The sequence below is a fragment of the Falco cherrug genome, chromosome 5 (genome assembly GCF_023634085.1).
Source record: "Falco cherrug isolate bFalChe1 chromosome 5, bFalChe1.pri, whole genome shotgun sequence".
Lineage (NCBI taxonomy): Eukaryota > Metazoa > Chordata > Aves > Falconiformes > Falconidae > Falco > Falco cherrug.
This window is the reverse complement of record NC_073701.1, coordinates 77,592,723-77,661,306: the sequence shown is the minus strand read 5'-3', so window position 1 is coordinate 77,661,306 and position 68,584 is coordinate 77,592,723. Positions and strand designations below refer to the sequence as shown.

The 68,584-nt window shown below is 62.1% G+C and overlaps 1 protein-coding gene across 1 annotated transcript; it reads left to right on the top strand.

The window, feature by feature from the left end:
- The first annotated feature begins 35,209 nt into the window (after window positions 1–35,209).
- On the top strand, window positions 35,210–41,094 carry LOC129736184 (acrosin-like). The gene is made up of 3 exons (XM_055711978.1): window positions 35,210–36,218; window positions 36,563–36,828; window positions 40,994–41,094. The coding sequence occupies exons 1-3, from the start codon at window positions 36,040–36,042 to the stop codon at window positions 41,092–41,094; spliced, it is 546 nt and encodes a 181-aa protein (XP_055567953.1). The 5' UTR covers window positions 35,210–36,039.
- Window positions 41,095–68,584: the final 27,490 nt, after the last annotated feature.

The window sequence follows — 68,584 nt, the reverse complement described above, 5'->3', positions numbered from 1 at the left end:
AGGGCCTGCCCGCCTTGTCCCAGAGGCATGACACTCTGCCTGGAAGGCCCACCCGGTGCCCTTGGCAGCCCAGAGCTCCACCATCCCAAGCCTGACACAGCCGTCTGCCTACACCTGCAGCATCACCGTGCCGCAGCGAGAGCGAGCCCTGCCTTGCAAGCCCACCGCCCCCTGCCAGGCAAGCTTCTACAGAGCTTGCCTGGCCACTCCATACAGCTCTGGCAGGTGCTGTGAGAGAGAAGGAGCCCGCCACCGGGCTGACGCTGGCCACCCAGCAACCCCTTCATCCTCTCTCCTGCGCTGCAGGGGGACAGCGGTGGGCCTCTCGTGTGCCAAGACAAGCGCGCGGACTACTTCTGGCTTGTTGGTGTGACCAGCTGGGGGACGGGCTGTGCGAGAGCAAGGAAGCCCGGCGTCTACACCTCCACCCAGCACTTCTACGACTGGATCCTGGCGCAGATGGGCCTGCGCCTAGCAGTAACGACTACTGCAAGGCCACAGCCGGTCTTCACCTACACCCCCGTCCAGAGGCCAAGGCCAAGGCCAAGGCCAACAGAAGCGGGCAGGTTTACACCCTGCCCGTTTCCAGTCCAGAAGCTGCTGGACTTCTTTACTCGGCTGCAGGAGCTCCTGCAGTACCTAAGGGGGAAACAGCTTGGAGCAGCACGATGAAGAGGGTCCAGGGCAGGCTGCAGCACACCACCACCGCTTCCCGCTGGGGCAATGCCTGCTGAAGCAAAGGCAACCTCCGTGTCAAAGGCCTGCTCTGTCCTGCCCGCGCTCCTCGCAAGGGCAGAATGAAGCTGGCTGACTTCTCGCAATAAAGTGTTTCTGTCTGCACGGCTAACCACGCGCCAGTCCACTTCAGTCTCCTGTGCAAGGCAAGGACTTCCGCGCCCGGCACCTGCCGAAGGAGGCGGGCTGCCACGTCGGGCACAAAGGGTCACTGCAAAGGGCTGAAGCTCTGCCCGCTCTGAGAGAAGCATGAGGACAGAGTGGAAGAAGGGAAGGCAGGTCATCGCAGGGCTCGGGGCCTTGGGGGTGGCACCTGGAAGCAGAGAATGCCTTAGGCTGGCTCCTGGTGGGAACCCCGGGTGCTTCTGGACGAGGCGCAAGCAAACTTGAAAGTGGACTCTCACGGCCAGCTGGGGGTCAGGGCAGATCCACGAGCTTGGGCCTTTGCTTATGCCGCGGAGTTCCTGGGCTTCCCCAGGCTGCTCTGCTTTCACAGCTGCGCCATGTTGCCAAGCCCAAGCCTACAGCTGCCGTGGCTGGAGGGAGCGCCAGTAGCTTTGAGCGGGGAGCAAAGCAGCTGCTGCTGCTTGGCTGTCCCCCGCTCCCTGGTCACCTACTGGCTGTAGTATCGGGGCTCCCGTATGACTGCCTGCAGGCTCTGCCTGGTCCTGTGCCAGGCTCTTCTTCAGGTTTGTGGCTGCACTGGTGACCTTGGCCCTGCTGCTTCCCACAGCATGCCCTCTGGCCGCTCCATCCCCTTGGGTTTCTCCACACAGGACCCCTGTTGCGGAGCCAGCAGACCCCCTTCTGCCCACAACTGACCACGCTCAGCCTGAGAGCTCCGCGGCGCCTTCGGCTTGGTGACACCTCTGACTATCGCAGTGCTGGGGGAGCAAGCTGTGTGTAGGGGATGTTACCAAGCCTGCTAGGAGTGCAGGGGAGTGGACCTTGCGCTCTGTGCTACGAGGTACGCCTGAGGCCTCTTGACAGAAAGCCGGACTTGTGCCGGGAGGGAGCATGCTCCAGCATCATCCGCAGAGCCATAAGTGTTCCTTTCACTGCATGATCGAGAGGAAGCAAAGGGCATGCCCTTGTTTCCAGAGATCCCAGTTCAGCCGGAGGCGTGCCCTGCAGCCATGGGTGGGAACAGAGCTGGGAGCTGCAGCACCATGGCTTGCCGGGGACCAAGCGCAGAGCAAGAGGAGGACGGTCCTACACAGCTTCAGAGGCAGGCCCTTCTGCAGCTCCCGCAGGGGGGGCGTGCCTAGGTGAGGGCATGTGTAGGGGTCTGCACACGAGCAAGTTGACTTTGAAGGCTTAGTCGTGTACCTTTAAGACAGCCACAAAAACGTCAAGCATGTGAACAGCATGTGAAAACCCGGAACATAAAACCGCAGCATACCGGCACATGCAGCAACAGCAAATAGCAAGGAAGAAAAAGAAGACAGAAAGCCTACCAGCATGTGACACATGTACTATCTAAGATATATAAGCAATACTTAAAAACAAGGAAGAGCCATTTTGCCTGAACCCAGCCACGCAGATAGGGAGTTTTGGAGTCCCTACCGACTTGCGTCACCACAGGCATGCATGCTCAAGCACCTGCAAGTCCTTCCTGCCTCCAGGAGGTGGAGAGGTGGCCAGTGGCTGGCAGGCCTGGTCCTCTTGCAAGGTGGAGATGCTGGGGATGAGCAAGCACGTTGGCTGCAGCCACAGGCCATCCACATGCCTGAAAGGCTCTCTCTCCCCTCTTGCTTGTCACCTCGTCCAGCTTCAGGTTCGCTAGTGAGTTGCGCACACACACAGGGCTCCCAGCAGCAGCTGGCCCGAGACACTGTGGCTTTCCAAGCGCTGGCTGCCTGTGGCATGTCTTGCCGTCGGCCTTTGCTAGCAGCCAGGCCTGGGGACCCACCGCGCAGCAGGTGCAGAGTGGTCCCACACAGGAAGGGCTTTGGGGTGGCTCTCCAAAAGAGGCCAGCGGGTTCTGTGGTGATCAGGCACAGGGCTCAGGCAAGCGAAGCAGCCAGCACTTTGCTTCTGTGTGACAGTCTCCTCGATCCCCCCTGCTCTCCAATTGCCATCCTTATACGTGCCCCTCACCTTCCCTGGCTCCTCCCTTTCTCAGCCCTGCTCTCCTCCCAGAAACGGGGCCAACCCCGCTTCTTTTGCCCCGCCATGCTCCCAGGTTTGCCCCATCTGTCAACACACGCGGTCTTTGGGTGCTCTTAGCTAGGTCACCTCGGACTTGCGTGCCATTACTGGACGGGCTTGCCTGGCTACTGCTGTCCCTGCCAGAGTCCTCTCCTCCAAGTCACCCCAAGCTCTTCCTTCAAGCAGCTGTGAAGCGTGGCCACCTCTGACGGCATTCCCCGCTAGCCACCTGCCAAACATGGTGCTGGAAGAGCAGAGTTTCCCCAGCACACAAGTTGTCTTCTCCAAGGCCGCCTTCTGCCTGCTCTCAGCAGACCCATGGGAGCCGGCAGCAGGTCCCTTTTCAAAACACAAAGCAGCCTTGAGCCCGCTTGCTTGGAGGCCCGGTTCTGGGGCCTAGGAAGCCGGGCTGCGCCTCAAGCGCCTTGAGAGCAGCTCTTCCGCTTTCAGGCAGAGCCTGCGTGGTCCTCCTCCTCGGGACCCGGTTGCTCCCTCCGCTCTGTGCCTTACGCCTCGCCACACAAGCCAGGATGGCAGCAGGGAGCTGCCGCACCTCTCACAAGCTTTGGGGCTGCCATCCTTCAAGCCACTGCCCTCTACCCTCCAGGGACCTAGCCCTGCTGCGCAACCGTAATGCACGTGCCTGGCTCCTGCTTTTCTCCTGCACTCCAGCAGGTGAGCAAGGCTCCGCCAGACAGCGGCAGAAGGCAGACGCACGAGACAAGGCTGATGCAGGATTTACCAAAGCCATGGACAACAATGGCACGTACGGCTGAGAGCAGGAGCATCCTTCTCTCTCGAGAATTTCACCTTGCTTGTCCTTGCCACAAGTGCCCTGCTCGGTGTGCCCCCAGAACCGCAATCGAGCTCATAGGCAGCAAGGACACGAAGCCTGCCAGAGGGCGTTGCTGTGGCTGACATAGCCAGCCAGGACTGTGCTGCGCCTGCGTTTCACTGTGCTTTGTGCAGCAAGGTTGACAGTGCTGGGCTACGCGTGGCTTATTTGGCTTGCCCAGCACTGTTGCCGGCCGCAGCCGTAAGAGAGATTGGCTCTTGGACACCCAGGCACGCGCGTGCTGCCTGTAGTAGCCCCGCTCTCTGGTGTCTCTTTATTGGGAAGGAGACGGTGGCACAGGGCTGCAGAGAGCAGGGCGGCAGGGAACTTCGCAAAGAGGCTGCGAGGCCATGCTCGCTTTTGTCCTGTGAGCTGTTAACAGGCAGAGCTGGGAGCCAGGCGCCGCTGCCTGCCACGGGGCCTGCCCACCCTGATGGCGCAGCGCAAGCAGGGCATTGCACGGGGCTCTGTCGGGGTGTGCGATCCCAGCTTCTGCCTCCACTCCTGCTTGGAACCCCTCCTATTGCCTCCCCTCCCCCCCCACCCCCACCCCCCCGACACCACCACGCCCAGCACCCGGAACCAGGCACTCTGTGACATCAGCCCCACGTCCAAGGGAACCCCAGGCAACGGGAATCCTGCGGGCAGTACGACGGCGGCCGTACTGGTGGCGACAAGCCCTCGTCCTTGCAACTGCCACATGTCGCTGGCAGCGATGGATTTTCTGCATGTCCTCATTGTCCTGCTGGCCGTGTGCTGTCCTGTGCACGGCACGTGGGACAGCTGTGGGTAAGTGGCCCCAGGCTCTGGGAGGGAGCTTGGGCAACCCTTGTGGGCTTCACTGGAGGGGGCCTGCTTGTCCCCCATGGCCACCCCACAGGTTCTTGAAGGCCGTCTGGGAGGCTCAGCTCCTTGCCAGCTCCCGGGCTGCCGGCACAACTGGTCCACGGGCTGAAGCAGAAAGCGGGGCGAGGGGAGCGGGCGCACGCCCCACGGGTTTCCTCGGCCCTTCTGGCCATGCCGTGTGGGGAGGGAAGACAGCTGGCCTTCAGCCGCAACGGCGCAAGCCATCCAGCAGCACAGTAAGGAGTTTCTGGTTACAGAGGGAGCTGCGGCCTTCGGCCCATGGCTTTGCACTACGGCATGTCGCGCGTCGTGGGTGGCACAGATGCCCAGCCAGGGGCCTGGCCCTGGATCGTCAGCATCCAGGCTCTCTTGGAAGGAGGCACGGCGCACATCTGCGGGGGCTCCCTCATCAGCCCACAGTGGGTCCTCACAGCAGCCCACTGCTTCATCGAGGTCAGGTAAGGAGGACCAGGGGTCGGGGCTAGCCCCACAACACTAGCAGGTGCCCTGAGCGCAGGAGCACGTGCTACTGCCATCCCGTTGCCCTGCAGTATACGCCCAGTGCCTGGGCACTCCGGAGCCCCGCCGAGAGGCTTGCTCAGGAGAAGGCTGGGCTCGCGTGCCACTGCTTGCCAGCAGCCTCCAGCTGGACACTGCTTGAGCCCAAGGCACGCCAGGGCAGTCGCAGCCTCCCTAGCGCTGCTTGCCTCTCTCCCTTGCCAAGCAGAAGGCAGGGCAAGTGCCAGGCTGCTGCAGCATGTGGCTGCGCTCCCTCTGAGCCCTCTCTCCATCTGCCTTGCAGGTACATCACCGCCTTGCGTGTGGTGCTCGGTGTCACCCAGCTGACTCAGCTGGGCCCTGAGGCTCAGGTGCGCAACGTCAGGCAGCTGCTGGTTCACCAGCACTACCGGAATGTCACGCAGAGGAACGACATTGCCTTGCTGGAACTGGACCAGCCTGTCCAGTGCAACAGCTACGTACAGCTTGCCTGTGTGCCTGACGCCTCGCTGAGAGTCTCAGAGCTGACAGCCTGCTACGTCAGTGGCTGGGGTGCCAGGAATGCAAGAGGTGAGTTGCCAAAACCTAGTGGCGGCGCGAGTGCAAGCTTGGCCAGCTTGGGGAGGCAGGTTGCGCTTCCTGATGGCAGAGGCGAAAGCCAGAGTCAGGCTGTGGGGACGTATGCCTCTTAAGGAGATGGGCCTGAGCCATTCCCCCAGAGCAAGGCAGAAAGGAAAGAGCGGTCCAACGCCTCTCCGCATGCAAAGCCAAGCCCCGGGATAAGCCTTCAGCCCGCCAGACAGGGGGAGGAGAACTGGCAGTGAGCTGCTGGGTGTTCATTCCTTTCTGTGCTCTTCACAGCTGGAGCATCGGCATACGCGCTGCAGGAGGCCCAGGTCCACCTCATCGATGCCAGGGTCTGTAACAGCAGCGGGTGGTACAGAGGGGCCATCCACACCCACAACATCTGTGCTGGCTACCCGCAGGGCGGCATCGACACCTGCCAGGTAGGAGTGTGCTACAAGCCAAGCCCCGGCAGCACAGGCAGCCCCGCCACAACCGCCCAAACGTGTGCCGTCACTCACGGCCTTTTGCTGGCCACTCACACTCCCATGGCTGGGTCCCCACCGATGAGGGCCTTCCCCCGCCCTTCCCCACGGGAAGGCCCTTGCCCAGGGCCTGCCCGCCTTGTCCCAGAGGCATGACACTCTGCCTGGAAGGCCCACCCGGTGCCCTTGGCAGCCCAGAGCTCCACCATCCCAAGCCTGACACAGCCGTCTGCCTACACCTGCAGCATCACCGTGCCGCAGCGAGAGCGAGCCCTGCCTTGCAAGCCCACCGCCCCCTGCCAGGCAAGCTTCTACAGAGCTTGCCTGGCCACTCCATACAGCTCTGGCAGGTGCTGTGAGAGAGAAGGAGCCCGCCACCGGGCTGACGCTGGCCACCCAGCAACCCCTTCATCCTCTCTCCTGCGCTGCAGGGGGACAGCGGTGGGCCTCTCGTGTGCCAAGACAAGCGCGCGGACTACTTCTGGCTTGTTGGTGTGACCAGCTGGGGGACGGGCTGTGCGAGAGCAAGGAAGCCCGGCGTCTACACCTCCACCCAGCACTTCTACGACTGGATCCTGGCGCAGATGGGCCTGCGCCTAGCAGTAACGACTACTGCAAGGCCACAGCCGGTCTTCACCTACACCCCCGTCCAGAGGCCAAGGCCAAGGCCAAGGCCAACAGAAGCGGGCAGGTTTACACCCTGCCCGTTTCCAGTCCAGAAGCTGCTGGACTTCTTCACTCGGCTGCAGGAGCTCCTGCAGTACCTAAGGGGGAAACAGCTTGGAGCAGCACGATGAAGAGGGTCCAGGGCAGGCTGCAGCGCACCACCACCGCTTCCCGCTGGGGCAATGCCTGCTGAAGCAAAGGCAACCTCCGTGTCAAAGGCCTGCTCTGTCCTGCCCGCGCTCCTCGCAAGGGCAGAATGAAGCTGGCTGACTTCTCGCAATAAAGTGTTTCTGTCTGCACGGCTAACCACGCGCCAGTCCACTTCAGTCTCCTGTGCAAGGCAAGGACTTCCGCGCCCGGCACCTGCCGAAGGAGGCGGGCTGCCACGTCGGGCACAAAGGGTCACTGCAAAGGGCTGAAGCTCTGCCCGCTCTGAGAGAAGCATGAGGACAGAGTGGAAGAAGGGAAGGCAGGTCATCGCAGGGCTCGGGGCCTTGGGGGTGGCACCTGGAAGCAGAGAATGCCTTAGGCCGCTCCTGGTGGGAACCCCGGGTGCTTCTGGACGAGGCGCAAGCAAACTTGAAAGTGGACTCTCACGGCCAGCTGGGGGTCAGGGCAGATCCACGAGCTTGGGCCTTTGCTTATGCCGCGGAGTTCCTGGGCTTCCCCAGGCTGCTCTGCTTTCACAGCTGCGCCATGTTGCCAAGCCCAAGCCTACAGCTGCCGTGGCTGGAGGGAGCGCCAGTAGCTTTGAGCGGGGAGCAAAGCAGCTGCTGCTGCTTGGCTGTCCCCCGCTCCCTGGTCACCTACTGGCTGTAGTATCGGGGCTCCCGTATGACTGCCTGCAGGCTCTGCCTGGTCCTGTGCCAGGCTCTTCTTCAGGTTTGTGGCTGCACTGGTGACCTTGGCCCTGCTGCTTCCCACAGCATGCCCTCTGGCCGCTCCATCCCCTTGGGTTTCTCCACACAGGACCCCTGTTGCGGAGCCAGCAGACCCCCTTCTGCCCACAACTGACCACGCTCAGCCTGAGAGCTCCGCGGCGCCTTCGGCTTGGTGACACCTCTGACTATCGCAGTGCTGGGGGAGCAAGCTGTGTGTAGGGGATGTTACCAAGCCTGCTAGGAGTGCAGGGGAGTGGACCTTGCGCTCTGTGCTACGAGGTACGCCTGAGGCCTCTTGACAGAAAGCCGGACTTGTGCCGGGAGGGAGCATGCTCCAGCATCATCCGCAGAGCCATAAGTGTTCCTTTCACTGCATGATCGAGAGGAAGCAAAGGGCATGCCCTTGTTTCCAGAGATCCCAGTTCAGCCGGAGGCGTGCCCTGCAGCCATGGGTGGGAACAGAGCTGGGAGCTGCAGCACCATGGCTTGCCGGGGACCAAGCGCAGAGCAAGAGGAGGACGGTCCTACACAGCTTCAGAGGCAGGCCCTTCTGCAGCTCCCGCAGGGGGGGCGTGCCTAGGTGAGGGCATGTGTAGGGGTCTGCACACGAGCAAGTTGACTTTGAAGGCTTAGTCGTGTACCTTTAAGACAGCCACAAAAACGTCAAGCATGTGAACAGCATGTGAAAACCCGGAACATAAAACCGCAGCATACCGGCACATGCAGCAACAGCAAATAGCAAGGAAGAAAAAGAAGACAGAAAGCCTACCAGCATGTGACACATGTACTATCTAAGATATATAAGCAATACTTAAAAACAAGGAAGAGCCATTTTGCCTGAACCCAGCCACGCAGATAGGGAGTTTTGGAGTCCCTACCGACTTGCGTCACCACAGGCATGCATGCTCAAGCACCTGCAAGTCCTTCCTGCCTCCAGGAGGTGGAGAGGTGGCCAGTGGCTGGCAGGCCTGGTCCTCTTGCAAGGTGGAGATGCTGGGGATGAGCAAGCACGTTGGCTGCAGCCACAGGCCATCCACATGCCTGAAAGGCTCTCTCTCCCCTCTTGCTTGTCACCTCGTCCAGCTTCAGGTTCGCTAGTGAGTTGCGCACACACACAGGGCTCCCAGCAGCAGCTGGCCAGAGACACTGTGGCTTTCCAAGCGCTGGCTGCCTGTGGCGTGTCTTGCCGTCGGCCTTTGCTAGCAGCCAGGCCTGGGGACCCACCGCGCAGCAGGTGCAGAGTGGTCCCACACAGGAAGGGCTTTGGGGTGGCTCTCCAAAAGAGGCCAGCGGGTTCTGTGGTGATCAGGCACAGGGCTCAGGCAAGCGAAGCAGCCAGCACTTTGCTTCTGTGTGACAGTCTCCTCGATCCCCCCTGCTCTCCAATTGCCATCCTTATACGTGCCCCTCACCTTCCCTGGCTCCTCCCTTTCTCAGCCCTGCTCTCCTCCCAGAAACGGGGCCAACCCCGCTTCTTTTGCCCCGCCATGCTCCCAGGTTTGCCCCATCTGTCAACACACGCGGTCTTTGGGTGCTCTTAGCTAGGTCACCTCGGACTTGCGTGCCATTACTGGACGGGCTTGCCTGGCTACTGCTGTCCCTGCCAGAGTCCTCTCCTCCAAGTCACCCCAAGCTCTTCCTTCAAGCAGCTGTGAAGCGTGGCCACCTCTGACGGCATTCCCCGCTAGCCACCTGCCAAACATGGTGCTGGAAGAGCAGAGTTTCCCCAGCACACAAGTTGTCTTCTCCAAGGCCGCCTTCTGCCTGCTCTCAGCAGACCCATGGGAGCCGGCAGCAGGTCCCTTTTCAAAACACAAAGCAGCCTTGAGCCCGCTTGCTTGGAGGCCCGGTTCTGGGGCCTAGGAAGCCGGGCTGCGCCTCAAGCGCCTTGAGAGCAGCTCTTCCGCTTTCAGGCAGAGCCTGCGTGGTCCTCCTCCTCGGGACCCGGTTGCTCCCTCCGCTCTGTGCCTTACGCCTCGCCACACAAGCCAGGATGGCAGCAGGGAGCTGCCGCACCTCTCACAAGCTTTGGGGCTGCCATCCTTCAAGCCACTGCCCTCTACCCTCCAGGGACCTAGCCCTGCTGCGCAACCGTAATGCACGTGCCTGGCTCCTGCTTTTCTCCTGCACTCCAGCAGGTGAGCAAGGCTCCGCCAGACAGCGGCAGAAGGCAGACGCACGAGACAAGGCTGATGCAGGATTTACCAAAGCCATGGACAACAATGGCACGTACGGCTGAGAGCAGGAGCATCCTTCTCTCTCGAGAATTTCACCTTGCTTGTCCTTGCCACAAGTGCCCTGCTCGGTGTGCCCCCAGAACCGCAATCGAGCTCATAGGCAGCAAGGACACGAAGCCTGCCAGAGGGCGTTGCTGTGGCTGACATAGCCAGCCAGGACTGTGCTGCGCCTGCGTTTCACTGTGCTTTGTGCAGCAAGGTTGACAGTGCTGGGCTACGCGTGGCTTATTTGGCTTGCCCAGCACTGTTGCCGGCCGCAGCCGTAAGAGAGATTGGCTCTTGGACACCCAGGCACGCGCGTGCTGCCTGTAGTAGCCCCGCTCTCTGGTGTCTCTTTATTGGGAAGGAGACGGTGGCACAGGGCTGCAGAGAGCAGGGCGGCAGGGAACTTCGCAAAGAGGCTGCGAGGCCATGCTCGCTTTTGTCCTGTGAGCTGTTAACAGGCAGAGCTGGGAGCCAGGCGCCGCTGCCTGCCACGGGGCCTGCCCACCCTGATGGCGCAGCGCAAGCAGGGCATTGCACGGGGCTCTGTCGGGGTGTGCGATCCCAGCTTCTGCCTCCACTCCTGCTTGGAACCCCTCCTATTGCCTCCCCTCCCCCCCCACCCCCACCCCCCCGACACCACCACGCCCAGCACCCGGAACCGGGCACTCTGTGACATCAGCCCCACGTCCAAGGGAACCCCAGGCAACGGGAATCCTGCGGGCAGTACGACGGCGGCCGTACTGGTGGCGACAAGCCCTCGTCCTTGCAACTGCCACATGTCGCTGGCAGCGATGGATTTTCTGCATGTCCTCATTGTCCTGCTGGCCGTGTGCTGTCCTGTGCACGGCACGTGGGACAGCTGTGGGTAAGTGGCCCCAGGCTCTGGGAGGGAGCTTGGGCAACCCTTGTGGGCTTCACTGGAGGGGGCCTGCTTGTCCCCCATGGCCACCCCACAGGTTCTTGAAGGCCGTCTGGGAGGCTCAGCTCCTTGCCAGCTCCCGGGCTGCCGGCACAACTGGTCCACGGGCTGAAGCAGAAAGCGGGGCGAGGGGAGCGGGCGCACGCCCCACGGGTTTCCTCGGCCCTTCTGGCCATGCCGTGTGGGGAGGGAAGACAGCTGGCCTTCAGCCGCAACGGCGCAAGCCATCCAGCAGCACAGTAAGGAGTTTCTGGTTACAGAGGGAGCTGCGGCCTTCGGCCCATGGCTTTGCACTACGGCATGTCGCGCGTCGTGGGTGGCACAGATGCCCAGCCAGGGGCCTGGCCCTGGATCGTCAGCATCCAGGCTCTCTTGGAAGGAGGCACGGCGCACATCTGTGGGGGCTCCCTCATCAGCCCACAGTGGGTCCTCACAGCAGCCCACTGCTTCATCGAGGTCAGGTAAGGAGGACCAGGGGTCGGGGCTAGCCCCACAACACTAGCAGGTGCCCTGAGCGCAGGAGCACGTGCTACTGCCATCCCGTTGCCCTGCAGTATACGCCCAGTGCCTGGGCACTCCGGAGCCCCGCCGAGAGGCTTGCTCAGGAGAAGGCTGGGCTCGCGTGCCACTGCTTGCCAGCAGCCTCCAGCTGGACACTGCTTGAGCCCAAGGCACGCCAGGGCAGTCGCAGCCTCCCTAGCGCTGCTTGCCTCTCTCCCTTGCCAAGCAGAAGGCAGGGCAAGTGCCAGGCTGCTGCAGCATGTGGCTGCGCTCCCTCTGAGCCCTCTCTCCATCTGCCTTGCAGGTACATCACCGCCTTGCGTGTGGTGCTCGGTGTCACCCAGCTGACTCAGCTGGGCCCTGAGGCTCAGGTGCGCAACGTCAGGCAGCTGCTGGTTCACCAGCACTACAGGAATGTCACGCAGAGGAACGACATTGCCTTGCTGGAACTGGACCAGCCTGTCCAGTGCAACAGCTACGTACAGCTTGCCTGTGTGCCTGACGCCTCGCTGAGAGTCTCAGAGCTGACAGCCTGCTACGTCAGTGGCTGGGGTGCCAGGAATGCAAGAGGTGAGTTGCCAAAACCTAGTGGCGGCGCGAGTGCAAGCTTGGCCAGCTTGGGGAGGCAGGTTGCACTTCCTGATGGCAGAGGCGAAAGCCAGAGTCAGGCTGTGGGGACGTATGCCTCTTAAGGAGATGGGCCTGAGCCATTCCCCCAGAGCAAGGCAGAAAGGAAAGAGCGGTCCAACGCCTCTCCGCATGCAAAGCCAAGCCCCGGGATAAGCCTTCAGCCCGCCAGACAGGGGGAGGAGAACTGGCAGTGAGCTGCTGGGTGTTCATTCCTTTCTGTGCTCTTCACAGCTGGAGCATCGGCATACGCGCTGCAGGAGGCCCAGGTCCACCTCATCGATGCCAGGGTCTGTAACAGCAGCGGGTGGTACAGAGGGGCCATCCACACCCACAACATCTGTGCTGGCTACCCGCAGGGCGGCATCGACACCTGCCAGGTAGGAGTGTGCTACAAGCCAAGCCCCGGCAGCACAGGCAGCCCCGCCACAACCGCCCAAACGTGTGCCGTCACTCACGGCCTTTTGCTGGCCACTCACACTCCCATGGCTGGGTCCCCACCGATGAGGGCCTTCCCCCGCCCTTCCCCACGGGAAGGCCCTTGCCCAGGGCCTGCCCGCCTTGTCCCAGAGGCATGACACTCTGCCTGGAAGGCCCACCCGGTGCCCTTGGCAGCCCAGAGCTCCACCATCCCAAGCCTGACACAGCCGTCTGCCTACACCTGCAGCATCACCGTGCCGCAGCGAGAGCGAGCCCTGCCTTGCAAGCCCACCGCCCCCTGCCAGGCAAGCTTCTACAGAGCTTGCCTGGCCACTCCATACAGCTCTGGCAGGTGCTGTGAGAGAGAAGGAGCCCGCCACCGGGCTGACGCTGGCCACCCAGCAACCCCTTCATCCTCTCTCCTGCGCTGCAGGGGGACAGCGGTGGGCCTCTCGTGTGCCAAGACAAGCGCGCGGACTACTTCTGGCTTGTTGGTGTGACCAGCTGGGGGACGGGCTGTGCGAGAGCAAGGAAGCCCGGCGTCTACACCTCCACCCAGCACTTCTACGACTGGATCCTGGCGCAGATGGGCCTGCGCCTAGCAGTAACGACTACTGCAAGGCCACAGCCGGTCTTCACCTACACCCCCGTCCAGAGGCCAAGGCCAAGGCCAAGGCCAACAGAAGCGGGCAGGTTTACACCCTGCCCGTTTCCAGTCCAGAAGCTGCTGGACTTCTTCACTCGGCTGCAGGAGCTCCTGCAGTACCTAAGGGGGAAACAGCTTGGAGCAGCACGATGAAGAGGGTCCAGGGCAGGCTGCAGCGCACCACCACCGCTTCCCGCTGGGGCAATGCCTGCTGAAGCAAAGGCAACCTCCGTGTCAAAGGCCTGCTCTGTCCTGCCCGCGCTCCTCGCAAGGGCAGAATGAAGCTGGCTGACTTCTCGCAATAAAGTGTTTCTGTCTGCACGGCTAACCACGCGCCAGTCCACTTCAGTCTCCTGTGCAAGGCAAGGACTTCCGCGCCCGGCACCTGCCGAAGGAGGCGGGCTGCCACGTCGGGCACAAAGGGTCACTGCAAAGGGCTGAAGCTCTGCCCGCTCTGAGAGAAGCATGAGGACAGAGTGGAAGAAGGGAAGGCAGGTCATCGCAGGGCTCGGGGCCTTGGGGGTGGCACCTGGAAGCAGAGAATGCCTTAGGCCGCTCCTGGTGGGAACCCCGGGTGCTTCTGGACGAGGCGCAAGCAAACTTGAAAGTGGACTCTCACGGCCAGCTGGGGGTCAGGGCAGATCCACGAGCTTGGGCCTTTGCTTATGCCGCGGAGTTCCTGGGCTTCCCCAGGCTGCTCTGCTTTCACAGCTGCGCCATGTTGCCAAGCCCAAGCCTACAGCTGCCGTGGCTGGAGGGAGCGCCAGTAGCTTTGAGCGGGGAGCAAAGCAGCTGCTGCTGCTTGGCTGTCCCCCGCTCCCTGGTCACCTACTGGCTGTAGTATCGGGGCTCCCGTATGACTGCCTGCAGGCTCTGCCTGGTCCTGTGCCAGGCTCTTCTTCAGGTTTGTGGCTGCACTGGTGACCTTGGCCCTGCTGCTTCCCACAGCATGCCCTCTGGCCGCTCCATCCCCTTGGGTTTCTCCACACAGGACCCCTGTTGCGGAGCCAGCAGACCCCCTTCTGCCCACAACTGACCACGCTCAGCCTGAGAGCTCCGCGGCGCCTTCGGCTTGGTGACACCTCTGACTATCGCAGTGCTGGGGGAGCAAGCTGTGTGTAGGGGATGTTACCAAGCCTGCTAGGAGTGCAGGGGAGTGGACCTTGCGCTCTGTGCTACGAGGTACGCCTGAGGCCTCTTGACAGAAAGCCGGACTTGTGCCGGGAGGGAGCATGCTCCAGCATCATCCGCAGAGCCATAAGTGTTCCTTTCACTGCATGATCGAGAGGAAGCAAAGGGCATGCCCTTGTTTCCAGAGATCCCAGTTCAGCCGGAGGCGTGCCCTGCAGCCATGGGTGGGAACAGAGCTGGGAGCTGCAGCACCATGGCTTGCCGGGGACCAAGCGCAGAGCAAGAGGAGGACGGTCCTACACAGCTTCAGAGGCAGGCCCTTCTGCAGCTCCCGCAGGGGGGGCGTGCCTAGGTGAGGGCATGTGTAGGGGTCTGCACACGAGCAAGTTGACTTTGAAGGCTTAGTCGTGTACCTTTAAGACAGCCACAAAAACGTCAAGCATGTGAACAGCATGTGAAAACCCGGAACATAAAACTGCAGCATACCGGCACATGCAGCAACAGCAAATAGCAAGGAAGAAAAAGAAGACAGAAAGCCTACCAGCATGTGACACATGTACTATCTAAGATATATAAGCAATACTTAAAAACAAGGAAGAGCCATTTTGCCTGAACCCAGCCACGCAGATAGGGAGTTTTGGAGTCCCTACCGACTTGCGTCACCACAGGCATGCATGCTCAAGCACCTGCAAGTCCTTCCTGCCTCCAGGAGGTGGAGAGGTGGCCAGTGGCTGGCAGGCCTGGTCCTCTTGCAAGGTGGAGATGCTGGGGATGAGCAAGCACGTTGGCTGCAGCCACAGGCCATCCACATGCCTGAAAGGCTCTCTCTCCCCTCTTGCTTGTCACCTCGTCCAGCTTCAGGTTCGCTAGTGAGTTGCGCACACACACAGGGCTCCCAGCAGCAGCTGGCCCGAGACACTGTGGCTTTCCAAGCGCTGGCTGCCTGTGGCATGTCTTGCCGTCGGCCTTTGCTAGCAGCCAGGCCTGGGGACCCACCGCGCAGCAGGTGCAGAGTGGTCCCACACAGGAAGGGCTTTGGGGTGGCTCTCCAAAAGAGGCCAGCGGGTTCTGTGGTGATCAGGCACAGGGCTCAGGCAAGCGAAGCAGCCAGCACTTTGCTTCTGTGTGACAGTCTCCTCGATCCCCCCTGCTCTCCAATTGCCATCCTTATACGTGCCCCTCACCTTCCCTGGCTCCTCCCTTTCTCAGCCCTGCTCTCCTCCCAGAAACGGGGCCAACCCCGCTTCTTTTGCCCCGCCATGCTCCCAGGTTTGCCCCATCTGTCAACACACGCGGTCTTTGGGTGCTCTTAGCTAGGTCACCTCGGACTTGCGTGCCATTACTGGACGGGCTTGCCTGGCTACTGCTGTCCCTGCCAGAGTCCTCTCCTCCAAGTCACCCCAAGCTCTTCCTTCAAGCAGCTGTGAAGCGTGGCCACCTCTGACGGCATTCCCCGCTAGCCACCTGCCAAACATGGTGCTGGAAGAGCAGAGTTTCCCCAGCACACAAGTTGTCTTCTCCAAGGCCGCCTTCTGCCTGCTCTCAGCAGACCCATGGGAGCCGGCAGCAGGTCCCTTTTCAAAACACAAAGCAGCCTTGAGCCCGCTTGCTTGGAGGCCCGGTTCTGGGGCCTAGGAAGCCGGGCTGCGCCTCAAGCGCCTTGAGAGCAGCTCTTCCGCTTTCAGGCAGAGCCTGCGTGGTCCTCCTCCTCGGGACCCGGTTGCTCCCTCCGCTCTGTGCCTTACGCCTCGCCACACAAGCCAGGATGGCAGCAGGGAGCTGCCGCACCTCTCACAAGCTTTGGGGCTGCCATCCTTCAAGCCACTGCCCTCTACCCTCCAGGGACCTAGCCCTGCTGCGCAACCGTAATGCACGTGCCTGGCTCCTGCTTTTCTCCTGCACTCCAGCAGGTGAGCAAGGCTCCGCCAGACAGCGGCAGAAGGCAGACGCACGAGACAAGGCTGATGCAGGATTTACCAAAGCCATGGACAACAATGGCACGTACGGCTGAGAGCAGGAGCATCCTTCTCTCTCGAGAATTTCACCTTGCTTGTCCTTGCCACAAGTGCCCTGCTCGGTGTGCCCCCAGAACCGCAATCGAGCTCATAGGCAGCAAGGACACGAAGCCTGCCAGAGGGCGTTGCTGTGGCTGACATAGCCAGCCAGGACTGTGCTGCGCCTGCGTTTCACTGTGCTTTGTGCAGCAAGGTTGACAGTGCTGGGCTACGCGTGGCTTATTTGGCTTGCCCAGCACTGTTGCCGGCCGCAGCCGTAAGAGAGATTGGCTCTTGGACACCCAGGCATGCGCGTGCTGCCTGTAGTAGCCCCGCTCTCTGGTGTCTCTTTATTGGGAAGGAGACGGTGGCACAGGGCTGCAGAGAGCAGGGCGGCAGGGAACTTCGCAAAGAGGCTGCGAGGCCATGCTCGCTTTTGTCCTGTGAGCTGTTAACAGGCAGAGCTGGGAGCCAGGCGCCGCTGCCTGCCACGGGGCCTGCCCACCCTGATGGCGCAGCGCAAGCAGGGCATTGCACGGGGCTCTGTCGGGGTGTGCGATCCCAGCTTCTGCCTCCACTCCTGCTTGGAACCCCTCCTATTGCCTCCCCTCCCCCCCCACCCCCACCCCCCCGACACCACCACGCCCAGCACCCGGAACCGGGCACTCTGTGACATCAGCCCCACGTCCAAGGGAACCCCAGGCAACGGGAATCCTGCGGGCAGTACGACGGCGGCCGTACTGGTGGCGACAAGCCCTCGTCCTTGCAACTGCCACATGTCGCTGGCAGCGATGGATTTTCTGCATGTCCTCATTGTCCTGCTGGCCGTGTGCTGTCCTGTGCACGGCACGTGGGACAGCTGTGGGTAAGTGGCCCCAGGCTCTGGGAGGGAGCTTGGGCAACCCTTGTGGGCTTCACTGGAGGGGGCCTGCTTGTCCCCCATGGCCACCCCACAGGTTCTTGAAGGCCGTCTGGGAGGCTCAGCTCCTTGCCAGCTCCCGGGCTGCCGGCACAACTGGTCCACGGGCTGAAGCAGAAAGCGGGGCGAGGGGAGCGGGCGCACGCCCCACGGGTTTCCTCGGCCCTTCTGGCCATGCCGTGTGGGGAGGGAAGACAGCTGGCCTTCAGCCGCAACGGCGCAAGCCATCCAGCAGCACAGTAAGGAGTTTCTGGTTACAGAGGGAGCTGCGGCCTTCGGCCCATGGCTTTGCACTACGGCATGTCGCGCGTCGTGGGTGGCACAGATGCCCAGCCAGGGGCCTGGCCCTGGATCGTCAGCATCCAGGCTCTCTTGGAAGGAGGCACGGCGCACATCTGCGGGGGCTCCCTCATCAGCCCACAGTGGGTCCTCACAGCAGCCCACTGCTTCATCGAGGTCAGGTAAGGAGGACCAGGGGTCGGGGCTAGCCCCACAACACTAGCAGGTGCCCTGAGCGCAGGAGCACGTGCTACTGCCATCCCGTTGCCCTGCAGTATACGCCCAGTGCCTGGGCACTCCGGAGCCCCGCCGAGAGGCTTGCTCAGGAGAAGGCTGGGCTCGCGTGCCACTGCTTGCCAGCAGCCTCCAGCTGGACACTGCTTGAGCCCAAGGCACGCCAGGGCAGTCGCAGCCTCCCTAGCGCTGCTTGCCTCTCTCCCTTGCCAAGCAGAAGGCAGGGCAAGTGCCAGGCTGCTGCAGCATGTGGCTGCGCTCCCTCTGAGCCCTCTCTCCATCTGCCTTGCAGGTACATCACCGCCTTGCGTGTGGTGCTCGGTGTCACCCAGCTGACTCAGCTGGGCCCTGAGGCTCAGGTGCGCAACGTCAGGCAGCTGCTGGTTCACCAGCACTACCGGAATGTCACGCAGAGGAACGACATTGCCTTGCTGGAACTGGACCAGCCTGTCCAGTGCAACAGCTACGTACAGCTTGCCTGTGTGCCTGACGCCTCGCTGAGAGTCTCAGAGCTGACAGCCTGCTACGTCAGTGGCTGGGGTGCCAGGAATGCAAGAGGTGAGTTGCCAAAACCTAGTGGCGGCGCGAGTGCAAGCTTGGCCAGCTTGGGGAGGCAGGTTGCGCTTCCTGATGGCAGAGGCGAAAGCCAGAGTCAGGCTGTGGGGACGTATGCCTCTTAAGGAGATGGGCCTGAGCCATTCCCCCAGAGCAAGGCAGAAAGGAAAGAGCGGTCCAACGCCTCTCCGCATGCAAAGCCAAGCCCCGGGATAAGCCTTCAGCCCGCCAGACAGGGGGAGGAGAACTGGCAGTGAGCTGCTGGGTGTTCATTCCTTTCTGTGCTCTTCACAGCTGGAGCATCGGCATACGCGCTGCAGGAGGCCCAGGTCCACCTCATCGATGCCAGGGTCTGTAACAGCAGCGGGTGGTACAGAGGGGCCATCCACACCCACAACATCTGTGCTGGCTACCCGCAGGGCGGCATCGACACCTGCCAGGTAGGAGTGTGCTACAAGCCAAGCCCCGGCAGCACAGGCAGCCCCGCCACAACCGCCCAAACGTGTGCCGTCACTCATGGCCTTTTGCTGGCCACTCACACTCCCATGGCTGGGTCCCCACCGATGAGGGCCTTCCCCCGCCCTTCCCCACGGGAAGGCCCTTGCCCAGGGCCTGCCCGCCTTGTCCCAGAGGCATGACACTCTGCCTGGAAGGCCCACCCGGTGCCCTTGGCAGCCCAGAGCTCCACCATCCCAAGCCTGACACAGCCGTCTGCCTACACCTGCAGCATCACCGTGCCGCAGCGAGAGCGAGCCCTGCCTTGCAAGCCCACCGCCCCCTGCCAGGCAAGCTTCTACAGAGCTTGCCTGGCCACTCCATACAGCTCTGGCAGGTGCTGTGAGAGAGAAGGAGCCCGCCACCGGGCTGACGCTGGCCACCCAGCAACCCCTTCATCCTCTCTCCTGCGCTGCAGGGGGACAGCGGTGGGCCTCTCGTGTGCCAAGACAAGCGCGCGGACTACTTCTGGCTTGTTGGTGTGACCAGCTGGGGGACGGGCTGTGCGAGAGCAAGGAAGCCCGGCGTCTACACCTCCACCCAGCACTTCTACGACTGGATCCTGGCGCAGATGGGCCTGCGCCTAGCAGTAACGACTACTGCAAGGCCACAGCCGGTCTTCACCTACACCCCCGTCCAGAGGCCAAGGCCAAGGCCAAGGCCAACAGAAGCGGGCAGGTTTACACCCTGCCCGTTTCCAGTCCAGAAGCTGCTGGACTTCTTTACTCGGCTGCAGGAGCTCCTGCAGTACCTAAGGGGGAAACAGCTTGGAGCAGCACGATGAAGAGGGTCCAGGGCAGGCTGCAGCGCACCACCACCGCTTCCCGCTGGGGCAATGCCTGCTGAAGCAAAGGCAACCTCCGTGTCAAAGGCCTGCTCTGTCCTGCCCGCGCTCCTCGCAAGGGCAGAATGAAGCTGGCTGACTTCTCGCAATAAAGTGTTTCTGTCTGCACGGCTAACCACGCGCCAGTCCACTTCAGTCTCCTGTGCAAGGCAAGGACTTCCGCGCCCGGCACCTGCCGAAGGAGGTGGGCTGCCACGTCGGGCACAAAGGGTCACTGCAAAGGGCTGAAGCTCTGCCCGCTCTGAGAGAAGCATGAGGACAGAGTGGAAGAAGGGAAGGCAGGTCATCGCAGGGCTCGGGGCCTTGGGGGTGGCACCTGGAAGCAGAGAATGCCTTAGGCCGGCTCCTGGTGGGAACCCCGGGTGCTTCTGGACGAGGCGCAAGCAAACTTGAAAGTGGACTCTCACGGCCAGCTGGGGGTCAGGGCAGATCCACGAGCTTGGGCCTTTGCTTATGCCGCGGAGTTCCTGGGCTTCCCCAGGCTGCTCTGCTTTCACAGCTGCGCCATGTTGCCAAGCCCAAGCCTACAGCTGCCGTGGCTGGAGGGAGCGCCAGTAGCTTTGAGCGGGGAGCAAAGCAGCTGCTGCTGCTTGGCTGTCCCCCGCTCCCTGGTCACCTACTGGCTGTAGTATCGGGGCTCCCGTATGACTGCCTGCAGGCTCTGCCTGGTCCTGTGCCAGGCTCTTCTTCAGGTTTGTGGCTGCACTGGTGACCTTGGCCCTGCTGCTTCCCACAGCATGCCCTCTGGCCGCTCCATCCCCTTGGGTTTCTCCACACAGGACCCCTGTTGCGGAGCCAGCAGACCCCCTTCTGCCCACAACTGACCACGCTCAGCCTGAGAGCTCCGCGGCGCCTTCGGCTTGGTGACACCTCTGACTATCGCAGTGCTGGGGGAGCAAGCTGTGTGTAGGGGATGTTACCAAGCCTGCTAGGAGTGCAGGGGAGTGGACCTTGCGCTCTGTGCTACGAGGTACGCCTGAGGCCTCTTGACAGAAAGCCGGACTTGTGCCGGGAGGGAGCATGCTCCAGCATCATCCGCAGAGCCATAAGTGTTCCTTTCACTGCATGATCGAGAGGAAGCAAAGGGCATGCCCTTGTTTCCAGAGATCCCAGTTCAGCCGGAGGCGTGCCCTGCAGCCATGGGTGGGAACAGAGCTGGGAGCTGCAGCACCATGGCTTGCCGGGGACCAAGCGCAGAGCAAGAGGAGGACGGTCCTACACAGCTTCAGAGGCAGGCCCTTCTGCAGCTCCCGCAGGGGGGGCGTGCCTAGGTGAGGGCATGTGTAGGGGTCTGCACACGAGCAAGTTGACTTTGAAGGCTTAGTCGTGTACCTTTAAGACAGCCACAAAAACGTCAAGCATGTGAACAGCATGTGAAAACCCGGAACATAAAACCGCAGCATACCGGCACATGCAGCAACAGCAAATAGCAAGGAAGAAAAAGAAGACAGAAAGCCTACCAGCATGTGACACATGTACTATCTAAGATATATAAGCAATACTTAAAAACAAGGAAGAGCCATTTTGCCTGAACCCAGCCACGCAGATAGGGAGTTTTGGAGTCCCTACCGACTTGCGTCACCACAGGCATGCATGCTCAAGCACCTGCAAGTCCTTCCTGCCTCCAGGAGGTGGAGAGGTGGCCAGTGGCTGGCAGGCCTGGTCCTCTTGCAAGGTGGAGATGCTGGGGATGAGCAAGCACGTTGGCTGCAGCCACAGGCCATCCACATGCCTGAAAGGCTCTCTCTCCCCTCTTGCTTGTCACCTCGTCCAGCTTCAGGTTCGCTAGTGAGTTGCGCACACACACAGGGCTCCCAGCAGCAGCTGGCCAGAGACACTGTGGCTTTCCAAGCGCTGGCTGCCTGTGGCGTGTCTTGCCGTCGGCCTTTGCTAGCAGCCAGGCCTGGGGACCCACCGCGCAGCAGGTGCAGAGTGGTCCCACACAGGAAGGGCTTTGGGGTGGCTCTCCAAAAGAGGCCAGCGGGTTCTGTGGTGATCAGGCACAGGGCTCAGGCAAGCGAAGCAGCCAGCACTTTGCTTCTGTGTGACAGTCTCCTCGATCCCCCCTGCTCTCCAATTGCCATCCTTATACGTGCCCCTCACCTTCCCTGGCTCCTCCCTTTCTCAGCCCTGCTCTCCTCCCAGAAACGGGGCCAACCCCGCTTCTTTTGCCCCGCCATGCTCCCAGGTTTGCCCCATCTGTCAACACACGCGGTCTTTGGGTGCTCTTAGCTAGGTCACCTCGGACTTGCGTGCCATTACTGGACGGGCTTGCCTGGCTACTGCTGTCCCTGCCAGAGTCCTCTCCTCCAAGTCACCCCAAGCTCTTCCTTCAAGCAGCTGTGAAGCGTGGCCACCTCTGACGGCATTCCCCGCTAGCCACCTGCCAAACATGGTGCTGGAAGAGCAGAGTTTCCCCAGCACACAAGTTGTCTTCTCCAAGGCCGCCTTCTGCCTGCTCTCAGCAGACCCATGGGAGCCGGCAGCAGGTCCCTTTTCAAAACACAAAGCAGCCTTGAGCCCGCTTGCTTGGAGGCCCGGTTCTGGGGCCTAGGAAGCCGGGCTGCGCCTCAAGCGCCTTGAGAGCAGCTCTTCCGCTTTCAGGCAGAGCCTGCGTGGTCCTCCTCCTCGGGACCCGGTTGCTCCCTCCGCTCTGTGCCTTACGCCTCGCCACACAAGCCAGGATGGCAGCAGGGAGCTGCCGCACCTCTCACAAGCTTTGGGGCTGCCATCCTTCAAGCCACTGCCCTCTACCCTCCAGGGACCTAGCCCTGCTGCGCAACCGTAATGCACGTGCCTGGCTCCTGCTTTTCTCCTGCACTCCAGCAGGTGAGCAAGGCTCCGCCAGACAGCGGCAGAAGGCAGACGCACGAGACAAGGCTGATGCAGGATTTACCAAAGCCATGGACAACAATGGCACGTACGGCTGAGAGCAGGAGCATCCTTCTCTCTCGAGAATTTCACCTTGCTTGTCCTTGCCACAAGTGCCCTGCTCGGTGTGCCCCCAGAACCGCAATCGAGCTCATAGGCAGCAAGGACACGAAGCCTGCCAGAGGGCGTTGCTGTGGCTGACATAGCCAGCCAGGACTGTGCTGCGCCTGCGTTTCACTGTGCTTTGTGCAGCAAGGTTGACAGTGCTGGGCTACGCGTGGCTTATTTGGCTTGCCCAGCACTGTTGCCGGCCGCAGCCGTAAGAGAGATTGGCTCTTGGACACCCAGGCACGCGCGTGCTGCCTGTAGTAGCCCCGCTCTCTGGTGTCTCTTTATTGGGAAGGAGACGGTGGCACAGGGCTGCAGAGAGCAGGGCGGCAGGGAACTTCGCAAAGAGGCTGCGAGGCCATGCTCGCTTTTGTCCTGTGAGCTGTTAACAGGCAGAGCTGGGAGCCAGGCGCCGCTGCCTGCCACGGGGCCTGCCCACCCTGATGGCGCAGCGCAAGCAGGGCATTGCACGGGGCTCTGTCGGGGTGTGCGATCCCAGCTTCTGCCTCCACTCCTGCTTGGAACCCCTCCTATTGCCTCCCCTCCCCCCCCACCCCCACCCCCCCGACACCACCACGCCCAGCACCCGGAACCGGGCACTCTGTGACATCAGCCCCACGTCCAAGGGAACCCCAGGCAACGGGAATCCTGCGGGCAGTACGACGGCGGCCGTACTGGTGGCGACAAGCCCTCGTCCTTGCAACTGCCACATGTCGCTGGCAGCGATGGATTTTCTGCATGTCCTCATTGTCCTGCTGGCCGTGTGCTGTCCTGTGCACGGCACGTGGGACAGCTGTGGGTAAGTGGCCCCAGGCTCTGGGAGGGAGCTTGGGCAACCCTTGTGGGCTTCACTGGAGGGGGCCTGCTTGTCCCCCATGGCCACCCCACAGGTTCTTGAAGGCCGTCTGGGAGGCTCAGCTCCTTGCCAGCTCCCGGGCTGCCGGCACAACTGGTCCACGGGCTGAAGCAGAAAGCGGGGCGAGGGGAGCGGGCGCACGCCCCACGGGTTTCCTCGGCCCTTCTGGCCATGCCGTGTGGGGAGGGAAGACAGCTGGCCTTCAGCCGCAACGGCGCAAGCCATCCAGCAGCACAGTAAGGAGTTTCTGGTTACAGAGGGAGCTGCGGCCTTCGGCCCATGGCTTTGCACTACGGCATGTCGCGCGTCGTGGGTGGCACAGATGCCCAGCCAGGGGCCTGGCCCTGGATCGTCAGCATCCAGGCTCTCTTGGAAGGAGGCACGGCGCACATCTGCGGGGGCTCCCTCATCAGCCCACAGTGGGTCCTCACAGCAGCCCACTGCTTCATCGAGGTCAGGTAAGGAGGACCAGGGGTCGGGGCTAGCCCCACAACACTAGCAGGTGCCCTGAGCGCAGGAGCACGTGCTACTGCCATCCCGTTGCCCTGCAGTATACGCCCAGTGCCTGGGCACTCCGGAGCCCCGCCGAGAGGCTTGCTCAGGAGAAGGCTGGGCTCGCGTGCCACTGCTTGCCAGCAGCCTCCAGCTGGACACTGCTTGAGCCCAAGGCACGCCAGGGCAGTCGCAGCCTCCCTAGCGCTGCTTGCCTCTCTCCCTTGCCAAGCAGAAGGCAGGGCAAGTGCCAGGCTGCTGCAGCATGTGGCTGCGCTCCCTCTGAGCCCTCTCTCCATCTGCCTTGCAGGTACATCACCGCCTTGCGTGTGGTGCTCGGTGTCACCCAGCTGACTCAGCTGGGCCCTGAGGCTCAGGTGCGCAACGTCAGGCAGCTGCTGGTTCACCAGCACTACCGGAATGTCACGCAGAGGAACGACATTGCCTTGCTGGAACTGGACCAGCCTGTCCAGTGCAACAGCTACGTACAGCTTGCCTGTGTGCCTGACGCCTCGCTGAGAGTCTCAGAGCTGACAGCCTGCTACGTCAGTGGCTGGGGTGCCAGGAATGCAAGAGGTGAGTTGCCAAAACCTAGTGGCGGCGCGAGTGCAAGCTTGGCCAGCTTGGGGAGGCAGGTTGCGCTTCCTGATGGCAGAGGCGAAAGCCAGAGTCAGGCTGTGGGGACGTATGCCTCTTAAGGAGATGGGCCTGAGCCATTCCCCCAGAGCAAGGCAGAAAGGAAAGAGCGGTCCAACGCCTCTCCGCATGCAAAGCCAAGCCCCGGGATAAGCCTTCAGCCCGCCAGACAGGGGGAGGAGAACTGGCAGTGAGCTGCTGGGTGTTCATTCCTTTCTGTGCTCTTCACAGCTGGAGCATCGGCATACGCGCTGCAGGAGGCCCAGGTCCACCTCATCGATGCCAGGGTCTGTAACAGCAGCGGGTGGTACAGAGGGGCCATCCACACCCACAACATCTGTGCTGGCTACCCGCAGGGCGGCATCGACACCTGCCAGGTAGGAGTGTGCTACAAGCCAAGCCCCGGCAGCACAGGCAGCCCCGCCACAACCGCCCAAACGTGTGCCGTCACTCACGGCCTTTTGCTGGCCACTCACACTCCCATGGCTGGGTCCCCACCGATGAGGGCCTTCCCCCGCCCTTCCCCACGGGAAGGCCCTTGCCCAGGGCCTGCCCGCCTTGTCCCAGAGGCATGACACTCTGCCTGGAAGGCCCACCCGGTGCCCTTGGCAGCCCAGAGCTCCACCATCCCAAGCCTGACACAGCCGTCTGCCTACACCTGCAGCATCACCGTGCCGCAGCGAGAGCGAGCCCTGCCTTGCAAGCCCACCGCCCCCTGCCAGGCAAGCTTCTACAGAGCTTGCCTGGCCACTCCATACAGCTCTGGCAGGTGCTGTGAGAGAGAAGGAGCCCGCCACCGGGCTGACGCTGGCCACCCAGCAACCCCTTCATCCTCTCTCCTGCGCTGCAGGGGGACAGCGGGGGGCCTCTCGTGTGCCAAGACAAGCGCGCGGACTACTTCTGGCTTGTTGGTGTGACCAGCTGGGGGACGGGCTGTGCGAGAGCAAGGAAGCCCGGCGTCTACACCTCCACCCAGCACTTCTACGACTGGATCCTGGCGCAGATGGGCCTGCGCCTAGCAGTAACGACTACTGCAAGGCCACAGCCGGTCTTCACCTACACCCCCGTCCAGAGGCCAAGGCCAAGGCCAAGGCCAACAGAAGCGGGCAGGTTTACACCCTGCCCGTTTCCAGTCCAGAAGCTGCTGGACTTCTTTACTCGGCTGCAGGAGCTCCTGCAGTACCTAAGGGGGAAACAGCTTGGAGCAGCACGATGAAGAGGGTCCAGGGCAGGCTGCAGCGCACCACCACCGCTTCCCGCTGGGGCAATGCCTGCTGAAGCAAAGGCAACCTCCGTGTCAAAGGCCTGCTCTGTCCTGCCCGCGCTCCTCGCAAGGGCAGAATGAAGCTGGCTGACTTCTCGCAATAAAGTGTTTCTGTCTGCACGGCTAACCACGCGCCAGTCCACTTCAGTCTCCTGTGCAAGGCAAGGACTTCCGCGCCCGGCACCTGCCGAAGGAGGTGGGCTGCCACGTCGGGCACAAAGGGTCACTGCAAAGGGCTGAAGCTCTGCCCGCTCTGAGAGAAGCATGAGGACAGAGTGGAAGAAGGGAAGGCAGGTCATCGCAGGGCTCGGGGCCTTGGGGGTGGCACCTGGAAGCAGAGAATGCCTTAGGCCGGCTCCTGGTGGGAACCCCGGGTGCTTCTGGACGAGGCGCAAGCAAACTTGAAAGTGGACTCTCACGGCCAGCTGGGGGTCAGGGCAGATCCACGAGCTTGGGCCTTTGCTTATGCCGCGGAGTTCCTGGGCTTCCCCAGGCTGCTCTGCTTTCACAGCTGCGCCATGTTGCCAAGCCCAAGCCTACAGCTGCCGTGGCTGGAGGGAGCGCCAGTAGCTTTGAGCGGGGAGCAAAGCAGCTGCTGCTGCTTGGCTGTCCCCCGCTCCCTGGTCACCTACTGGCTGTAGTATCGGGGCTCCCGTATGACTGCCTGCAGGCTCTGCCTGGTCCTGTGCCAGGCTCTTCTTCAGGTTTGTGGCTGCACTGGTGACCTTGGCCCTGCTGCTTCCCACAGCATGCCCTCTGGCCGCTCCATCCCCTTGGGTTTCTCCACACAGGACCCCTGTTGCGGAGCCAGCAGACCCCCTTCTGCCCACAACTGACCACGCTCAGCCTGAGAGCTCCGCGGCGCCTTCGGCTTGGTGACACCTCTGACTATCGCAGTGCTGGGGGAGCAAGCTGTGTGTAGGGGATGTTACCAAGCCTGCTAGGAGTGCAGGGGAGTGGACCTTGCGCTCTGTGCTACGAGGTACGCCTGAGGCCTCTTGACAGAAAGCCGGACTTGTGCCGGGAGGGAGCATGCTCCAGCATCATCCGCAGAGCCATAAGTGTTCCTTTCACTGCATGATCGAGAGGAAGCAAAGGGCATGCCCTTGTTTCCAGAGATCCCAGTTCAGCCGGAGGCGTGCCCTGCAGCCATGGGTGGGAACAGAGCTGGGAGCTGCAGCACCATGGCTTGCCGGGGACCAAGCGCAGAGCAAGAGGAGGACGGTCCTACACAGCTTCAGAGGCAGGCCCTTCTGCAGCTCCCGCAGGGGGGGCGTGCCTAGGTGAGGGCATGTGTAGGGGTCTGCACACGAGCAAGTTGACTTTGAAGGCTTAGTCGTGTACCTTTAAGACAGCCACAAAAACGTCAAGCATGTGAACAGCATGTGAAAACCCGGAACATAAAACCGCAGCATACCGGCACATGCAGCAACAGCAAATAGCAAGGAAGAAAAAGAAGACAGAAAGCCTACCAGCATGTGACACATGTACTATCTAAGATATATAAGCAATACTTAAAAACAAGGAAGAGCCATTTTGCCTGAACCCAGCCACGCAGATAGGGAGTTTTGGAGTCCCTACCGACTTGCGTCACCACAGGCATGCATGCTCAAGCACCTGCAAGTCCTTCCTGCCTCCAGGAGGTGGAGAGGTGGCCAGTGGCTGGCAGGCCTGGTCCTCTTGCAAGGTGGAGATGCTGGGGATGAGCAAGCACGTTGGCTGCAGCCACAGGCCATCCACATGCCTGAAAGGCTCTCTCTCCCCTCTTGCTTGTCACCTCGTCCAGCTTCAGGTTCGCTAGTGAGTTGCGCACACACACAGGGCTCCCAGCAGCAGCTGGCCAGAGACACTGTGGCTTTCCAAGCGCTGGCTGCCTGTGGCGTGTCTTGCCGTCGGCCTTTGCTAGCAGCCAGGCCTGGGGACCCACCGCGCAGCAGGTGCAGAGTGGTCCCACACAGGAAGGGCTTTGGGGTGGCTCTCCAAAAGAGGCCAGCGGGTTCTGTGGTGATCAGGCACAGGGCTCAGGCAAGCGAAGCAGCCAGCACTTTGCTTCTGTGTGACAGTCTCCTCGATCCCCCCTGCTCTCCAATTGCCATCCTTATACGTGCCCCTCACCTTCCCTGGCTCCTCCCTTTCTCAGCCCTGCTCTCCTCCCAGAAACGGGGCCAACCCCGCTTCTTTTGCCCCGCCATGCTCCCAGGTTTGCCCCATCTGTCAACACACGCGGTCTTTGGGTGCTCTTAGCTAGGTCACCTCGGACTTGCGTGCCATTACTGGACGGGCTTGCCTGGCTACTGCTGTCCCTGCCAGAGTCCTCTCCTCCAAGTCACCCCAAGCTCTTCCTTCAAGCAGCTGTGAAGCGTGGCCACCTCTGACGGCATTCCCCGCTAGCCACCTGCCAAACATGGTGCTGGAAGAGCAGAGTTTCCCCAGCACACAAGTTGTCTTCTCCAAGGCCGCCTTCTGCCTGCTCTCAGCAGACCCATGGGAGCCGGCAGCAGGTCCCTTTTCAAAACACAAAGCAGCCTTGAGCCCGCTTGCTTGGAGGCCCGGTTCTGGGGCCTAGGAAGCCGGGCTGCGCCTCAAGCGCCTTGAGAGCAGCTCTTCCGCTTTCAGGCAGAGCCTGCGTGGTCCTCCTCCTCGGGACCCGGTTGCTCCCTCCGCTCTGTGCCTTACGCCTCGCCACACAAGCCAGGATGGCAGCAGGGAGCTGCCGCACCTCTCACAAGCTTTGGGGCTGCCATCCTTCAAGCCACTGCCCTCTACCCTCCAGGGACCTAGCCCTGCTGCGCAACCGTAATGCACGTGCCTGGCTCCTGCTTTTCTCCTGCACTCCAGCAGGTGAGCAAGGCTCCGCCAGACAGCGGCAGAAGGCAGACGCACGAGACAAGGCTGATGCAGGATTTACCAAAGCCATGGACAACAATGGCACGCACGGCTGAGAGCAGGAGCATCCTTCTCTCTCGAGAATTTCACCTTGCTTGTCCTTGCCACAAGTGCCCTGCTCGGTGTGCCCCCAGAACCGCAATCGAGCTCATAGGCAGCAAGGACACGAAGCCTGCCAGAGGGCGTTGCTGTGGCTGACATAGCCAGCCAGGACTGTGCTGCGCCTGCGTTTCACTGTGCTTTGTGCAGCAAGGTTGACAGTGCTGGGCTACGCGTGGCTTATTTGGCTTGCCCAGCACTGTTGCCGGCCGCAGCCGTAAGAGAGATTGGCTCTTGGACACCCAGGCACGCGCGTGCTGCCTGTAGTAGCCCCGCTCTCTGGTGTCTCTTTATTGGGAAGGAGACGGTGGCACAGGGCTGCAGAGAGCAGGGCGGCAGGGAACTTCGCAAAGAGGCTGCGAGGCCATGCTCGCTTTTGTCCTGTGAGCTGTTAACAGGCAGAGCTGGGAGCCAGGCGCCGCTGCCTGCCACGGGGCCTGCCCACCCTGATGGCGCAGCGCAAGCAGGGCATTGCACGGGGCTCTGTCGGGGTGTGCGATCCCAGCTTCTGCCTCCACTCCTGCTTGGAACCCCTCCTATTGCCTCCCCTCCCCCCCCACCCCCACCCCCCCGACACCACCACGCCCAGCACCCGGAACCGGGCACTCTGTGACATCAGCCCCACGTCCAAGGGAACCCCAGGCAACGGGAATCCTGCGGGCAGTACGACGGCGGCCGTACTGGTGGCGACAAGCCCTCGTCCTTGCAACTGCCACATGTCGCTGGCAGCGATGGATTTTCTGCATGTCCTCATTGTCCTGCTGGCCGTGTGCTGTCCTGTGCACGGCACGTGGGACAGCTGTGGGTAAGTGGCCCCAGGCTCTGGGAGGGAGCTTGGGCAACCCTTGTGGGCTTCACTGGAGGGGGCCTGCTTGTCCCCCATGGCCACCCCACAGGTTCTTGAAGGCCGTCTGGGAGGCTCAGCTCCTTGCCAGCTCCCGGGCTGCCGGCACAACTGGTCCACGGGCTGAAGCAGAAAGCGGGGCGAGGGGAGCGGGCGCACGCCCCACGGGTTTCCTCGGCCCTTCTGGCCATGCCGTGTGGGGAGGGAAGACAGCTGGCCTTCAGCCGCAACGGCGCAAGCCATCCAGCAGCACAGTAAGGAGTTTCTGGTTACAGAGGGAGCTGCGGCCTTCGGCCCATGGCTTTGCACTACGGCATGTCGCGCGTCGTGGGTGGCACAGATGCCCAGCCAGGGGCCTGGCCCTGGATCGTCAGCATCCAGGCTCTCTTGGAAGGAGGCACGGCGCACATCTGTGGGGGCTCCCTCATCAGCCCACAGTGGGTCCTCACAGCAGCCCACTGCTTCATCGAGGTCAGGTAAGGAGGACCAGGGGTCGGGGCTAGCCCCACAACACTAGCAGGTGCCCTGAGCGCAGGAGCACGTGCTACTGCCATCCCGTTGCCCTGCAGTATACGCCCAGTGCCTGGGCACTCCGGAGCCCCGCCGAGAGGCTTGCTCAGGAGAAGGCTGGGCTCGCGTGCCACTGCTTGCCAGCAGCCTCCAGCTGGACACTGCTTGAGCCCAAGGCACGCCAGGGCAGTCGCAGCCTCCCTAGCGCTGCTTGCCTCTCTCCCTTGCCAAGCAGAAGGCAGGGCAAGTGCCAGGCTGCTGCAGCATGTGGCTGCGCTCCCTCTGAGCCCTCTCTCCATCTGCCTTGCAGGTACATCACCGCCTTGCGTGTGGTGCTCGGTGTCACCCAGCTGACTCAGCTGGGCCCTGAGGCTCAGGTGCGCAACGTCAGGCAGCTGCTGGTTCACCAGCACTACCGGAATGTCACGCAGAGGAACGACATTGCCTTGCTGGAACTGGACCAGCCTGTCCAGTGCAACAGCTACGTACAGCTTGCCTGTGTGCCTGACGCCTCGCTGAGAGTCTCAGAGCTGACAGCCTGCTACGTCAGTGGCTGGGGTGCCAGGAATGCAAGAGGTGAGTTGCCAAAACCTAGTGGCGGCGCGAGTGCAAGCTTGGCCAGCTTGGGGAGGCAGGTTGCGCTTCCTGATGGCAGAGGCGAAAGCCAGAGTCAGGCTGTGGGGACGTATGCCTCTTAAGGAGATGGGCCTGAGCCATTCCCCCAGAGCAAGGCAGAAAGGAAAGAGCGGTCCAACGCCTCTCTGCATGCAAAGCCAAGCCCCGGGATAAGCCTTCAGCCCGCCAGACAGGGGGAGGAGAACTGGCAGTGAGCTGCTGGGTGTTCATTCCTTTCTGTGCTCTTCACAGCTGGAGCATCGGCATACGCGCTGCAGGAGGCCCAGGTCCACCTCATCGATGCCAGGGTCTGTAACAGCAGCGGGTGGTACAGAGGGGCCATCCACACCCACAACATCTGTGCTGGCTACCCGCAGGGCGGCATCGACACCTGCCAGGTAGGAGTGTGCTACAAGCCAAGCCCCGGCAGCACAGGCAGCCCCGCCACAACCGCCCAAACGTGTGCCGTCACTCACGGCCTTTTGCTGGCCACTCACACTCCCATGGCTGGGTCCCCACCGATGAGGGCCTTCCCCCGCCCTTCCCCACGGGAAGGCCCTTGCCCAGGGCCTGCCCGCCTTGTCCCAGAGGCATGACACTCTGCCTGGAAGGCCCACCCGGTGCCCTTGGCAGCCCAGAGCTCCACCATCCCAAGCCTGACACAGCCGTCTGCCTACACCTGCAGCATCACCGTGCCGCAGCGAGAGCGAGCCCTGCCTTGCAAGCCCACCGCCCCCTGCCAGGCAAGCTTCTACAGAGCTTGCCTGGCCACTCCATACAGCTCTGGCAGGTGCTGTGAGAGAGAAGGAGCCCGCCACCGGGCTGACGCTGGCCACCCAGCAACCCCTTCATCCTCTCTCCTGCGCTGCAGGGGGACAGCGGTGGGCCTCTCGTGTGCCAAGACAAGCGCGCGGACTACTTCTGGCTTGTTGGTGTGACCAGCTGGGGGACGGGCTGTGCGAGAGCAAGGAAGCCCGGCGTCTACACCTCCACCCAGCACTTCTACGACTGGATCCTGGCGCAGATGGGCCTGCGCCTAGCAGTAACGACTACTGCAAGGCCACAGCCGGTCTTCACCTACACCCCCGTCCAGAGGCCAAGGCCAAGGCCAAGGCCAACAGAAGCGGGCAGGTTTACACCCTGCCCGTTTCCAGTCCAGAAGCTGCTGGACTTCTTTACTCGGCTGCAGGAGCTCCTGCAGTACCTAAGGGGGAAACAGCTTGGAGCAGCACGATGAAGAGGGTCCAGGGCAGGCTGCAGCGCACCACCACCGCTTCCCGCTGGGGCAATGCCTGCTGAAGCAAAGGCAACCTCCGTGTCAAAGGCCTGCTCTGTCCTGCCCGCGCTCCTCGCAAGGGCAGAATGAAGCTGGCTGACTTCTCGCAATAAAGTGTTTCTGTCTGCACGGCTAACCACGCGCCAGTCCACTTCAGTCTCCTGTGCAAGGCAAGGACTTCCGCGCCCGGCACCTGCCGAAGGAGGCGGGCTGCCACGTCGGGCACAAAGGGTCACTGCAAAGGGCTGAAGCTCTGCCCGCTCTGAGAGAAGCATGAGGACAGAGTGGAAGAAGGGAAGGCAGGTCATCGCAGGGCTCGGGGCCTTGGGGGTGGCACCTGGAAGCAGAGAATGCCTTAGGCTGGCTCCTGGTGGGAACCCCGGGTGCTTCTGGACGAGGCGCAAGCAAACTTGAAAGTGGACTCTCACGGCCAGCTGGGGGTCAGGGCAGATCCACGAGCTTGGGCCTTTGCTTATGCCGCGGAGTTCCTGGGCTTCCCCAGGCTGCTCTGCTTTCACAGCTGCGCCATGTTGCCAAGCCCAAGCCTACAGCTGCCGTGGCTGGAGGGAGCGCCAGTAGCTTTGAGCGGGGAGCAAAGCAGCTGCTGCTGCTTGGCTGTCCCCCGCTCCCTGGTCACCTACTGGCTGTAGTATCGGGGCTCCCGTATGACTGCCTGCAGGCTCTGCCTGGTCCTGTGCCAGGCTCTTCTTCAGGTTTGTGGCTGCACTGGTGACCTTGGCCCTGCTGCTTCCCACAGCATGCCCTCTGGCCGCTCCATCCCCTTGGGTTTCTCCACACAGGACCCCTGTTGCGGAGCCAGCAGACCCCCTTCTGCCCACAACTGACCACGCTCAGCCTGAGAGCTCCGCGGCGCCTTCGGCTTGGTGACACCTCTGACTATCGCAGTGCTGGGGGAGCAAGCTGTGTGTAGGGGATGTTACCAAGCCTGCTAGGAGTGCAGGGGAGTGGACCTTGCGCTCTGTGCTATGAGGTACGCCTGAGGCCTCTTGACAGAAAGCCGGACTTGTGCCGGGAGGGAGCATGCTCCAGCATCATCCGCAGAGCCATAAGTGTTCCTTTCACTGCATGATCGAGAGGAAGCAAAGGGCATGCCCTTGTTTCCAGAGATCCCAGTTCAGCCGGAGGCGTGCCCTGCAGCCATGGGTGGGAACAGAGCTGGGAGCTGCAGCACCATGGCTTGCCGGGGACCAAGCGCAGAGCAAGAGGAGGACGGTCCTACACAGCTTCAGAGGCAGGCCCTTCTGCAGCTCCCGCAGGGGGGGCGTGCCTAGGTGAGGGCATGTGTAGGGGTCTGCACACGAGCAAGTTGACTTTGAAGGCTTAGTCGTGTACCTTTAAGACAGCCACAAAAACGTCAAGCATGTGAACAGCATGTGAAAACCCGGAACATAAAACCGCAGCATACCGGCACATGCAGCAACAGCAAATAGCAAGGAAGAAAAAGAAGACAGAAAGCCTACCAGCATGTGACACATGTACTATCTAAGATATATAAGCAATACTTAAAAACAAGGAAGAGCCATTTTGCCTGAACCCAGCCACGCAGATAGGGAGTTTTGGAGTCCCTACCGACTTGCGTCACCACAGGCATGCATGCTCAAGCACCTGCAAGTCCTTCCTGCCTCCAGGAGGTGGAGAGGTGGCCAGTGGCTGGCAGGCCTGGTCCTCTTGCAAGGTGGAGATGCTGGGGATGAGCAAGCACGTTGGCTGCAGCCACAGGCCATCCACATGCCTGAAAGGCTCTCTCTCCCCTCTTGCTTGTCACCTCGTCCAGCTTCAGGTTCGCTAGTGAGTTGCGCACACACACAGGGCTCCCAGCAGCAGCTGGCCAGAGACACTGTGGCTTTCCAAGCGCTGGCTGCCTGTGGCGTGTCTTGCCGTCGGCCTTTGCTAGCAGCCAGGCCTGGGGACCCACCGCGCAGCAGGTGCAGAGTGGTCCCACACAGGAAGGGCTTTGGGGTGGCTCTCCAAAAGAGGCCAGCGGGTTCTGTGGTGATCAGGCACAGGGCTCAGGCAAGCGAAGCAGCCAGCACTTTGCTTCTGTGTGACAGTCTCCTCGATCCCCCCTGCTCTCCAATTGCCATCCTTATACGTGCCCCTCACCTTCCCTGGCTCCTCCCTTTCTCAGCCCTGCTCTCCTCCCAGAAACGGGGCCAACCCCGCTTCTTTTGCCCCGCCATGCTCCCAGGTTTGCCCCATCTGTCAACACACGCGGTCTTTGGGTGCTCTTAGCTAGGTCACCTCGGACTTGCGTGCCATTACTGGACGGGCTTGCCTGGCTACTGCTGTCCCTGCCAGAGTCCTCTCCTCCAAGTCACCCCAAGCTCTTCCTTCAAGCAGCTGTGAAGCGTGGCCACCTCTGACGGCATTCCCCGCTAGCCACCTGCCAAACATGGTGCTGGAAGAGCAGAGTTTCCCCAGCACACAAGTTGTCTTCTCCAAGGCCGCCTTCTGCCTGCTCTCAGCAGACCCATGGGAGCCGGCAGCAGGTCCCTTTTCAAAACACAAAGCAGCCTTGAGCCCGCTTGCTTGGAGGCCCGGTTCTGGGGCCTAGGAAGCCGGGCTGCGCCTCAAGCGCCTTGAGAGCAGCTCTTCCGCTTTCAGGCAGAGCCTGCGTGGTCCTCCTCCTCGGGACCCGGTTGCTCCCTCCGCTCTGTGCCTTACGCCTCGCCACACAAGCCAGGATGGCAGCAGGGAGCTGCCGCACCTCTCACAAGCTTTGGGGCTGCCATCCTTCAAGCCACTGCCCTCTACCCTCCAGGGACCTAGCCCTGCTGCGCAACCGTAATGCACGTGCCTGGCTCCTGCTTTTCTCCTGCACTCCAGCAGGTGAGCAAGGCTCCGCCAGACAGCGGCAGAAGGCAGACGCACGAGACAAGGCTGATGCAGGATTTACCAAAGCCATGGACAACAATGGCACGTACGGCTGAGAGCAGGAGCATCCTTCTCTCTCGAGAATTTCACCTTGCTTGTCCTTGCCACAAGTGCCCTGCTCGGTGTGCCCCCAGAACCGCAATCGAGCTCATAGGCAGCAAGGACACGAAGCCTGCCAGAGGGCGTTGCTGTGGCTGACATAGCCAGCCAGGACTGTGCTGCGCCTGCGTTTCACTGTGCTTTGTGCAGCAAGGTTGACAGTGCTGGGCTACACGTGGCTTATTTGGCTTGCCCAGCACTGTTGCCGGCCGCAGCCGTAAGAGAGATTGGCTCTTGGACACCCAGGCACGCGCGTGCTGCCTGTAGTAGCCCCGCTCTCTGGTGTCTCTTTATTGGGAAGGAGACGGTGGCACAGGGCTGCAGAGAGCAGGGCGGCAGGGAACTTCGCAAAGAGGCTGCGAGGCCATGCTCGCTTTTGTCCTGTGAGCTGTTAACAGGCAGAGCTGGGAGCCAGGCGCCGCTGCCTGCCACGGGGCCTGCCCACCCTGATGGCGCAGCGCAAGCAGGGCATTGCACGGGGCTCTGTCGGGGTGTGCGATCCCAGCTTCTGCCTCCACTCCTGCTTGGAACCCCTCCTATTGCCTCCCCTCCCCCCCCACCCCCACCCCCCCGACACCACCACGCCCAGCACCCGGAACCGGGCACTCTGTGACATCAGCCCCACGTCCAAGGGAACCCCAGGCAACGGGAATCCTGCGGGCAGTACGACGGCGGCCGTACTGGTGGCGACAAGCCCTCGTCCTTGCAACTGCCACATGTCGCTGGCAGCGATGGATTTTCTGCATGTCCTCATTGTCCTGCTGGCCGTGTGCTGTCCTGTGCACGGCACGTGGGACAGCTGTGGGTAAGTGGCCCCAGGCTCTGGGAGGGAGCTTGGGCAACCCTTGTGGGCTTCACTGGAGGGGGCCTGCTTGTCCCCCATGGCCACCCCACAGGTTCTTGAAGGCCGTCTGGGAGGCTCAGCTCCTTGCCAGCTCCCGGGCTGCCGGCACAACTGGTCCACGGGCTGAAGCAGAAAGCGGGGCGAGGGGAGCGGGCGCACGCCCCACGGGTTTCCTCGGCCCTTCTGGCCATGCCGTGTGGGGAGGGAAGACAGCTGGCCTTCAGCCGCAACGGCGCAAGCCATCCAGCAGCACAGTAAGGAGTTTCTGGTTACAGAGGGAGCTGCGGCCTTCGGCCCATGGCTTTGCACTACGGCATGTCGCGCGTCGTGGGTGGCACAGATGCCCAGCCAGGGGCCTGGCCCTGGATCGTCAGCATCCAGGCTCTCTTGGAAGGAGGCACGGCGCACATCTGCGGGGGCTCCCTCATCAGCCCACAGTGGGTCCTCACAGCAGCCCACTGCTTCATCGAGGTCAGGTAAGGAGGACCAGGGGTCGGGGCTAGCCCCACAACACTAGCAGGTGCCCTGAGCGCAGGAGCACGTGCTACTGCCATCCCGTTGCCCTGCAGTATACGCCCAGTGCCTGGGCACTCCGGAGCCCCGCCGAGAGGCTTGCTCAGGAGAAGGCTGGGCTCGCGTGCCACTGCTTGCCAGCAGCCTCCAGCTGGACACTGCTTGAGCCCAAGGCACGCCAGGGCAGTCGCAGCCTCCCTAGCGCTGCTTGCCTCTCTCCCTTGCCAAGCAGAAGGCAGGGCAAGTGCCAGGCTGCTGCAGCATGTGGCTGCGCTCCCTCTGAGCCCTCTCTCCATCTGCCTTGCAGGTACATCACCGCCTTGCGTGTGGTGCTCGGTGTCACCCAGCTGACTCAGCTGGGCCCTGAGGCTCAGGTGCGCAACGTCAGGCAGCTGCTGGTTCACCAGCACTACAGGAATGTCACGCAGAGGAACGACATTGCCTTGCTGGAACTGGACCAGCCTGTCCAGTGCAACAGCTACGTACAGCTTGCCTGTGTGCCTGACGCCTCGCTGAGAGTCTCAGAGCTGACAGCCTGCTACGTCAGTGGCTGGGGTGCCAGGAATGCAAGAGGTGAGTTGCCAAAACCTAGTGGCGGCGCGAGTGCAAGCTTGGCCAGCTTGGGGAGGCAGGTTGCACTTCCTGATGGCAGAGGCGAAAGCCAGAGTCAGGCTGTGGGGACGTATGCCTCTTAAGGAGATGGGCCTGAGCCATTCCCCCAGAGCAAGGCAGAAAGGAAAGAGCGGTCCAACGCCTCTCCGCATGCAAAGCCAAGCCCCGGGATAAGCCTTCAGCCCGCCAGACAGGGGGAGGAGAACTGGCAGTGAGCTGCTGGGTGTTCATTCCTTTCTGTGCTCTTCACAGCTGGAGCATCGGCATACGCGCTGCAGGAGGCCCAGGTCCACCTCATCGATGCCAGGGTCTGTAACAGCAGCGGGTGGTACAGAGGGGCCATCCACACCCACAACATCTGTGCTGGCTACCCGCAGGGCGGCATCGACACCTGCCAGGTAGGAGTGTGCTACAAGCCAAGCCCCGGCAGCACAGGCAGCCCCGCCACAACCGCCCAAACGTGTGCCGTCACTCACGGCCTTTTGCTGGCCACTCACACTCCCATGGCTGGGTCCCCACCGATGAGGGCCTTCCCCCGCCCTTCCCCACGGGAAGGCCCTTGCCCAGGGCCTGCCCGCCTTGTCCCAGAGGCATGACACTCTGCCTGGAAGGCCCACCCGGTGCCCTTGGCAGCCCAGAGCTCCACCATCCCAAGCCTGACACAGCCGTCTGCCTACACCTGCAGCATCACCGTGCCGCAGCGAGAGCGAGCCCTGCCTTGCAAGCCCACCGCCCCCTGCCAGGCAAGCTTCTACAGAGCTTGCCTGGCCACTCCATACAGCTCTGGCAGGTGCTGTGAGAGAGAAGGAGCCCGCCACCGGGCTGACGCTGGCCACCCAGCAACCCCTTCATCCTCTCTCCTGCGCTGCAGGGGGACAGCGGTGGGCCTCTCGTGTGCCAAGACAAGCGCGCGGACTACTTCTGGCTTGTTGGTGTGACCAGCTGGGGGACGGGCTGTGCGAGAGCAAGGAAGCCCGGCGTCTACACCTCCACCCAGCACTTCTACGACTGGATCCTGGCGCAGATGGGCCTGCGCCTAGCAGTAACGACTACTGCAAGGCCACAGCCGGTCTTCACCTACACCCCCGTCCAGAGGCCAAGGCCAAGGCCAAGGCCAACAGAAGCGGGCAGGTTTACACCCTGCCCGTTTCCAGTCCAGAAGCTGCTGGACTTCTTTACTCGGCTGCAGGAGCTCCTGCAGTACCTAAGGGGGAAACAGCTTGGAGCAGCACGATGAAGAGGGTCCAGGGCAGGCTGCAGCGCACCACCACCGCTTCCCGCTGGGGCAATGCCTGCTGAAGCAAAGGCAACCTCCGTGTCAAAGGCCTGCTCTGTCCTGCCCGCGCTCCTCGCAAGGGCAGAATGAAGCTGGCTGACTTCTCGCAATAAAGTGTTTCTGTCTGCACGGCTAACCACGCGCCAGTCCACTTCAGTCTCCTGTGCAAGGCAAGGACTTCCGCGCCCGGCACCTGCCGAAGGAGGCGGGCTGCCACGTCGGGCACAAAGGGTCACTGCAAAGGGCTGAAGCTCTGCCCGCTCTGAGAGAAGCATGAGGACAGAGTGGAAGAAGGGAAGGCAGGTCATCGCAGGGCTCGGGGCCTTGGGGGTGGCACCTGGAAGCAGAGAATGCCTTAGGCCGGCTCCTGGTGGGAACCCCGGGTGCTTCTGGACGAGGCGCAAGCAAACTTGAAAGTGGACTCTCACGGCCAGCTGGGGGTCAGGGCAGATCCACGAGCTTGGGCCTTTGCTTATGCCGCAGAGTTCCTGGGCTTCCCCAGGCTGCTCTGCTTTCACAGCTGCGCCATGTTGCCAAGCCCAAGCCTACAGCTGCCGTGGCTGGAGGGAGCGCCAGTAGCTTTGAGCGGGGAGCAAAGCAGCTGCTGCTGCTTGGCTGTCCCCCGCTCCCTGGTCACCTACTGGCTGTAGTATCGGGGCTCCCGTATGACTGCCTGCAGGCTCTGCCTGGTCCTGTGCCAGGCTCTTCTTCAGGTTTGTGGCTGCACTGGTGACCTTGGCCCTGCTGCTTCCCACAGCATGCCCTCTGGCCGCTCCATCCCCTTGGGTTTCTCCACACAGGACCCCTGTTGCGGAGCCAGCAGACCCCCTTCTGCCCACAACTGACCACGCTCAGCCTGAGAGCTCCGCGGCGCCTTCGGCTTGGTGACACCTCTGACTATCGCAGTGCTGGGGGAGCAAGCTGTGTGTAGGGGATGTTACCAAGCCTGCTAGGAGTGCAGGGGAGTGGACCTTGCGCTCTGTGCTACGAGGTACGCCTGAGGCCTCTTGACAGAAAGCCGGACTTGTGCCGGGAGGGAGCATGCTCCAGCATCATCCGCAGAGCCATAAGTGTTCCTTTCACTGCATGATCGAGAGGAAGCAAAGGGCATGCCCTTGTTTCCAGAGATCCCAGTTCAGCCGGAGGCGTGCCCTGCAGCCATGGGTGGGAACAGAGCTGGGAGCTGCAGCACCATGGCTTGCCGGGGACCAAGCGCAGAGCAAGAGGAGGACGGTCCTACACAGCTTCAGAGGCAGGCCCTTCTGCAGCTCCCGCAGGGGGGGCGTGCCTAGGTGAGGGCATGTGTAGGGGTCTGCACACGAGCAAGTTGACTTTGAAGGCTTAGTCGTGTACCTTTAAGACAGCCACAAAAACGTCAAGCATGTGAACAGCATGTGAAAACCCGGAACATAAAACCGCAGCATACCGGCACATGCAGCAACAGCAAATAGCAAGGAAGAAAAAGAAGACAGAAAGCCTACCAGCATGTGACACATGTACTATCTAAGATATATAAGCAATACTTAAAAACAAGGAAGAGCCATTTTGCCTGAACCCAGCCACGCAGATAGGGAGTTTTGGAGTCCCTACCGACTTGCGTCACCACAGGCATGCATGCTCAAGCACCTGCAAGTCCTTCCTGCCTCCAGGAGGTGGAGAGGTGGCCAGTGGCTGGCAGGCCTGGTCCTCTTGCAAGGTGGAGATGCTGGGGATGAGCAAGCACGTTGGCTGCAGCCACAGGCCATCCACATGCCTGAAAGGCTCTCTCTCCCCTCTTGCTTGTCACCTCGTCCAGCTTCAGGTTCGCTAGTGAGTTGCGCACACACACAGGGCTCCCAGCAGCAGCTGGCCAGAGACACTGTGGCTTTCCAAGCGCTGGCTGCCTGTGGCGTGTCTTGCCGTCGGCCTTTGCTAGCAGCCAGGCCTGGGGACCCACCGCGCAGCAGGTGCAGAGTGGTCCCACACAGGAAGGGCTTTGGGGTGGCTCTCCAAAAGAGGCCAGCGGGTTCTGTGGTGATCAGGCACAGGGCTCAGGCAAGCGAAGCAGCCAGCACTTTGCTTCTGTGTGACAGTCTCCTCGATCCCCCCTGCTCTCCAATTGCCATCCTTATACGTGCCCCTCACCTTCCCTGGCTCCTCCCTTTCTCAGCCCTGCTCTCCTCCCAGAAACGGGGCCAACCCCGCTTCTTTTGCCCCGCCATGCTCCCAGGTTTGCCCCATCTGTCAACACACGCGGTCTTTGGGTGCTCTTAGCTAGGTCACCTCGGACTTGCGTGCCATTACTGGACGGGCTTGCCTGGCTACTGCTGTCCCTGCCAGAGTCCTCTCCTCCAAGTCACCCCAAGCTCTTCCTTCAAGCAGCTGTGAAGCGTGGCCACCTCTGACGGCATTCCCCGCTAGCCACCTGCCAAACATGGTGCTGGAAGAGCAGAGTTTCCCCAGCACACAAGTTGTCTTCTCCAAGGCCGCCTTCTGCCTGCTCTCAGCAGACCCATGGGAGCCGGCAGCAGGTCCCTTTTCAAAACACAAAGCAGCCTTGAGCCCGCTTGCTTGGAGGCCCGGTTCTGGGGCCTAGGAAGCCGGGCTGCGCCTCAAGCGCCTTGAGAGCAGCTCTTCCGCTTTCAGGCAGAGCCTGCGTGGTCCTCCTCCTCGGGACCCGGTTGCTCCCTCCGCTCTGTGCCTTACGCCTCGCCACACAAGCCAGGATGGCAGCAGGGAGCTGCCGCACCTCTCACAAGCTTTGGGGCTGCCATCCTTCAAGCCACTGCCCTCTACCCTCCAGGGACCTAGCCCTGCTGCGCAACCGTAATGCACGTGCCTGGCTCCTGCTTTTCTCCTGCACTCCAGCAGGTGAGCAAGGCTCCGCCAGACAGCGGCAGAAGGCAGACGCACGAGACAAGGCTGATGCAGGATTTACCAAAGCCATGGACAACAATGGCACGTACGGCTGAGAGCAGGAGCATCCTTCTCTCTCGAGAATTTCACCTTGCTTGTCCTTGCCACAAGTGCCCTGCTCGGTGTGCCCCCAGAACCGCAATCGAGCTCATAGGCAGCAAGGACACGAAGCCTGCCAGAGGGCGTTGCTGTGGCTGACATAGCCAGCCAGGACTGTGCTGCGCCTGTGTTTCACTGTGCTTTGTGCAGCAAGGTTGACAGTGCTGGGCTACGCGTGGCTTATTTGGCTTGCCCAGCACTGTTGCCGGCCGCAGCCGTAAGAGAGATTGGCTCTTGGACACCCAGGCACGCGCGTGCTGCCTGTAGTAGCCCCGCTCTCTGGTGTCTCTTTATTGGGAAGGAGACGGTGGCACAGGGCTGCAGAGAGCAGGGCGGCAGGGAACTTCGCAAAGAGGCTGCGAGGCCATGCTCGCTTTTGTCCTGTGAGCTGTTAACAGGCAGAGCTGGGAGCCAGGCGCCGCTGCCTGCCACGGGGCCTGCCCACCCTGATGGCGCAGCGCAAGCAGGGCATTGCACGGGGCTCTGTCGGGGTGTGCGATCCCAGCTTCTGCCTCCACTCCTGCTTGGAACCCCTCCTATTGCCTCCCCTCCCCCCCCACCCCCACCCCCCCGACACCACCACGCCCAGCACCCGGAACCGGGCACTCTGTGACATCAGCCCCACGTCCAAGGGAACCCCAGGCAACGGGAATCCTGCGGGCAGTACGACGGCGGCCGTACTGGTGGCGACAAGCCCTCGTCCTTGCAACTGCCACATGTCGCTGGCAGCGATGGATTTTCTGCATGTCCTCATTGTCCTGCTGGCCGTGTGCTGTCCTGTGCACGGCACGTGGGACAGCTGTGGGTAAGTGGCCCCAGGCTCTGGGAGGGAGCTTGGGCAACCCTTGTGGGCTTCACTGGAGGGGGCCTGCTTGTCCCCCATGGCCACCCCACAGGTTCTTGAAGGCCGTCTGGGAGGCTCAGCTCCTTGCCAGCTCCCGGGCTGCCGGCACAACTGGTCCACGGGCTGAAGCAGAAAGCGGGGCGAGGGGAGCGGGCGCACGCCCCACGGGTTTCCTCGGCCCTTCTGGCCATGCCGTGTGGGGAGGGAAGACAGCTGGCCTTCAGCCGCAACGGCGCAAGCCATCCAGCAGCACAGTAAGGAGTTTCTGGTTACAGAGGGAGCTGCGGCCTTCGGCCCATGGCTTTGCACTACGGCATGTCGCGCGTCGTGGGTGGCACAGATGCCCAGCCAGGGGCCTGGCCCTGGATCGTCAGCATCCAGGCTCTCTTGGAAGGAGGCACGGCGCACATCTGTGGGGGCTCCCTCATCAGCCCACAGTGGGTCCTCACAGCAGCCCACTGCTTCATCGAGGTCAGGTAAGGAGGACCAGGGGTCGGGGCTAGCCCCACAACACTAGCAGGTGCCCTGAGCGCAGGAGCACGTGCTACTGCCATCCCGTTGCCCTGCAGTATACGCCCAGTGCCTGGGCACTCCGGAGCCCCGCCGAGAGGCTTGCTCAGGAGAAGGCTGGGCTCGCGTGCCACTGCTTGCCAGCAGCCTCCAGCTGGACACTGCTTGAGCCCAAGGCACGCCAGGGCAGTCGCAGCCTCCCTAGCGCTGCTTGCCTCTCTCCCTTGCCAAGCAGAAGGCAGGGCAAGTGCCAGGCTGCTGCAGCATGTGGCTGCGCTCCCTCTGAGCCCTCTCTCCATCTGCCTTGCAGGTACATCACCGCCTTGCGTGTGGTGCTCGGTGTCACCCAGCTGACTCAGCTGGGCCCTGAGGCTCAGGTGCGCAACGTCAGGCAGCTGCTGGTTCACCAGCACTACCGGAATGTCACGCAGAGGAACGACATTGCCTTGCTGGAACTGGACCAGCCTGTCCAGTGCAACAGCTACGTACAGCTTGCCTGTGTGCCTGACGCCTCGCTGAGAGTCTCAGAGCTGACAGCCTGCTACGTCAGTGGCTGGGGTGCCAGGAATGCAAGAGGTGAGTTGCCAAAACCTAGTGGCGGCGCGAGTGCAAGCTTGGCCAGCTTGGGGAGGCAGGTTGCGCTTCCTGATGGCAGAGGCGAAAGCCAGAGTCAGGCTGTGGGGACGTATGCCTCTTAAGGAGATGGGCCTGAGCCATTCCCCCAGAGCAAGGCAGAAAGGAAAGAGCGGTCCAACGCCTCTCCGCATGCAAAGCCAAGCCCCGGGATAAGCCTTCAGCCCGCCAGACAGGGGGAGGAGAACTGGCAGTGAGCTGCTGGGTGTTCATTCCTTTCTGTGCTCTTCACAGCTGGAGCATCGGCATACGCGCTGCAGGAGGCCCAGGTCCACCTCATCGATGCCAGGGTCTGTAACAGCAGCGGGTGGTACAGAGGGGCCATCCACACCCACAACATCTGTGCTGGCTACCCGCAGGGCGGCATCGACACCTGCCAGGTAGGAGTGTGCTACAAGCCAAGCCCCGGCAGCACAGGCAGCCCCGCCACAACCGCCCAAACGTGTGCCGTCACTCACGGCCTTTTGCTGGCCACTCACACTCCCATGGCTGGGTCCCCACCGATGAGGGCCTTCCCCCGCCCTTCCCCACGGGAAGGCCCTTGCCCAGGGCCTGCCCGCCTTGTCCCAGAGGCATGACACTCTGCCTGGAAGGCCCACCCGGTGCCCTTGGCAGCCCAGAGCTCCACCATCCCAAGCCTGACACAGCCGTCTGCCTACACCTGCAGCATCACCGTGCCGCAGCGAGAGCGAGCCCTGCCTTGCAAGCCCACCGCCCCCTGCCAGGCAAGCTTCTACAGAGCTTGCCTGGCCACTCCATACAGCTCTGGCAGGTGCTGTGAGAGAGAAGGAGCCCGCCACCGGGCTGACGCTGGCCACCCAGCAACCCCTTCATCCTCTCTCCTGCGCTGCAGGGGGACAGCGGTGGGCCTCTCGTGTGCCAAGACAAGCGCGCGGACTACTTCTGGCTTGTTGGTGTGACCAGCTGGGGGACGGGCTGTGCGAGAGCAAGGAAGCCCGGCGTCTACACCTCCACCCAGCACTTCTACGACTGGATCCTGGCGCAGATGGGCCTGCGCCTAGCAGTAACGACTACTGCAAGGCCACAGCCGGTCTTCACCTACACCCCCGTCCAGAGGCCAAGGCCAAGGCCAAGGCCAACAGAAGCGGGCAGGTTTACACCCTGCCCGTTTCCAGTCCAGAAGCTGCTGGACTTCTTTACTCGGCTGCAGGAGCTCCTGCAGTACCTAAGGGGGAAACAGCTTGGAGCAGCACGATGAAGAGGGTCCAGGGCAGGCTGCAGCGCACCACCACCGCTTCCCGCTGGGGCAATGCCTGCTGAAGCAAAGGCAACCTCCGTGTCAAAGGCCTGCTCTGTCCTGCCCGCGCTCCTCGCAAGGGCAGAATGAAGCTGGCTGACTTCTCGCAATAAAGTGTTTCTGTCTGCACGGCTAACCACGCGCCAGTCCACTTCAGTCTCCTGTGCAAGGCAAGGACTTCCGCGCCCGGCACCTGCCGAAGGAGGCGGGCTGCCACGTCGGGCACAAAGGGTCACTGCAAAGGGCTGAAGCTCTGCCCGCTCTGAGAGAAGCATGAGGACAGAGTGGAAGAAGGGAAGGCAGGTCATCGCAGGGCTCGGGGCCTTGGGGGTGGCACCTGGAAGCAGAGAATGCCTTAGGCTGGCTCCTGGTGGGAACCCCGGGTGCTTCTGGACGAGGCGCAAGCAAACTTGAAAGTGGACTCTCACGGCCAGCTGGGGGTCAGGGCAGATCCACGAGCTTGGGCCTTTGCTTATGCCGCGGAGTTCCTGGGCTTCCCCAGGCTGCTCTGCTTTCACAGCTGCGCCATGTTGCCAAGCCCAAGCCTACAGCTGCCGTGGCTGGAGGGAGCGCCAGTAGCTTTGAGCGGGGAGCAAAGCAGCTGCTGCTGCTTGGCTGTCCCCCGCTCCCTGGTCACCTACTGGCTGTAGTATCGGGGCTCCCGTATGACTGCCTGCAGGCTCTGCCTGGTCCTGTGCCAGGCTCTTCTTCAGGTTTGTGGCTGCACTGGTGACCTTGGCCCTGCTGCTTCCCACAGCATGCCCTCTGGCCGCTCCATCCCCTTGGGTTTCTCCACACAGGACCCCTGTTGCGGAGCCAGCAGACCCCCTTCTGCCCACAACTGACCACGCTCAGCCTGAGAGCTCCGCGGCGCCTTCGGCTTGGTGACACCTCTGACTATCGCAGTGCTGGGGGAGCAAGCTGTGTGTAGGGGATGTTACCAAGCCTGCTAGGAGTGCAGGGGAGTGGACCTTGCGCTCTGTGCTACGAGGTACGCCTGAGGCCTCTTGACAGAAAGCCGGACTTGTGCCGGGAGGGAGCATGCTCCAGCATCATCCGCAGAGCCATAAGTGTTCCTTTCACTGCATGATCGAGAGGAAGCAAAGGGCATGCCCTTGTTTCCAGAGATCCCAGTTCAGCCGGAGGCGTGCCCTGCAGCCATGGGTGGGAACAGAGCTGGGAGCTGCAGCACCATGGCTTGCCGGGGACCAAGCGCAGAGCAAGAGGAGGACGGTCCTACACAGCTTCAGAGGCAGGCCCTTCTGCAGCTCCCGCAGGGGGGGCGTGCCTAGGTGAGGGCATGTGTAGGGGTCTGCACACGAGCAAGTTGACTTTGAAGGCTTAGTCGTGTACCTTTAAGACAGCCACAAAAACGTCAAGCATGTGAACAGCATGTGAAAACCCGGAACATAAAACCGCAGCATACCGGCACATGCAGCAACAGCAAATAGCAAGGAAGAAAAAGAAGACAGAAAGCCTACCAGCATGTGACACATGTACTATCTAAGATATATAAGCAATACTTAAAAACAAGGAAGAGCCATTTTGCCTGAACCCAGCCACGCAGATAGGGAGTTTTGGAGTCCCTACCGACTTGCGTCACCACAGGCATGCATGCTCAAGCACCTGCAAGTCCTTCCTGCCTCCAGGAGGTGGAGAGGTGGCCAGTGGCTGGCAGGCCTGGTCCTCTTGCAAGGTGGAGATGCTGGGGATGAGCAAGCACGTTGGCTGCAGCCACAGGCCATCCACATGCCTGAAAGGCTCTCTCTCCCCTCTTGCTTGTCACCTCGTCCAGCTTCAGGTTCGCTAGTGAGTTGCGCACACACACAGGGCTCCCAGCAGCAGCTGGCCAGAGACACTGTGGCTTTCCAAGCGCTGGCTGCCTGTGGCGTGTCTTGCCGTCGGCCTTTGCTAGCAGCCAGGCCTGGGGACCCACCGCGCAGCAGGTGCAGAGTGGTCCCACACAGGAAGGGCTTTGGGGTGGCTCTCCAAAAGAGGCCAGCGGGTTCTGTGGTGATCAGGCACAGGGCTCAGGCAAGCGAAGCAGCCAGCACTTTGCTTCTGTGTGACAGTCTCCTCGATCCCCCCTGCTCTCCAATTGCCATCCTTATACGTGCCCCTCACCTTCCCTGGCTCCTCCCTTTCTCAGCCCTGCTCTCCTCCCAGAAACGGGGCCAACCCCGCTTCTTTTGCCCCGCCATGCTCCCAGGTTTGCCCCATCTGTCAACACACGCGGTCTTTGGGTGCTCTTAGCTAGGTCACCTCGGACTTGCGTGCCATTACTGGACGGGCTTGCCTGGCTACTGCTGTCCCTGCCAGAGTCCTCTCCTCCAAGTCACCCCAAGCTCTTCCTTCAAGCAGCTGTGAAGCGTGGCCACCTCTGACGGCATTCCCCGCTAGCCACCTGCCAAACATGGTGCTGGAAGAGCAGAGTTTCCCCAGCACACAAGTTGTCTTCTCCAAGGCCGCCTTCTGCCTGCTCTCAGCAGACCCATGGGAGCCGGCAGCAGGTCCCTTTTCAAAACACAAAGCAGCCTTGAGCCCGCTTGCTTGGAGGCCCGGTTCTGGGGCCTAGGAAGCCGGGCTGCGCCTCAAGCGCCTTGAGAGCAGCTCTTCCGCTTTCAGGCAGAGCCTGCGTGGTCCTCCTCCTCGGGACCCGGTTGCTCCCTCCGCTCTGTGCCTTACGCCTCGCCACACAAGCCAGGATGGCAGCAGGGAGCTGCCGCACCTCTCACAAGCTTTGGGGCTGCCATCCTTCAAGCCACTGCCCTCTACCCTCCAGGGACCTAGCCCTGCTGCGCAACCGTAATGCACGTGCCTGGCTCCTGCTTTTCTCCTGCACTCCAGCAGGTGAGCAAGGCTCCGCCAGACAGCGGCAGAAGGCAGACGCACGAGACAAGGCTGATGCAGGATTTACCAAAGCCATGGACAACAATGGCACGTACGGCTGAGAGCAGGAGCATCCTTCTCTCTCGAGAATTTCACCTTGCTTGTCCTTGCCACAAGTGCCCTGCTCGGTGTGCCCCCAGAACCGCAATCGAGCTCATAGGCAGCAAGGACACGAAGCCTGCCAGAGGGCGTTGCTGTGGCTGACATAGCCAGCCAGGACTGTGCTGCGCCTGCGTTTCACTGTGCTTTGTGCAGCAAGGTTGACAGTGCTGGGCTACGCGTGGCTTATTTGGCTTGCCCAGCACTGTTGCCGGCCGCAGCCGTAAGAGAGATTGGCTCTTGGACACCCAGGCACGCGCGTGCTGCCTGTAGTAGCCCCGCTCTCTGGTGTCTCTTTATTGGGAAGGAGACGGTGGCACAGGGCTGCAGAGAGCAGGGCGGCAGGGAACTTCGCAAAGAGGCTGCGAGGCCATGCTCGCTTTTGTCCTGTGAGCTGTTAACAGGCAGAGCTGGGAGCCAGGCGCCGCTGCCTGCCACGGGGCCTGCCCACCCTGATGGCGCAGCGCAAGCAGGGCATTGCACGGGGCTCTGTCGGGGTGTGCGATCCCAGCTTCTGCCTCCACTCCTGCTTGGAACCCCTCCTATTGCCTCCCCTCCCCCCCCACCCCCACCCCCCCGACACCACCACGCCCAGCACCCGGAACCGGGCACTCTGTGACATCAGCCCCACGTCCAAGGGAACCCCAGGCAACGGGAATCCTGCGGGCAGTACGACGGCGGCCGTACTGGTGGCGACAAGCCCTCGTCCTTGCAACTGCCACATGTCGCTGGCAGCGATGGATTTTCTGCATGTCCTCATTGTCCTGCTGGCCGTGTGCTGTCCTGTGCACGGCACGTGGGACAGCTGTGGGTAAGTGGCCCCAGGCTCTGGGAGGGAGCTTGGGCAACCCTTGTGGGCTTCACTGGAGGGGGCCTGCTTGTCCCCCATGGCCACCCCACAGGTTCTTGAAGGCCGTCTGGGAGGCTCAGCTCCTTGCCAGCTCCCGGGCTGCCGGCACAACTGGTCCACGGGCTGAAGCAGAAAGCGGGGCGAGGGGAGCGGGCGCACGCCCCACGGGTTTCCTCGGCCCTTCTGGCCATGCCGTGTGGGGAGGGAAGACAGCTGGCCTTCAGCCGCAACGGCGCAAGCCATCCAGCAGCACAGTAAGGAGTTTCTGGTTACAGAGGGAGCTGCGGCCTTCGGCCCATGGCTTTGCACTACGGCATGTCGCGCGTCGTGGGTGGCACAGATGCCCAGCCAGGGGCCTGGCCCTGGATCGTCAGCATCCAGGCTCTCTTGGAAGGAGGCACGGCGCACATCTGTGGGGGCTCCCTCATCAGCCCACAGTGGGTCCTCACAGCAGCCCACTGCTTCATCGAGGTCAGGTAAGGAGGACCAGGGGTCGGGGCTAGCCCCACAACACTAGCAGGTGCCCTGAGCGCAGGAGCACGTGCTACTGCCATCCCGTTGCCCTGCAGTATACGCCCAGTGCCTGGGCACTCCGGAGCCCCGCCGAGAGGCTTGCTCAGGAGAAGGCTGGGCTCGCGTGCCACTGCTTGCCAGCAGCCTCCAGCTGGACACTGCTTGAGCCCAAGGCACGCCAGGGCAGTCGCAGCCTCCCTAGCGCTGCTTGCCTCTCTCCCTTGCCAAGCAGAAGGCAGGGCAAGTGCCAGGCTGCTGCAGCATGTGGCTGCGCTCCCTCTGAGCCCTCTCTCCATCTGCCTTGCAGGTACATCACCGCCTTGCGTGTGGTGCTCGGTGTCACCCAGCTGACTCAGCTGGGCCCTGAGGCTCAGGTGCGCAACGTCAGGCAGCTGCTGGTTCACCAGCACTACCGGAATGTCACGCAGAGGAACGACATTGCCTTGCTGGAACTGGACCAGCCTGTCCAGTGCAACAGCTACGTACAGCTTGCCTGTGTGCCTGACGCCTCGCTGAGAGTCTCAGAGCTGACAGCCTGCTACGTCAGTGGCTGGGGTGCCAGGAATGCAAGAGGTGAGTTGCCAAAACCTAGTGGCGGCGCGAGTGCAAGCTTGGCCAGCTTGGGGAGGCAGGTTGCGCTTCCTGATGGCAGAGGCGAAAGCCAGAGTCAGGCTGTGGGGACGTATGCCTCTTAAGGAGATGGGCCTGAGCCATTCCCCCAGAGCAAGGCAGAAAGGAAAGAGCGGTCCAACGCCTCTCCGCATGCAAAGCCAAGCCCCGGGATAAGCCTTCAGCCCGCCAGACAGGGGGAGGAGAACTGGCAGTGAGCTGCTGGGTGTTCATTCCTTTCTGTGCTCTTCACAGCTGGAGCATCGGCATACGCGCTGCAGGAGGCCCAGGTCCACCTCATCGATGCCAGGGTCTGTAACAGCAGCGGGTGGTACAGAGGGGCCATCCACACCCACAACATCTGTGCTGGCTACCCGCAGGGCGGCATCGACACCTGCCAGGTAGGAGTGTGCTACAAGCCAAGCCCCGGCAGCACAGGCAGCCCCGCCACAACCGCCCAAACGTGTGCCGTCACTCACGGCCTTTTGCTGGCCACTCACACTCCCATGGCTGGGTCCCCACCGATGAGGGCCTTCCCCCGCCCTTCCCCACGGGAAGGCCCTTGCCCAGGGCCTGCCCGCCTTGTCCCAGAGGCATGACACTCTGCCTGGAAGGCCCACCCGGTGCCCTTGGCAGCCCAGAGCTCCACCATCCCAAGCCTGACACAGCCGTCTGCCTACACCTGCAGCATCACCGTGCCGCAGCGAGAGCGAGCCCTGCCTTGCAAGCCCACCGCCCCCTGCCAGGCAAGCTTCTACAGAGCTTGCCTGGCCACTCCATACAGCTCTGGCAGGTGCTGTGAGAGAGAAGGAGCCCGCCACCGGGCTGACGCTGGCCACCCAGCAACCCCTTCATCCTCTCTCCTGCGCTGCAGGGGGACAGCGGTGGGCCTCTCGTGTGCCAAGACAAGCGCGCGGACTACTTCTGGCTTGTTGGTGTGACCAGCTGGGGGACGGGCTGTGCGAGAGCAAGGAAGCCCGGCGTCTACACCTCCACCCAGCACTTCTACGACTGGATCCTGGCGCAGATGGGCCTGCGCCTAGCAGTAACGACTACTGCAAGGCCACAGCCGGTCTTCACCTACACCCCCGTCCAGAGGCCAAGGCCAAGGCCAAGGCCAACAGAAGCGGGCAGGTTTACACCCTGCCCGTTTCCAGTCCAGAAGCTGCTGGACTTCTTTACTCGGCTGCAGGAGCTCCTGCAGTACCTAAGGGGGAAACAGCTTGGAGCAGCACGATGAAGAGGGTCCAGGGCAGGCTGCAGCGCACCACCACCGCTTCCCGCTGGGGCAATGCCTGCTGAAGCAAAGGCAACCTCCGTGTCAAAGGCCTGCTCTGTCCTGCCCGCGCTCCTCGCAAGGGCAGAATGAAGCTGGCTGACTTCTCGCAATAAAGTGTTTCTGTCTGCACGGCTAACCACGCGCCAGTCCACTTCAGTCTCCTGTGCAAGGCAAGGACTTCCGCGCCCGGCACCTGCCGAAGGAGGCGGGCTGCCACGTCGGGCACAAAGGGTCACTGCAAAGGGCTGAAGCTCTGCCCGCTCTGAGAGAAGCATGAGGACAGAGTGGAAGAAGGGAAGGCAGGTCATCGCAGGGCTCGGGGCCTTGGGGGTGGCACCTGGAAGCAGAGAATGCCTTAGGCTGGCTCCTGGTGGGAACCCCGGGTGCTTCTGGACGAGGCGCAAGCAAACTTGAAAGTGGACTCTCACGGCCAGCTGGGGGTCAGGGCAGATCCACGAGCTTGGGCCTTTGCTTATGCCGCGGAGTTCCTGGGCTTCCCCAGGCTGCTCTGCTTTCACAGCTGCGCCATGTTGCCAAGCCCAAGCCTACAGCTGCCGTGGCTGGAGGGAGCGCCAGTAGCTTTGAGCGGGGAGCAAAGCAGCTGCTGCTGCTTGGCTGTCCCCCGCTCCCTGGTCACCTACTGGCTGTAGTATCGGGGCTCCCGTATGACTGCCTGCAGGCTCTGCCTGGTCCTGTGCCAGGCTCTTCTTCAGGTTTGTGGCTGCACTGGTGACCTTGGCCCTGCTGCTTCCCACAGCATGCCCTCTGGCCACTCCATCCCCTTGGGTTTCTCCACACAGGACCCCTGTTGCGGAGCCAGCAGACCCCCTTCTGCCCACAACTGACCACGCTCAGCCTGAGAGCTCCGCGGCGCCTTCGGCTTGGTGACACCTCTGACTATCGCAGTGCTGGGGGAGCAAGCTGTGTGTAGGGGATGTTACCAAGCCTGCTAGGAGTGCAGGGGAGTGGACCTTGCGCTCTGTGCTATGAGGTACGCCTGAGGCCTCTTGACAGAAAGCCGGACTTGTGCCGGGAGGGAGCATGCTCCAGCATCATCCGCAGAGCCATAAGTGTTCCTTTCACTGCATGATCGAGAGGAAGCAAAGGGCATGCCCTTGTTTCCAGAGATCCCAGTTCAGCCGGAGGCGTGCCCTGCAGCCATGGGTGGGAACAGAGCTGGGAGCTGCAGCACCATGGCTTGCCGGGGACCAAGCGCAGAGCAAGAGGAGGACGGTCCTACACAGCTTCAGAGGCAGGCCCTTCTGCAGCTCCCGCAGGGGGGGCGTGCCTAGGTGAGGGCATGTGTAGGGGTCTGCACACGAGCAAGTTGACTTTGAAGGCTTAGTCGTGTACCTTTAAGACAGCCACAAAAACGTCAAGCATGTGAACAGCATGTGAAAACCCGGAACATAAAACCGCAGCATACCGGCACATGCAGCAACAGCAAATAGCAAGGAAGAAAAAGAAGACAGAAAGCCTACCAGCATGTGACACATGTACTATCTAAGATATATAAGCAATACTTAAAAACAAGGAAGAGCCATTTTGCCTGAACCCAGCCACGCAGATAGGGAGTTTTGGAGTCCCTACCGACTTGCGTCACCACAGGCATGCATGCTCAAGCACCTGCAAGTCCTTCCTGCCTCCAGGAGGTGGAGAGGTGGCCAGTGGCTGGCAGGCCTGGTCCTCTTGCAAGGTGGAGATGCTGGGGATGAGCAAGCACGTTGGCTGCAGCCACAGGCCATCCACATGCCTGAAAGGCTCTCTCTCCCCTCTTGCTTGTCACCTCGTCCAGCTTCAGGTTCGCTAGTGAGTTGCGCACACACACAGGGCTCCCAGCAGCAGCTGGCCAGAGACACTGTGGCTTTCCAAGCGCTGGCTGCCTGTGGCGTGTCTTGCCGTCGGCCTTTGCTAGCAGCCAGGCCTGGGGACCCACCGCGCAGCAGGTGCAGAGTGGTCCCACACAGGAAGGGCTTTGGGGTGGCTCTCCAAAAGAGGCCAGCGGGTTCTGTGGTGATCAGGCACAGGGCTCAGGCAAGCGAAGCAGCCAGCACTTTGCTTCTGTGTGACAGTCTCCTCGATCCCCCCTGCTCTCCAATTGCCATCCTTATACGTGCCCCTCACCTTCCCTGGCTCCTCCCTTTCTCAGCCCTGCTCTCCTCCCAGAAACGGGGCCAACCCCGCTTCTTTTGCCCCGCCATGCTCCCAGGTTTGCCCCATCTGTCAACACACGCGGTCTTTGGGTGCTCTTAGCTAGGTCACCTCGGACTTGCGTGCCATTACTGGACGGGCTTGCCTGGCTACTGCTGTCCCTGCCAGAGTCCTCTCCTCCAAGTCACCCCAAGCTCTTCCTTCAAGCAGCTGTGAAGCGTGGCCACCTCTGACGGCATTCCCCGCTAGCCACCTGCCAAACATGGTGCTGGAAGAGCAGAGTTTCCCCAGCACACAAGTTGTCTTCTCCAAGGCCGCCTTCTGCCTGCTCTCAGCAGACCCATGGGAGCCGGCAGCAGGTCCCTTTTCAAAACACAAAGCAGCCTTGAGCCCGCTTGCTTGGAGGCCCGGTTCTGGGGCCTAGGAAGCCGGGCTGCGCCTCAAGCGCCTTGAGAGCAGCTCTTCCGCTTTCAGGCAGAGCCTGCGTGGTCCTCCTCCTCGGGACCCGGTTGCTCCCTCCGCTCTGTGCCTTACGCCTCGCCACACAAGCCAGGATGGCAGCAGGGAGCTGCCGCACCTCTCACAAGCTTTGGGGCTGCCATCCTTCAAGCCACTGCCCTCTACCCTCCAGGGACCTAGCCCTGCTGCGCAACCGTAATGCACGTGCCTGGCTCCTGCTTTTCTCCTGCACTCCAGCAGGTGAGCAAGGCTCCGCCAGACAGCGGCAGAAGGCAGACGCACGAGACAAGGCTGATGCAGGATTTACCAAAGCCATGGACAACAATGGCACGTACGGCTGAGAGCAGGAGCATCCTTCTCTCTCGAGAATTTCACCTTGCTTGTCCTTGCCACAAGTGCCCTGCTCGGTGTGCCCCCAGAACCGCAATCGAGCTCATAGGCAGCAAGGACACGAAGCCTGCCAGAGGGCGTTGCTGTGGCTGACATAGCCAGCCAGGACTGTGCTGCGCCTGCGTTTCACTGTGCTTTGTGCAGCAAGGTTGACAGTGCTGGGCTACGCGTGGCTTATTTGGCTTGCCCAGCACTGTTGCCGGCCGCAGCCGTAAGAGAGATTGGCTCTTGGACACCCAGGCACGCGCGTGCTGCCTGTAGTAGCCCCGCTCTCTGGTGTCTCTTTATTGGGAAGGAGACGGTGGCACAGGGCTGCAGAGAGCAGGGCGGCAGGGAACTTCGCAAAGAGGCTGCGAGGCCATGCTCGCTTTTGTCCTGTGAGCTGTTAACAGGCAGAGCTGGGAGCCAGGCGCCGCTGCCTGCCACGGGGCCTGCCCACCCTGATGGCGCAGCGCAAGCAGGGCATTGCACGGGGCTCTGTCGGGGTGTGCGATCCCAGCTTCTGCCTCCACTCCTGCTTGGAACCCCTCCTATTGCCTCCCCTCCCCCCCCACCCCCACCCCCCCGACACCACCACGCCCAGCACCCGGAACCGGGCACTCTGTGACATCAGCCCCACGTCCAAGGGAACCCCAGGCAACGGGAATCCTGCGGGCAGTACGACGGCGGCCGTACTGGTGGCGACAAGCCCTCGTCCTTGCAACTGCCACATGTCGCTGGCAGCGATGGATTTTCTGCATGTCCTCATTGTCCTGCTGGCCGTGTGCTGTCCTGTGCACGGCACGTGGGACAGCTGTGGGTAAGTGGCCCCAGGCTCTGGGAGGGAGCTTGGGCAACCCTTGTGGGCTTCACTGGAGGGGGCCTGCTTGTCCCCCATGGCCACCCCACAGGTTCTTGAAGGCCGTCTGGGAGGCTCAGCTCCTTGCCAGCTCCCGGGCTGCCGGCACAACTGGTCCACGGGCTGAAGCAGAAAGCGGGGCGAGGGGAGCGGGCGCACGCCCCACGGGTTTCCTCGGCCCTTCTGGCCATGCCGTGTGGGGAGGGAAGACAGCTGGCCTTCAGCCGCAACGGCGCAAGCCATCCAGCAGCACAGTAAGGAGTTTCTGGTTACAGAGGGAGCTGCGGCCTTCGGCCCATGGCTTTGCACTACGGCATGTCGCGCGTCGTGGGTGGCACAGATGCCCAGCCAGGGGCCTGGCCCTGGATCGTCAGCATCCAGGCTCTCTTGGAAGGAGGCACGGCGCACATCTGTGGGGGCTCCCTCATCAGCCCACAGTGGGTCCTCACAGCAGCCCACTGCTTCATCGAGGTCAGGTAAGGAGGACCAGGGGTCGGGGCTAGCCCCACAACACTAGCAGGTGCCCTGAGCGCAGGAGCACGTGCTACTGTCATCCCGTTGCCCTGCAGTATACGCCCAGTGCCTGGGCACTCCGGAGCCCTGCCGAGAGGCTTGCTCAGGAGAAGGCTGGGCTCGCGTGCCACTGCTTGCCAGCAGCCTCCAGCTGGACACTGCTTGAGCCCAAGGCACGCCAGGGCAGTCGCAGCCTCCCTAGCGCTGCTTGCCTCTCTCCCTTGCCAAGCAGAAGGCAGGGCAAGTGCCAGGCTGCTGCAGCATGTGGCTGCGCTCCCTCTGAGCCCTCTCTCCATCTGCCTTGCAGGTACATCACCGCCTTGCGTGTGGTGCTCGGTGTCACCCAGCTGACTCAGCTGGGCCCTGAGGCTCAGGTGCGCAACGTCAGGCAGCTGCTGGTTCACCAGCACTACCGGAATGTCACGCAGAGGAACGACATTGCCTTGCTGGAACTGGACCAGCCTGTCCAGTGCAACAGCTACGTACAGCTTGCCTGTGTGCCTGACGCCTCGCTGAGAGTCTCAGAGCTGACAGCCTGCTACGTCAGTGGCTGGGGTGCCAGGAATGCAAGAGGTGAGTTGCCAAAACCTAGTGGCGGCGCGAGTGCAAGCTTGGCCAGCTTGGGGAGGCAGGTTGCGCTTCCTGATGGCAGAGGCGAAAGCCAGAGTCAGGCTGTGGGGACGTATGCCTCTTAAGGAGATGGGCCTGAGCCATTCCCCCAGAGCAAGGCAGAAAGGAAAGAGCGGTCCAACGCCTCTCTGCATGCAAAGCCAAGCCCCGGGATAAGCCTTCAGCCCGCCAGACAGGGGGAGGAGAACTGGCAGTGAGCTGCTGGGTGTTCATTCCTTTCTGTGCTCTTCACAGCTGGAGCATCGGCATACGCGCTGCAGGAGGCCCAGGTCCACCTCATCGATGCCAGGGTCTGTAACAGCAGCGGGTGGTACAGAGGGGCCATCCACACCCACAACATCTGTGCTGGCTACCCGCAGGGCGGCATCGACACCTGCCAGGTAGGAGTGTGCTACAAGCCAAGCCCCGGCAGCACAGGCAGCCCCGCCACAACCGCCCAAACGTGTGCCGTCACTCACGGCCTTTTGCTGGCCACTCACACTCCCATGGCTGGGTCCCCACCGATGAGGGCCTTCCCCCGCCCTTCCCCACGGGAAGGCCCTTGCCCAGGGCCTGCCCGCCTTGTCCCAGAGGCATGACACTCTGCCTGGAAGGCCCACCCGGTGCCCTTGGCAGCCCAGAGCTCCACCATCCCAAGCCTGACACAGCCGTCTGCCTACACCTGCAGCATCACCGTGCCGCAGCGAGAGCGAGCCCTGCCTTGCAAGCCCACCGCCCCCTGCCAGGCAAGCTTCTACAGAGCTTGCCTGGCCACTCCATACAGCTCTGGCAGGTGCTGTGAGAGAGAAGGAGCCCGCCACCGGGCTGACGCTGGCCACCCAGCAACCCCTTCATCCTCTCTCCTGCGCTGCAGGGGGACAGCGGTGGGCCTCTCGTGTGCCAAGACAAGCGCGCGGACTACTTCTGGCTTGTTGGTGTGACCAGCTGGGGGACGGGCTGTGCGAGAGCAAGGAAGCCCGGCGTCTACACCTCCACCCAGCACTTCTACGACTGGATCCTGGCGCAGATGGGCCTGCGCCTAGCAGTAACGACTACTGCAAGGCCACAGCCGGTCTTCACCTACACCCCCGTCCAGAGGCCAAGGCCAAGGCCAAGGCCAACAGAAGCGGGCAGGTTTACACCCTGCCCGTTTCCAGTCCAGAAGCTGCTGGACTTCTTTACTCGGCTGCAGGAGCTCCTGCAGTACCTAAGGGGGAAACAGCTTGGAGCAGCACGATGAAGAGGGTCCAGGGCAGGCTGCAGCGCACCACCACCGCTTCCCGCTGGGGCAATGCCTGCTGAAGCAAAGGCAACCTCCGTGTCAAAGGCCTGCTCTGTCCTGCCCGCGCTCCTCGCAAGGGCAGAATGAAGCTGGCTGACTTCTCGCAATAAAGTGTTTCTGTCTGCACGGCTAACCACGCGCCAGTCCACTTCAGTCTCCTGTGCAAGGCAAGGACTTCCGCGCCCGGCACCTGCCGAAGGAGGTGGGCTGCCACGTCGGGCACAAAGGGTCACTGCAAAGGGCTGAAGCTCTGCCCGCTCTGAGAGAAGCATGAGGACAGAGTGGAAGAAGGGAAGGCAGGTCATCGCAGGGCTCGGGGCCTTGGGGGTGGCACCTGGAAGCAGAGAATGCCTTAGGCCGGCTCCTGGTGGGAACCCCGGGTGCTTCTGGACGAGGCGCAAGCAAACTTGAAAGTGGACTCTCACGGCCAGCTGGGGGTCAGGGCAGATCCACGAGCTTGGGCCTTTGCTTATGCCGCGGAGTTCCTGGGCTTCCCCAGGCTGCTCTGCTTTCACAGCTGCGCCATGTTGCCAAGCCCAAGCCTACAGCTGCCGTGGCTGGAGGGAGCGCCAGTAGCTTTGAGCGGGGAGCAAAGCAGCTGCTGCTGCTTGGCTGTCCCCCGCTCCCTGGTCACCTACTGGCTGTAGTATCGGGGCTCCCGTATGACTGCCTGCAGGCTCTGCCTGGTCCTGTGCCAGGCTCTTCTTCAGGTTTGTGGCTGCACTGGTGACCTTGGCCCTGCTGCTTCCCACAGCATGCCCTCTGGCCGCTCCATCCCCTTGGGTTTCTCCACACAGGACCCCTGTTGCGGAGCCAGCAGACCCCCTTCTGCCCACAACTGACCACGCTCAGCCTGAGAGCTCCGCGGCGCCTTCGGCTTGGTGACACCTCTGACTATCGCAGTGCTGGGGGAGCAAGCTGTGTGTAGGGGATGTTACCAAGCCTGCTAGGAGTGCAGGGGAGTGGACCTTGCGCTCTGTGCTATGAGGTACGCCTGAGGCCTCTTGACAGAAAGCCGGACTTGTGCCGGGAGGGAGCATGCTCCAGCATCATCCGCAGAGCCATAAGTGTTCCTTTCACTGCATGATCGAGAGGAAGCAAAGGGCATGCCCTTGTTTCCAGAGATCCCAGTTCAGCCGGAGGCGTGCCCTGCAGCCATGGGTGGGAACAGAGCTGGGAGCTGCAGCACCATGGCTTGCCGGGGACCAAGCGCAGAGCAAGAGGAGGACGGTCCTACACAGCTTCAGAGGCAGGCCCTTCTGCAGCTCCCGCAGGGGGGGCGTGCCTAGGTGAGGGCATGTGTAGGGGTCTGCACACGAGCAAGTTGACTTTGAAGGCTTAGTCGTGTACCTTTAAGACAGCCACAAAAACGTCAAGCATGTGAACAGCATGTGAAAACCCGGAACATAAAACCGCAGCATACCGGCACATGCAGCAACAGCAAATAGCAAGGAAGAAAAAGAAGACAGAAAGCCTACCAGCATGTGACACATGTACTATCTAAGATATATAAGCAATACTTAAAAACAAGGAAGAGCCATTTTGCCTGAACCCAGCCACGCAGATAGGGAGTTTTGGAGTCCCTACCGACTTGCGTCACCACAGGCATGCATGCTCAAGCACCTGCAAGTCCTTCCTGCCTCCAGGAGGTGGAGAGGTGGCCAGTGGCTGGCAGGCCTGGTCCTCTTGCAAGGTGGAGATGCTGGGGATAAGCAAGCACGTTGGCTGCAGCCACAGGCCATCCACATGCCTGAAAGGCTCTCTCTCCCCTCTTGCTTGTCACCTCGTCCAGCTTCAGGTTCGCTAGTGAGTTGCGCACACACACAGGGCTCCCAGCAGCAGCTGGCCAGAGACACTGTGGCTTTCCAAGCGCTGGCTGCCTGTGGCATGTCTTGCCGTCGGCCTTTGCTAGCAGCCAGGCCTGGGGACCCACCGCGCAGCAGGTGCAGAGTGGTCCCACACAGGAAGGGCTTTGGGGTGGCTCTCCAAAAGAGGCCAGCGGGTTCTGTGGTGATCAGGCACAGGGCTCAGGCAAGCGAAGCAGCCAGCACTTTGCTTCTGTGTGACAGTCTCCTCGATCCCCCCTGCTCTCCAATTGCCATCCTTATACGTGCCCCTCACCTTCCCTGGCTCCTCCCTTTCTCAGCCCTGCTCTCCTCCCAGAAACGGGGCCAACCCCGCTTCTTTTGCCCCGCCATGCTCCCAGGTTTGCCCCATCTGTCAACACACGCGGTCTTTGGGTGCTCTTAGCTAGGTCACCTCGGACTTGCGTGCCATTACTGGACGGGCTTGCCTGGCTACTGCTGTCCCTGCCAGAGTCCTCTCCTCCAAGTCACCCCAAGCTCTTCCTTCAAGCAGCTGTGAAGCGTGGCCACCTCTGACGGCATTCCCCGCTAGCCACCTGCCAAACATGGTGCTGGAAGAGCAGAGTTTCCCCAGCACACAAGTTGTCTTCTCCAAGGCCGCCTTCTGCCTGCTCTCAGCAGACCCATGGGAGCCGGCAGCAGGTCCCTTTTCAAAACACAAAGCAGCCTTGAGCCCGCTTGCTTGGAGGCCCGGTTCTGGGGCCTAGGAAGCCGGGCTGCGCCTCAAGCGCCTTGAGAGCAGCTCTTCCGCTTTCAGGCAGAGCCTGCGTGGTCCTCCTCCTCGGGACCCGGTTGCTCCCTCCGCTCTGTGCCTTACGCCTCGCCACACAAGCCAGGATGGCAGCAGGGAGCTGCCGCACCTCTCACAAGCTTTGGGGCTGCCATCCTTCAAGCCACTGCCCTCTACCCTCCAGGGACCTAGCCCTGCTGCGCAACCGTAATGCACGTGCCTGGCTCCTGCTTTTCTCCTGCACTCCAGCAGGTGAGCAAGGCTCCGCCAGACAGCGGCAGAAGGCAGACGCACGAGACAAGGCTGATGCAGGATTTACCAAAGCCATGGACAACAATGGCACGTACGGCTGAGAGCAGGAGCATCCTTCTCTCTCGAGAATTTCACCTTGCTTGTCCTTGCCACAAGTGCCCTGCTCGGTGTGCCCCCAGAACCGCAATCGAGCTCATAGGCAGCAAGGACACGAAGCCTGCCAGAGGGCGTTGCTGTGGCTGACATAGCCAGCCAGGACTGTGCTGCGCCTGCGTTTCACTGTGCTTTGTGCAGCAAGGTTGACAGTGCTGGGCTACGCGTGGCTTATTTGGCTTGCCCAGCACTGTTGCCGGCCGCAGCCGTAAGAGAGATTGGCTCTTGGACACCCAGGCATGCGCGTGCTGCCTGTAGTAGCCCCGCTCTCTGGTGTCTCTTTATTGGGAAGGAGACGGTGGCACAGGGCTGCAGAGAGCAGGGCGGCAGGGAACTTCGCAAAGAGGCTGCGAGGCCATGCTCGCTTTTGTCCTGTGAGCTGTTAACAGGCAGAGCTGGGAGCCAGGCGCCGCTGCCTGCCACGGGGCCTGCCCACCCTGATGGCGCAGCGCAAGCAGGGCATTGCACGGGGCTCTGTCGGGGTGTGCGATCCCAGCTTCTGCCTCCACTCCTGCTTGGAACCCCTCCTATTGCCTCCCCTCCCCCCCCCACCCCCACCCCCCCGACACCACCACGCCCAGCACCCGGAACCGGGCACTCTGTGACATCAGCCCCACGTCCAAGGGAACCCCAGGCAACGGGAATCCTGCGGGCAGTACGACGGCGGCCGTACTGGTGGCGACAAGCCCTCGTCCTTGCAACTGCCACATGTCGCTGGCAGCGATGGATTTTCTGCATGTCCTCATTGTCCTGCTGGCCGTGTGCTGTCCTGTGCACGGCACGTGGGACAGCTGTGGGTAAGTGGCCCCAGGCTCTGGGAGGGAGCTTGGGCAACCCTTGTGGGCTTCACTGGAGGGGGCCTGCTTGTCCCCCATGGCCACCCCACAGGTTCTTGAAGGCCGTCTGGGAGGCTCAGCTCCTTGCCAGCTCCCGGGCTGCCGGCACAACTGGTCCACGGGCTGAAGCAGAAAGCGGGGCGAGGGGAGCGGGCGCACGCCCCACGGGTTTCCTCGGCCCTTCTGGCCATGCCGTGTGGGGAGGGAAGACAGCTGGCCTTCAGCCGCAACGGCGCAAGCCATCCAGCAGCACAGTAAGGAGTTTCTGGTTACAGAGGGAGCTGCGGCCTTCGGCCCATGGCTTTGCACTACGGCATGTCGCGCGTCGTGGGTGGCACAGATGCCCAGCCAGGGGCCTGGCCCTGGATCGTCAGCATCCAGGCTCTCTTGGAAGGAGGCACGGCGCACATCTGTGGGGGCTCCCTCATCAGCCCACAGTGGGTCCTCACAGCAGCCCACTGCTTCATCGAGGTCAGGTAAGGAGGACCAGGGGTCGGGGCTAGCCCCACAACACTAGCAGGTGCCCTGAGCGCAGGAGCACGTGCTACTGCCATCCCGTTGCCCTGCAGTATACGCCCAGTGCCTGGGCACTCCGGAGCCCCGCCGAGAGGCTTGCTCAGGAGAAGGCTGGGCTCGCGTGCCACTGCTTGCCAGCAGCCTCCAGCTGGACACTGCTTGAGCCCAAGGCACGCCAGGGCAGTCGCAGCCTCCCTAGCGCTGCTTGCCTCTCTCCCTTGCCAAGCAGAAGGCAGGGCAAGTGCCAGGCTGCTGCAGCATGTGGCTGCGCTCCCTCTGAGCCCTCTCTCCATCTGCCTTGCAGGTACATCACCGCCTTGCGTGTGGTGCTCGGTGTCACCCAGCTGACTCAGCTGGGCCCTGAGGCTCAGGTGCGCAACGTCAGGCAGCTGCTGGTTCACCAGCACTACCGGAATGTCACGCAGAGGAACGACATTGCCTTGCTGGAACTGGACCAGCCTGTCCAGTGCAACAGCTACGTACAGCTTGCCTGTGTGCCTGACGCCTCGCTGAGAGTCTCAGAGCTGACAGCCTGCTACGTCAGTGGCTGGGGTGCCAGGAATGCAAGAGGTGAGTTGCCAAAACCTAGTGGCGGCGCGAGTGCAAGCTTGGCCAGCTTGGGGAGGCAGGTTGCGCTTCCTGATGGCAGAGGCGAAAGCCAGAGTCAGGCTGTGGGGACGTATGCCTCTTAAGGAGATGGGCCTGAGCCATTCCCCCAGAGCAAGGCAGAAAGGAAAGAGCGGTCCAACGCCTCTCTGCATGCAAAGCCAAGCCCCGGGATAAGCCTTCAGCCCGCCAGACAGGGGGAGGAGAACTGGCAGTGAGCTGCTGGGTGTTCATTCCTTTCTGTGCTCTTCACAGCTGGAGCATCGGCATACGCGCTGCAGGAGGCCCAGGTCCACCTCATCGATGCCAGGGTCTGTAACAGCAGCGGGTGGTACAGAGGGGCCATCCACACCCACAACATCTGTGCTGGCTACCCGCAGGGCGGCATCGACACCTGCCAGGTAGGAGTGTGCTACAAGCCAAGCCCCGGCAGCACAGGCAGCCCCGCCACAACCGCCCAAACGTGTGCCGTCACTCACGGCCTTTTGCTGGCCACTCACACTCCCATGGCTGGGTCCCCACCGATGAGGGCCTTCCCCCGCCCTTCCCCACGGGAAGGCCCTTGCCCAGGGCCTGCCCGCCTTGTCCCAGAGGCATGACACTCTGCCTGGAAGGCCCACCCGGTGCCCTTGGCAGCCCAGAGCTCCACCATCCCAAGCCTGACACAGCCGTCTGCCTACACCTGCAGCATCACCGTGCCGCAGCAAGAGCGAGCCCTGCCTTGCAAGCCCACCGCCCCCTGCCAGGCAAGCTTCTACAGAGCTTGCCTGGCCACTCCATACAGCTCTGGCAGGTGCTGTGAGAGAGAAGGAGCCCGCCACCGGGCTGACGCTGGCCACCCAGCAACCCCTTCATCCTCTCTCCTGCGCTGCAGGGGGACAGCGGTGGGCCTCTCGTGTGCCAAGACAAGCGCGCGGACTACTTCTGGCTTGTTGGTGTGACCAGCTGGGGGACGGGCTGTGCGAGAGCAAGGAAGCCCGGCGTCTACACCTCCACCCAGCACTTCTACGACTGGATCCTGGCGCAGATGGGCCTGCGCCTAGCAGTAACGACTACTGCAAGGCCACAGCCGGTCTTCACCTACACCCCCGTCCAGAGGCCAAGGCCAAGGCCAAGGCCAACAGAAGCGGGCAGGTTTACACCCTGCCCGTTTCCAGTCCAGAAGCTGCTGGACTTCTTTACTCGGCTGCAGGAGCTCCTGCAGTACCTAAGGGGGAAACAGCTTGGAGCAGCACGATGAAGAGGGTCCAGGGCAGGCTGCAGCGCACCACCACCGCTTCCCGCTGGGGCAATGCCTGCTGAAGCAAAGGCAACCTCCGTGTCAAAGGCCTGCTCTGTCCTGCCCGCGCTCCTCGCAAGGGCAGAATGAAGCTGGCTGACTTCTCGCAATAAAGTGTTTCTGTCTGCACGGCTAACCACGCGCCAGTCCACTTCAGTCTCCTGTGCAAGGCAAGGACTTCCGCGCCCGGCACCTGCCGAAGGAGGTGGGCTGCCACGTCGGGCACAAAGGGTCACTGCAAAGGGCTGAAGCTCTGCCCGCTCTGAGAGAAGCATGAGGACAGAGTGGAAGAAGGGAAGGCAGGTCATCGCAGGGCTCGGGGCCTTGGGGGTGGCACCTGGAAGCAGAGAATGCCTTAGGCCGGCTCCTGGTGGGAACCCCGGGTGCTTCTGGACGAGGCGCAAGCAAACTTGAAAGTGGACTCTCACGGCCAGCTGGGGGTCAGGGCAGATCCACGAGCTTGGGCCTTTGCTTATGCCGCGGAGTTCCTGGGCTTCCCCAGGCTGCTCTGCTTTCACAGCTGCGCCATGTTGCCAAGCCCAAGCCTACAGCTGCCGTGGCTGGAGGGAGCGCCAGTAGCTTTGAGCGGGGAGCAAAGCAGCTGCTGCTGCTTGGCTGTCCCCCGCTCCCTGGTCACCTACTGGCTGTAGTATCGGGGCTCCCGTATGACTGCCTGCAGGCTCTGCCTGGTCCTGTGCCAGGCTCTTCTTCAGGTTTGTGGCTGCACTGGTGACCTTGGCCCTGCTGCTTCCCACAGCATGCCCTCTGGCCGCTCCATCCCCTTGGGTTTCTCCACACAGGACCCCTGTTGCGGAGCCAGCAGACCCCCTTCTGCCCACAACTGACCACGCTCAGCCTGAGAGCTCCGCGGCGCCTTCGGCTTGGTGACACCTCTGACTATCGCAGTGCTGGGGGAGCAAGCTGTGTGTAGGGGATGTTACCAAGCCTGCTAGGAGTGCAGGGGAGTGGACCTTGCGCTCTGTGCTATGAGGTACGCCTGAGGCCTCTTGACAGAAAGCCGGACTTGTGCCGGGAGGGAGCATGCTCCAGCATCATCCGCAGAGCCATAAGTGTTCCTTTCACTGCATGATCGAGAGGAAGCAAAGGGCATGCCCTTGTTTCCAGAGATCCCAGTTCAGCCGGAGGCGTGCCCTGCAGCCATGGGTGGGAACAGAGCTGGGAGCTGCAGCACCATGGCTTGCCGGGGACCAAGCGCAGAGCAAGAGGAGGACGGTCCTACACAGCTTCAGAGGCAGGCCCTTCTGCAGCTCCCGCAGGGGGGGCGTGCCTAGGTGAGGGCATGTGTAGGGGTCTGCACACGAGCAAGTTGACTTTGAAGGCTTAGTCGTGTACCTTTAAGACAGCCACAAAAACGTCAAGCATGTGAACAGCATGTGAAAACCTGGAACATAAAACCGCAGCATACCGGCACATGCAGCAACAGCAAATAGCAAGGAAGAAAAAGAAGACAGAAAGCCTACCAGCATGTGACACATGTACTATCTAAGATATATAAGCAATACTTAAAAACAAGGAAGAGCCATTTTGCCTGAACCCAGCCACGCAGATAGGGAGTTTTGGAGTCCCTACCGACTTGCGTCACCACAGGCATGCATGCTCAAGCACCTGCAAGTCCTTCCTGCCTCCAGGAGGTGGAGAGGTGGCCAGTGGCTGGCAGGCCTGGTCCTCTTGCAAGGTGGAGATGCTGGGGATGAGCAAGCACGTTGGCTGCAGCCACAGGCCATCCACATGCCTGAAAGGCTCTCTCTCCCCTCTTGCTTGTCACCTCGTCCAGCTTCAGGTTCGCTAGTGAGTTGCGCACACACACAGGGCTCCCAGCAGCAGCTGGCCAGAGACACTGTGGCTTTCCAAGCGCTGGCTGCCTGTGGCATGTCTTGCCGTCGGCCTTTGCTAGCAGCCAGGCCTGGGGACCCACCGCGCAGCAGGTGCAGAGTGGTCCCACACAGGAAGGGCTTTGGGGTGGCTCTCCAAAAGAGGCCAGCGGGTTCTGTGGTGATCAGGCACAGGGCTCAGGCAAGCGAAGCAGCCAGCACTTTGCTTCTGTGTGACAGTCTCCTCGATCCCCCCTGCTCTCCAATTGCCATCCTTATACGTGCCCCTCACCTTCCCTGGCTCCTCCCTTTCTCAGCCCTGCTCTCCTCCCAGAAACGGGGCCAACCCCGCTTCTTTTGCCCCGCCATGCTCCCAGGTTTGCCCCATCTGTCAACACACGCGGTCTTTGGGTGCTCTTAGCTAGGTCACCTCGGACTTGCGTGCCATTACTGGACGGGCTTGCCTGGCTACTGCTGTCCCTGCCAGAGTCCTCTCCTCCAAGTCACCCCAAGCTCTTCCTTCAAGCAGCTGTGAAGCGTGGCCACCTCTGACGGCATTCCCCGCTAGCCACCTGCCAAACATGGTGCTGGAAGAGCAGAGTTTCCCCAGCACACAAGTTGTCTTCTCCAAGGCCGCCTTCTGCCTGCTCTCAGCAGACCCATGGGAGCCGGCAGCAGGTCCCTTTTCAAAACACAAAGCAGCCTTGAGCCCGCTTGCTTGGAGGCCCGGTTCTGGGGCCTAGGAAGCCGGGCTGCGCCTCAAGCGCCTTGAGAGCAGCTCTTCCGCTTTCAGGCAGAGCCTGCGTGGTCCTCCTCCTCGGGACCCGGTTGCTCCCTCCGCTCTGTGCCTTACGCCTCGCCACACAAGCCAGGATGGCAGCAGGGAGCTGCCGCACCTCTCACAAGCTTTGGGGCTGCCATCCTTCAAGCCACTGCCCTCTACCCTCCAGGGACCTAGCCCTGCTGCGCAACCGTAATGCACGTGCCTGGCTCCTGCTTTTCTCCTGCACTCCAGCAGGTGAGCAAGGCTCCGCCAGACAGCGGCAGAAGGCAGACGCACGAGACAAGGCTGATGCAGGATTTACCAAAGCCATGGACAACAATGGCACGTATGGCTGAGAGCAGGAGCATCCTTCTCTCTCGAGAATTTCACCTTGCTTGTCCTTGCCACAAGTGCCCTGCTCGGTGTGCCCCCAGAACCGCAATCGAGCTCATAGGCAGCAAGGACACGAAGCCTGCCAGAGGGCGTTGCTGTGGCTGACATAGCCAGCCAGGACTGTGCTGCGCCTGCGTTTCACTGTGCTTTGTGCAGCAAGGTTGACAGTGCTGGGCTACGCGTGGCTTATTTGGCTTGCCCAGCACTGTTGCCGGCCGCAGCCGTAAGAGAGATTGGCTCTTGGACACCCAGGCATGCGCGTGCTGCCTGTAGTAGCCCCGCTCTCTGGTGTCTCTTTATTGGGAAGGAGACGGTGGCACAGGGCTGCAGAGAGCAGGGCGGCAGGGAACTTCGCAAAGAGGCTGCGAGGCCATGCTCGCTTTTGTCCTGTGAGCTGTTAACAGGCAGAGCTGGGAGCCAGGCGCCGCTGCCTGCCACGGGGCCTGCCCACCCTGATGGCGCAGCGCAAGCAGGGCATTGCACGGGGCTCTGTCGGGGTGTGCGATCCCAGCTTCTGCCTCCACTCCTGCTTGGAACCCCTCCTATTGCCTCCCCTCCCCCCCCACCCCCACCCCCCCGACACCACCACGCCCAGCACCCGGAACCGGGCACTCTGTGACATCAGCCCCACGTCCAAGGGAAGGCCAGGCAACGGGAATCCTGCGGGCAGTACGACGGCGGCCGTACTGGTGGCGACAAGCCCTCGTCCTTGCAACTGCCACATGTCGCTGGCAGCGATGGATTTTCTGCATGTCCTCATTGTCCTGCTGGCCGTGTGCTGTCCTGTGCACGGCACGTGGGACAGCTGTGGGTAAGTGGCCCCAGGCTCTGGGAGGGAGCTTGGGCAACCCTTGTGGGCTTCACTGGAGGGGGCCTGCTTGTCCCCCATGGCCACCCCACAGGTTCTTGAAGGCCGTCTGGGAGGCTCAGCTCCTTGCCAGCTCCCGGGCTGCCGGCACAACTGGTCCACGGGCTGAAGCAGAAAGCGGGGCGAGGGGAGTGGGCGCACGCCCCACGGGTTTCCTCGGCCCTTCTGGCCATGCCGTGTGGGGAGGGAAGACAGCTGGCCTTCAGCCGCAACGGCGCAAGCCATCCAGCAGCACAGTAAGGAGTTTCTGGTTACAGAGGGAGCTGCGGCCTTCGGCCCATGGCTTTGCACTACGGCATGTCGCGCGTCGTGGGTGGCACAGATGCCCAGCCAGGGGCCTGGCCCTGGATCGTCAGCATCCAGGCTCTCTTGGAAGGAGGCACGGCGCACATCTGCGGGGGCTCCCTCATCAGCCCACAGTGGGTCCTCACAGCAGCCCACTGCTTCATCGAGGTCAGGTAAGGAGGACCAGGGGTCGGGGCTAGCCCCACAACACTAGCAGGTGCCCTGAGCGCAGGAGCACGTGCTACTGCCATCCCGTTGCCCTGCAGTATACGCCCAGTGCCTGGGCACTCCGGAGCCCCGCCGAGAGGCTTGCTCAGGAGAAGGCTGGGCTCGCGTGCCACTGCTTGCCAGCAGCCTCCAGCTGGACACTGCTTGAGCCCAAGGCACGCCAGGGCAGTCGCAGCCTCCCTAGCGCTGCTTGCCTCTCTCCCTTGCCAAGCAGAAGGCAGGGCAAGTGCCAGGCTGCTGCAGCATGTGGCTGCGCTCCCTCTGAGCCCTCTCTCCATCTGCCTTGCAGGTACATCACCGCCTTGCGTGTGGTGCTCGGTGTCACCCAGCTGACTCAGCTGGGCCCTGAGGCTCAGGTGCGCAACGTCAGGCAGCTGCTGGTTCACCAGCACTACCGGAATGTCACGCAGAGGAACGACATTGCCTTGCTGGAACTGGACCAGCCTGTCCAGTGCAACAGCTACGTACAGCTTGCCTGTGTGCCTGACGCCTCGCTGAGAGTCTCAGAGCTGACAGCCTGCTACGTCAGTGGCTGGGGTGCCAGGAATGCAAGAGGTGAGTTGCCAAAACCTAGTGGCGGCGCGAGTGCAAGCTTGGCCAGCTTGGGGAGGCAGGTTGCGCTTCCTGATGGCAGAGGCGAAAGCCAGAGTCAGGCTGTGGGGACGTATGCCTCTTAAGGAGATGGGCCTGAGCCATTCCCCCAGAGCAAGGCAGAAAGGAAAGAGCGGTCCAACGCCTCTCCGCATGCAAAGCCAAGCCCCGGGATAAGCCTTCAGCCCGCCAGACAGGGGGAGGAGAACTGGCAGTGAGCTGCTGGGTGTTCATTCCTTTCTGTGCTCTTCACAGCTGGAGCATCGGCATACGCGCTGCAGGAGGCCCAGGTCCACCTCATCGATGCCAGGGTCTGTAACAGCAGCGGGTGGTACAGAGGGGCCATCCACACCCACAACATCTGTGCTGGCTACCCGCAGGGCGGCATCGACACCTGCCAGGTAGGAGTGTGCTACAAGCCAAGCCCCGGCAGCACAGGCAGCCCCGCCACAACCGCCCAAACGTGTGCCGTCACTCACGGCCTTTTGCTGGCCACTCACACTCCCATGGCTGGGTCCCCACCG

Excerpts from the sequence above, each read along its gene's own strand:
- LOC129736184 (XM_055711978.1), top strand. The coding sequence starts at position 36,040 with ATGGCTTTGCACTACGGCATGTCGCGCGTCGTGGGTGGCACAGATGCC. Across the intron at positions 36,219-36,562 it reads CACTGCTTCATCGAGGTCAG|GTACATCACCGCCTTGCGTG; the intron begins GTAAGGAGGACC and ends TCTGCCTTGCAG. Across the intron at positions 36,829-40,993 it reads GGGTGCCAGGAATGCAAGAG|GTGAGCAAGGCTCCGCCAGA; the intron begins GTGAGTTGCCAA and ends GCACTCCAGCAG.